The sequence below is a fragment of the Nomascus leucogenys genome, chromosome 3 (assembly GCF_006542625.1).
Source record: "Nomascus leucogenys isolate Asia chromosome 3, Asia_NLE_v1, whole genome shotgun sequence".
Taxonomy (NCBI): domain Eukaryota; kingdom Metazoa; phylum Chordata; class Mammalia; order Primates; family Hylobatidae; genus Nomascus; species Nomascus leucogenys.
Genome location: NC_044383.1, coordinates 52765128 through 52837216, shown reverse-complemented (window position 1 = coordinate 52837216; position 72089 = coordinate 52765128). Strand labels below are relative to the sequence as shown.

Here is a 72089-nt window from a genome sequence, read left to right as displayed (position 1 = left end):
TACCTAATTTAAACATTTCCCTGTATTTGGACATTTAAATTAACATTTTATAATTACAAATAATTTTTAATAAGTAACATTGACACAAGCTATTTTTGTATGGTTGGAAGTGTATCTTCAGAGTTAATTCCCAAAATATAGATTGGTGAGTCAAAGGACAAATACATATGTAGAATTTTAGGCTTTGCCAAATTCCCCCCTGTAGTGGTTGTATTGTTTTAGTCTCACCAATAACGTCTGAGATGGACTGTTTCCCGAGAGTTTCACCAACATAGACCTAGTAAAATATACTGTCAAGCTTTTGAATTTTGTCCAGCATTTCAGTTATCTTATGAGTAAAGCTGAACATCTGTTCATATATTTAAAAATTCAAAAATTCTATGTATGTGTCTACAGATGTATGTAAATCTATTCATGCCATTTGCCTATTTTTCTGTAAGATTTTTTCTTCCTCAAAATTATTAAAATTTCTTTATATATTGGGAATATTAACTTCATATCTGTGTTAGATGTTGAAAATATCTTCTTCCAGTTTGTCATTTGCCTTTTGATTTTGCTTATGATGTTCTTATGATGAAAAGTTTGTATTTTCCAAACAAATTTTAAGTTCAGATTCACCAAAGTTGAAATGAAGGAAACAATGTTAAGGGCAGCCAGAGAGAAAGGTCGGGTTACCCACAAAGGGAAGCCCATCAGACTAACAGCTGATCTCTCGGCAGAAACTCTACCAGCCACAAGAGAGTGGGGGCCGATATTCAACACTCTTAAAGAGAAGAATTTTCAACCCAGAATCTCATATCCAGCCAAACTAAGCTTCATAAGTGAAGGAGAAATAAAATACTTTACAGACAAGCAAATGCTGAGAGATTCTGTCACCACCAGGCCCTCCCTAAAAGAGCTCCTGAAGGAAGCACTAAACATGGAAAGGAACAAGCGGTACCAGCCACTGCAAAAACAAGCCAAATTGTAAAGACCATCGAGGCTAGGAAGAAACTGCATCAAATAAAGAGCAAAATAACCAATTAACATCATAATGACAGGATCAAATTCACACATAACGATATTAACTTTAAATGTAAATAGCTAAATGCTCCAATTAAAAGACACACACTGGCAAATTGGATAAAGAGTCAAGACCCATCAGTGTGCTGTATTCAGGAAACCCATCTCACGTGCAGAGACAAACACAGACTCAAAATAAAAGGGTGGAGGAAGATCTACCAAGCAAATGGAAAACAAAAAAAGGCAGGAGTTGCAATCCTAGTCTCTGATAAAATAGACTTTAAACCAACAAAGACCAAAAGAGACAAAGAAGGCCATTACATAATGGTAAAGGGATCAATTCAACAAGAAGAGCTAACTATCCTAAATATATATGCACCCAACACAGGAGCACCCAGATTCATAAAGCAAGTCATGAGTGACCTACAAAGAGACTTAAACTCCCACACAATAATAATGGGAGATTTTAACACCCCACTGTCAACATTAGACAGATTAATGAGAAAGAAAGTTAACAAGGATATCCAGGAATTGAACTCAGCTCTGCACCAAGCGGACCTAACAGACATCTACAGAACTCTTCACCCCAAATCAACAGAATATACATTTTTTTCAGCACCACACCACACCTATTCCAAAATTGACCACATAGTTGGAAGTAAGGCTCTCCTCAGCAAATGTAAAAGAAGGGAAATTATAACAAACTGTCTCTCAGACCACAGTGCAATCAAACTAGAACTCAGGATTAAGAAACTCACTCAAAACCGCTCAACTACATGGAAACTGAAAAACCTGCTCCTGAATGACTATTGGGTACATAATGAAATGAAGGCAGAAATAAAGATGTTCTTTGAAACCAATGAGAACAAAGACACAACATACCAGAATCTCTGGGACACATTCAAAGCAGTGTGTAGAGGGAAATTTATAGCACTAAATGCCCACAAGAGAAAGCAGGAAAGATCCAAAATTGACACCCTAACATCACAATTAAAAGAACTAGAAAAGCAAGAGCAAACACATTCAAAAGCTAGCAGAAGGCTAGAAATAACTAAAATCGGAGCAGAACTGAAGGAAATAGAGACGCAAAAAACCCTTCAAAAAACTAATGAATCCAGGAGCTGGTTTTCTGAAAAGATCAACAAAATTGACAGATCACTAGCAAGACTAATGAAGAAAAGAGAGAAGAATCAAATAGATGCAATAAAAAATGATAACGGCAATATCACTACCGATCCCAGAGAAATACAATCCACCATCAGAGAATACTACAAACACCTCTACGCAAATAAACTAGAAAATCTAGAAGAAATGGATAAATTCCTCGACAAATACACCCTCCCAAGACTAAACCAGAAGAAGTTGAATCTCTGAATAGACCAATAACAGGCTCTGAAACTGTGGCAATAATCAATAGCTTACCAACCAAAAAGAGTCCAGGACCTGATGGATTCACAGCTGAATTCTACCAGAGGTACAAGGAGGAACTGGTACCATTCCTTCTGAAACTATTCCAATCGATAGAAAAAGAGGGAATCCTCCCTAACACATTTTATGAGGCCAGACTCATCCTGATACCAAAGCCCGGCAGAGACACAACCAAAAAAGAGAATTTCAGACCAATATCCTTGATGAACATTGATGCAAAAATCCTCAATAAAATACTGGCAAACCGAATCCAGCAGCACATCAAAAAGCTTATCCACCATGATCAAGTGGGCTTCATCCCTGGGATGCAAGGCTGGTTCAACATAGGCAAATCAATAAATGTAATCCAGCATATAAACAGAACCAAAGACAAAAACCACATGATTATCTCAATAGATGCAGAAAAGGCCTTTGACAAAAATTCAACAACGCTTCATGCTAAAAACTCTCAATAAATTAGGTATTGATGGGATGTGTCTCAAAATCATAAGAGCTATCTATGACAAACCCACAGCCAATATCATACTGAATGGGCAAAAACTGGAAGCATTCCCTTTGAAAACTGGCAGAAGACAGGGATGCCCTCTCTCACCACTCCTATTCAGCATAGTGCTGAAAGTGCTGGCCAGGGCAATCAGGCAGGAGAAGGAAATAAAGGGTATTCAATTAGGAAAAGAGGAAGTCAAATTGTCCCTGTTTGCAGATGATATGATTGTATATCTAGAAAAGCCCATCGTCTCAGCCCAAAATCTCCTTAAGCTGATAAGCAACTTCAGCAAAGTCTCAGGATACAAAATCAATGTACGAAAATCACAAGCATTCTTGTACACCAATCAGAGACAAACAGCCAAATCATGAGTGAACTCCCATTCACAATTGCTTCAAAGAGAATAAAATACCTAGGAATCCAATTTACAAGGGATATGAAGGACCTCTTCAAGGAGAACTACAAACCACTGCTCAATGAAATAAAAGAGGATACAAACAAATGGAAGAACATTCCATGCTCATGGGTTGGAAGAATCAATATCGTGAAAATGGCCATACTGCCCAAGGTAATTTATAGATTCAATGCCATCCCCATCAAGCTACCAATGACTTTCTTCACAGAATTGGAAAAAACTACTTTAAAGTTCATATGGAATCAAAAAAGAGCCCACATCGCCAAGTCAATCTTAAGCCAAAAGAACAAAGCTGGAGGCATCACGCTACCTGACTTCAAACTATACTACAAGGCTACAGTAACCAAAACAGCATGGTACTGGTACCACAACAGAGACATAGATCAATGGATCAGAACAGAGCCCTCAGAAATAATGCCGCATTGCTACAACTATCTGATCTTTGACAAACCTGACAAAAACAAGAAATGGAAAAACGATTCCCTATTTAATAAATGGTGCTGGGAAAACTGGCTAGCCATATGTAGAAAGCTGAAACTGGATCCCTTCCTTACACCTTAAACAAAAATTAATTCAAGATGGATTAAAGACTTACATGTTAGACCTAAAACCAAAAAAACCCTAGAAGAAAACCTAGGCAATACCATTCAGGACATAGGCATGGGCAAGGACTTCATGTCTAAAACACCAAAAGCAATGGCAACAAAAGCCAAAATTGACAAATGGGATCAAATTAAACTAAGGAGCTTCTGCATAGCAAAAGAAACTACCATCAGAGTGAACAGGCAATCTACAGAATGGGAGAAAATTTTTGCAACCTACTCATCTGAGAAAGGGCTAATATCCAGAATCTACAATGAACTCAAACAAATTTACAAGAAAAAAACAAACAACCCCATCAAAAAGTGGGCGAAGGACATGAACAGACTTTACTCAAAAGAAGACATTTATGCAGCCAAAAAACACATGAAAAAATGCTCTTCATCACTGGCCATCAGAGAAATGCAAATCAAAACCACAGTGAGATACCATCTCACACCAGTTAGAATGGCCATCATTAAAAAAACGGGAAACAACAGGTGCTGGAGAGGATGTGGAGAAATAGGAACACTTTTACACTGTTGGTGGGACTGTAAACTAGTTCAACCATTGTGGAAGTCAGTGTGGCGATTCCTCAGGGATCTCGAACTAGAAATACCATTTGACCCAGCCATCCCATTACTGGGTATATACCCAAAGGACTATAAATCATGCCGCTATAAAGACACATGCACGCGTATGTTTATTGTGGCACTATTCACAATAGCAGACTTGGAACCAACCCAAATTTCCAACAATGATAGACTGGATTAAGAAAGTGTGGCACCTATACACCATGGAATACTATGCAGCCATAAAAAATGATGAGTTCATGTCCTTTGTAGGGACATGGATGAAACTGGAAACCATCATTCTCAGTAAACTATCGCAAGGACAAAAAACCAAACACCGCATGTTCTCACTCATAGGTGGGAATTGAACAATGAGAACACATGGCCACATGAAGGGGAACATCACACTCCGGGTACTGTTGTGGGGTGGGGGGATGGGGGAGGGACAGCATTAGGAGATACACCTAATGCTAAATGAGGAGTTAATGGGTGCAGCACACCAATATGGCACATGGATACATATGTAACAAACCTGCACATTGTGCACATGTACCCTAAAACTTAAAGTATAATAATAATCATAATAAAAAAGAAACAAGAATGATATAAAATACTCACTATACATGTATTAGATCACAAACAAAATCTCATGAATTTTCTCGAAAAAATCACTATCATAGAGTCCATGTTCACTGCCTGCAATTCAGTGTGATTAGAATTCAAAACAAAATGTTTGCTAAAATGTAACATTCAAAAGCTAAAAAGTTAACTTTAAATAATTCATAAGCTAAAGTGGAAATCAGAAAGACATTACAAAATATTTAAGCTTGAAATAAACCAAAAGTACAATAAAATGCTTGAGTATTACAAAATTAAGAACAATATTTGAATGTTAAAAGGCTTTTGAAGAACAAAATTTTCAATTCTAGTGATTATACATAAAATCAGCAATAAAATAAACCCATATAATCACAATAAGGATATAATTATAAAGAAGAGTAGTGATTGAAATATAAAAATATATTTTAAAAATAAATAATGTTAATTAAAAAACGAGATGGAGAAACCTGTAACTGCAAAAACTCCTGGCAAATATGATTAAGTAGAGTCAATCTATCTGGCTTCATAGAACCTACATTGTAAGGGAAGTAAAATAAAATATCTAGTAAGTAAGCCCTTGGTTTAACTGTTCTTGGTATTCAAACCACAGCCTTTGCCCTTGGCAGGGCACGGGGTGAGACAAAAGAGCAAGTTCATTGCCTCTGTTTCTAACCAATTTTGTGTAAAGTTCACTGGACATTATTTTACAAGTGACTGTATTGATAGATGCTTGCTTTTTAAATTCTTTCAACAGGTATTTCAGAAGGCAGTCTAACTAAGTGGAGATATAAACTCCCTGTTTCATACTCCATTTGGTTTCCAACACCTGCTCTCAGAAAAGAAGCTGATATTAACCATAGTGTTAAAAAATTTTATTCTACTCAAGGAGAGCTCATGCAAAATTTGACTTCTATCTATGGCATGAAAGTTTCAGATATAGTGAGGTTCAAGATAAGGTGGGGAGGTGTGCCTCACTCAAGGGAAATTATAATATACATGCAGACACTGGTTTATCTGGGCTAAGCCCAGAGTCACTGCCTCCTTCCCTAAAATGTGTCTCCAGGCACTTGCCACAAACTCAAGGACGATGGCCTTAAAGCTGGCGTGGTCTATCTCATCAATTAAGAGTTGAATTGGTATTTGGCCTTCCTGAAGTCTATTAGGAAATTCTCTTAGAACACTCTTACACAAAGTCATTTTTGTTCTAGTTATCATCAGTTTTTGTTTCCGTTAACATCTTAGGAAGACCTTATGCTCATAACATTCCAGGAAATATTTTATGCCTCCCAGCAAAGATTTGTTCTTTTATGGTTATTGAAGGACCTCTTAGGAAAGAAAGTAAAGTAGATGACTAAGTGCAAAACATTCATTAAAGTGTTCTTCAAACACGTTTTGTATGAAAAAATGATTTGGCTACAGAGAATGATTGGTATGTCAAGAATTTCATTTCAGGCAACAATTTTGTTATTAGAACAAGCTTCAGTTGTCTACACGTTGGTTTTGTTTAGAAGATGTAATGCAAGATAAATAGAAAAGAGAACTTCGAATGCTGTTATCTGCCATGCAGGTCTTCCTTTGTAAGTACAGATAACAACAGTGCTAATATTTTTTTTCATTTCCTTGGGCACTAAATCTCCTTCTCACTGCACAAGATGCCCTTTACACCGTAGCCACTGCTCTAGCAGCTCCAGAGACCTGAACAAATAATCAAGCCATTTGTCTCTTGGGAGGAGAAAATATACTCATCTTTAAACTCAGTTTCTTGCATGTCTTGCAAGGAACGACTGAAGTCTAAAATGTTTCTTATAGTCCAGGATGCCTCAAGAATGAAAGTCATTTAAAATAGAGGCATTTTATCCTGCAGCCAATTCTCTAGATAGGTGATTGCTTAAGAAACAATAGAAGGGGGAATGTTGGGAGTAGCTAAGTTCACATGTGTGCAGCAATACACTGCTGTCCCTAGGTGAAGACCCAGAGCTGGATTTCATGTGATGCTCCTGCAGCCCCACAAGATAAATGTAACTTCTGCATGCAGATTACAGTTTTACAGGCATGTATATGTATTCTATCAACAAGTCTGGAATTTTCACAAGTGAAGCATTTCTTGTTCTCCTTATGTAATTGCCAAGCATCATTTAAAAATATATCCCAGCATTTGAAATACAGAATTTCCATGACAGAAGAGACAGGTCATCATGGTTAAATGATATGATAAAAAGTGTCCCAAAAGTGAGAAAACCTGAATGTTAATTATAACTTTCTTAGGGTCTCCCAACTACAAAGAAGAGATAGCATCTGCCCACCATGGGTGTTATAAAAATATAAGGAGTGGGTATAGGAAAGGGCACTTTGAAAAACATGGACTGTTATAAAAGCAGTGACACCCAAACTTCGGTGTGCATCAAGATTTGTTAAAACATAGATTTCTGGGTTCTAGTCCCAGGATTTCTGACTCAGTGGGTGTGGGTTAGGGCTGAAAATGCGCATTTCTAAACTACCAGGTGATGCAGATGTTGCAGGTCTGGGTAGCACACTTTGAAAATAACTGATGTAAATCAATTGCTTTCAAGCTACATTCCACAAAGCCTGAGAACCCTAGGGGGTATCTAGAGGGTCTGACATAAGGGTCAGCCAAGAAATGTTTCAATGGGCAAGGCTGGAGTCTCCTGGTTCAGCGTTTCACTCTCAGCCTGGACCCCCACGAATCTCTGCTTCAAACACAGTAGCTAGTCATGCTTTTTTTTTTTTTTTAATCTTTGCCATTATTGGGGTTATAGGTAATATTCTATTTAAAAGAAGTGTTAAAATAATGGATTTGAAAAAAGTTTATCAAAGTGATAACACCATGAACTGTACATCTTTTATATCTTATCAAAATTATAATGGTGTTTATAAATTATCTGAGTAATTTGATCAAATAGAATACCTGAATTAAATATTATGACCTCAAAATCTGAAAGTTTTGATTTTGCCTCATTTATCTTTCTTTCCCTAAGTATTTAGGACATTCTAAATTGTTTTAAGTAGGGATGTTGAAGCACTTCTGCAGAAATGGCTATTTCCATATTTGGGGCAAGAAATGTACAAGACAAGCCTGGGAAATCTTAGTTTACCAGGAAGAAAAGTTTTCAAATGACTAGTCAGAGTCATGACATGCAACCTAGGAACCAACATGAAGGGCCTGCTACTAGTAATGTTGGACCAATTTTATCATTAAAATAATATTGATTGCAATTGATTAAAATAAATCATATATAAAATTACTGTATTGTTCATTATTTTTTAAAAGTCCCTATTGGCCAGCATTGCTGACTACTAGTGCACCAATTCATTAACATTAACATTGAAAAGTAAAGGAAAATGTTCAAGCATTTATTCTATAATTACTAAATGGCTTGATTTTCAGAATAACCAATAGTAAGTGAGGAAAAATTGTTCTTTACAGAAAAGGTTCAGCTTAAAAAATGCAAGAAGCACGACAGAATTAGAAAATCACCCAAAGTAAGCTAATGGCCCTAAGAAACAATTATTAAATGGATTCCAAAGGCATTAAGTGAAATGTTAATGAGAAACTTTGTGGTATAAATTAGGTTAACCCCACCTGTACCCACTGATCAACTTCAGCATTCACTAAAAACACAAGAACATGACATTGTTTTTCAAGATACCCTTCACGAGGAAGTTGAAAGCATCCATCCATATGGGAAGTATTCTTGCCAAATAAAGTGTCTGAATCTAATCACTCCTCCACATCTAACTACGAGTTCACGGAGAATAGAAGAAAAATTAATTACATCAAAGGAAATGCTCATCCAAATGTGGAAACTGAAGCATTCCATTGAATAAGAGAACTGGTTTCTCCAACAGAGCAATGGCATCAAAAGTACGGTGTGGGCTGCACTGTTGGAGTTGAAACAGAGAAACAAATCACAACGATGAGAACTTAATTTGATTCTAATTTGACAGATAATTATCTATAATCATATGTTTGTGGAAAATTGGAAATATTTTAATATAGACAAGATGTTGGGTATTAGTAATGGAATATTATTAACATATGTGATGATGGCATAGGAATTATATATACTCTTAGAAACTATTAAGGGCCCCAAAGAGCGAAGTTTTTAAATTTTTTTAATTGACAGATGAAATTGTATGCCTTTATTGTGTCCAACAGGATGTTTTGAAGTATATGTACATTATGGAATAGTTAATTCTAGGTAATTAGCAAATGTATTCCCTCACATAGGTATTACTTTTATAGGGAGAAAACTTATATTCATTCTCTTTGCATTTTTTAAGAATAAAATATATCATCATTAACTATAATCACCATGTTTTCATAATAGAGCTCCTGGCTTTATTTCTACTGTTTTACTGTAATTATCCATCTTACGACCAACTTCTCTCCATCCTCTCCTTCCTGCTAACCACCCCAGCCTCTGGTAAATTCCATTCTATTTTTCTACTTCTATGAGATTAACTTTTTAAGACTCTGCGTATGAGTGAGATCATGTGGTATTTGTCTTTCTGTGCCTGGCTTATTTCACTTAATGTAATACCCTCCAGATTCTTCCATATTGTTGTAAATGACTGGACTTTATTCTTTTTTATGGCTGAATAGCATTCCATTCTGTACACATACCACATTTTCTTTACTCATCTGTTGATGGATATTTAGCTTGACTCCCTATCTTAGCCATGGAGAATAGTGCTGCAATAAACTGAAAGTGCATGTATCTCTTTGACAACTGATTTTATTTCCTTTGAATAATACCCAGTAGTGAGATTGTTGGGTCATATGGAAGTTCTATTTTTAATTTTTTGAGGAACCTCCATATAGTTTTCCATAATGACATAATAGTAATTTCTGTACTAATTTACATTTCCACCCACAGTGTGTAAAGGGTCCCTTTTTATCCACATCCTTGCCAATACTTGCTATCTTCTGTCTTTCCGCTAACAGCCACTCTAACCGGGGTGAGGTGATGTCTCATTATGGTTTTGATTGGCATTTTCTGGATGATTAGTGATGCTGAACATCTCTTCATATGCCTGTGGGCTATTTGTATCTTCTTCGGAGAAATGTCAAAGAGCTTTTTTATAACATATATCTATCAACATTCACTATATTAGAATTCATATAGACATTTAAACATATTTACTTATAAATTGTTTTTAAAATAACACGCTGGACTCAATGGCTCGTAACTGTAATCCTAGCATATTGGGAGGCTGAGGCAAGAGCATTGCTTGAGACCAGAACTTTGAAACCAACCTGGAAAACACAGCAAAACCAAGTCTCTACAAAAATTTAAAAATTAGCCAGGTGTTGTGGCAATGGACTCTGTAGTCCTAGCTGCTCAGGAGGCTGAGCCAAGAGTATTGCTTGAGCCCAGGTGTTCAAGGCTGCAGTGAGCTATGATAGTGTCACTGTACTCCAGCATAGGTGTCAGAGTGAGACCCTTTCTCAAAAATAATAATAGTGCTAATAATAATAAAGACATTATATGTTAATACAAATAACATAGATTTTGTTCTAAAAAACTATTTTCTATAAAATTGTTCAGGAGAGTAACATTGTTTTATTAATGCATTTGAAAATTTCTTTCATTTTTTCTTAAGAGAAGAAAGTTAGATTCTTATTATCTGCTTCTTTATCCAATGTATTGCAATATCTTGTTTTGGTTGAAATATATGAAGAAAACGCAGCCTTACAAAAACAACTACTTAGAAAAGGAAGGAGTATTTAATAACCTTTTCAAATAACTTTGAATATTCTTCTTTGATGTGACACCAAGATTTTATAAGTATTATTCCTTAAATATTAGTTGCAGTATAGAATCTGAATCTATATGATTATTTTTTATACTCCCTTACATATTTTATTATAATAAAATCCATTGGTTCATCTTGCATTATAATTTTATTTTAAATTTTTTAATTATTACAGGTATATAGTAGGTGTATATACTTATAGATGAACTATTTTGAAATAGGCATACAAATCATAATAATCACATAAGGGTAAATGGGTATCTATCACCTCAAGCATTTATAATTTCTTTGTGTAATTAACATTCCAATTATACTCTTTAGTTACCAGCTTATAATTTAAATGGTTATATTTTCCATGTATGATTTTATAAAGTCAGACATTGGCCATTTGAGAAATGTTGGTTCACCAAATTATATGGTTTGTCTAAATGTTGGCATGTTTCATCATATAATTTCAAAATATCACATTTTAAATATTACAACGTATATTAGAAAAGTCTTTACATACTGGAAAGCGATGAAGCTCATGATGGTTGATAAAAATTTTGCAAAATTCAAATTTTTGCTTGAAAATTTAAATTTTATAATTGGCAATAAATATTGTCTGTTTTTTCTTGACCTGATGAGCTCTTTTGTTTGTTTCCAAGAAAATTTTGCCTATTATCCAAATGTTTCAAAGCACGTTTGTCTGTCCATCATTCTTTCAAGTAAAGGTAATGTCCAATTTTTTATAAAGTTGCTAATTTCAGCTCACAGATCAAAAAATTATACAAACGCTTCTTTTTTTTCTGAAACAACCATTCCGTTTTGCCAACTGACAGAAGGGCTCTATTCAAATCGCCTCTTTTGCCACACAAAATATTAAAGAATAGTGTATATAAAGTCAGAGATTTACTACCATTAATGTATTATGGCTCCACTATGAGTATTTTTAAGTGAAACTATTTTTATATTTTTAAAAATATTTAACTATGAGTGGATGACAGTAAAGAAAACAATGATTACAGGAACAGTTTAGTACTAGTGGTTTCATTCTAGGCCAAGACATTCTCAGTTTTATTTACCATTGCTTCTGCACCATCAGTGAAAATGTCAACACAGTGAAAAAGGCAAATTTAACCTAGTATTATTATCAAAGCAATGTTTGACCTCATTGTCGGCATGGGAAGCACTAGTCTTGTTTAAACTTTTCTTGATTATCTGGCAAATATGTGAATAAATGTCATCAGTGGAAAATGCTATTGCAATCAAAAGTTTTTTTTTTCTAAACAACCCTTCCCTACACTCAATAGTTTTCATAAAAAGTAGTTAGGTTTATACAGAAATTGTTAAAACAGAACTTTGATCTAGAATTTTAAGCTTGAAAAGAGCTTCTTAGAAGTTTTATTTATTAATATGCAAAATTAATTATTATGAGGCTTCTTTGACAAAAATAATAAAAAGCTGTGAGCATAACGGGTTTTTCTTTGTATAAGATTTGCTAGGTGGGAAACATGCTATGAAGGTATAAGTTGCTTCAAAGTATCAGTTGCATGTTTCCCACCTAGCAAATCTTATACAGAGAAAAGCTCTGATGTGCTCACAACTTGCGAATCAATGAATTCAGTATTATCTGAGATACATACGAAGCCAGAACAAAAATGGCAACATGTAGAGAAAGTGAGAGTTTGTAGATACGGAAGCATTTTTCTTCTTCCTTTGAGTTTATTTTCCTCTTTATAGAGAACATCACTGAGCATTACTGAAACTACTGATTGTTTTTAATTTTCTTCTCTTTATCAACTTCTTACCAGCTCTGCAGAGCCAAATCTAAAATACTAATTTTATATCATTATTTCCTCTATTTTTTCAAATACGGATTTTCATTCACCTACTCCTTCAGAAATTGACAGGTTAAGAAAAATAATTGAAGAAACATGTTAAATGAAATTTAATATAGAAAAGTAGCAATGGAGAGATTTCATCTATTTTATGAATTTCTAGGAATTAGAGACAGGAGGTTTCTGATAACCCAGGTCCTTTATTTACCTCTAAAAGTTTCACAATAGATCCTGGGCACAGTGGCTCCTGCCTGTAATCCCAGCACTTTGGGAGGCCCAGGCGGGTTGATCATGAGGTCAGGAGATCCAGACCATCCTGGCAAACACAGTGAAACCCCATCTCTACTAAAAATACAAAAAATTAGCCGAGTGTGGTGGCGGGCGCCTGTGGTCCCAGCTACTCCAGAGGCTGAGGCAGGAGAATGGTGTGAACCCCAGAGGTGGAGCTTGCAGTGAGCCGAGATTGCATCACTGCACTCCAGCCTGGGCCACAGACCCAGACTCTGTCTTAAAAAAAAAAAAAAAAAAGTTTCACAATATAAATAGTGGTAAAGAACTGATACAAGATAGACAGATGTGCCAGATATAAAATAAATACCCTACGTCAAGTGTTTACAAGCATTTATAAAATTTATACTTATATAATTAAATAAAATAACTTATTTTTTAGAAGTATGTGTATTGAACCCAAACACCTGTCTAATTCCAAATCCTCTTTTCTCTACTTTGTTTCACTCACTCATTCACTTTGAAGAATTTCTACCCAAAGCTTTATGGTTTCCTTGGTAATATAATTAACATAGTAAACATCATGCATTTGTATTATGGAATGAAACATATTTCCTTGCATACTAATTAAGGATTCATTTATTATTTCTAGTCACAACAGAATGAAAAAAGATTTGGGCTCTCAGACCCCACACCATCTGCATTCCTAATGACAACAGAAATCATGTTGGCACACTCAGAAGGACAAATCCTTTTAGAAATATGTTTTATTTTTGCAGGCAGCAACGTGATTAAATAAAACATCTAAAAGTATATGTGCCCTCGCAGAAACACTTTTTCTAACACTATTTATAAAGGCATAAATAACTGGATAGTAAATACAAGTGCATTGTATAGTCAATGTGTTCTGTTTCTTTATGTTAAACGAATTAAGCATAAACTCCAAGAAGTTTTTCAGTTGGATAGAATAATTTGATAAGAGGCTATACTTCTCTTAGATATATACTTAATAAAACTTACTGGGGGATAATTTTTTCTAGCATTTTCTACATCGTCACTGATCTTTAGTGGCCACTCCGTTTTTTTTCTTTTCTTTTCTCGAGTTATTGGGAAACAAAAGGAAACAATTCAAATACACCAGGTACTATCACCTACTACCTTTCCCTTGACCCTTTGGAATTCACGCCTGTAATCCCAGCTACTCGGGATATATTACTATGTCGAGAACTGAACTCCTTTAGTCCTTTGCTCAAGTATTTAAATCCATAGAATAAGTGAGAGAAATTTTCTCTTGATTCTACTGCTCCATTTACCTCAGTCATTAACCACTTCAGAAGTTGCACACTAAGGATCACTAACAGTTAAAAAGTATCCTTCACTTGAGGCACTAAATATTGCTTAGGCTCTTATTGATTAATGTATGTAACCACTACCTGTCTATCTTTCTTTCGCTTTTTAAAATATTATTACAATTGGTGAGGCATGTAGGCTACCTGCCTGTCTAATAAGGATTTCCAACATCATAACAGTTCTTAGATATGAGATAAGATCACTTGAGAAATATTTAAAACAGAAATACATCCTAAAGAGGAACCTCTAGAAATGAGATTTGGCATAGGTATTTTTACAATTTCCCCATATAATCCTGATGCATATCTCTAATTAAGAAACAGTATGTTCATTCTTCAGTAAAACATTCAAGTTCTTTATTGTGTCTTATATTTCAATTAACAATTGTTTGTGAATATTGCCAGAAGAATCTAGAATTATTAATTTGAATAATGCACTTAGCTCTTTAAGCAGATGTTCTATCCCATGTTTTCTAGACTGTATTTCAACATTTACTTTGGATACCTTTTATCGTCAATGGTTACTACACATGAGTCAACATAATGTATAAGAGCAGGAAATAAGTTTGGTTTTGTTTGTTTTTAAATTTTAACTTTTGTGGTTACATAGTAAGTATATATATTTATGAAGCACATGGGATATTTTGATACAGGCATACAATAAGTAATAATCACATCAAGGTAAATCAGGTATTCATCACCTCAAGCATTTATCCTTTATATTAAATTCAATTATACTCTTTCAGTTACATTTTAAGTGGACAACAAGCTATAATTGACTATAATCACTCTATCGTGCTATCAAATACTAGGTCTTACTCATCCTTTCTATTTTTTGTACCCATTAAACACCCACACTCAACTCTCCCGTGATCCTTCCCAGTCTCTGGTAACCATCCTTCGACTCTCTATCTCCATGAGTTTAATTGTTTTGATTTTAGGTCCCACAAGTAAGTGAGAACAACATGTGAAGTTTGTCTTTCTGTCCCTGGCTTATTTCACTTAAATTAATGACCTTCTGTTCCATCCATGATGTTACAAATGATAGGATCTCATTCTTTGTTACAACCGAACAGTGCTCCGTTGCGTATTAGTACCACATTTGCTTTATTCATTCATCTGTTGGTGGACACTTAGGTTGCTTCCAAATCCTGGCTATTGTAAATAGTGCTGCAACAAACGTAAGAGTGCAGATATGTCTTGGATATACTCATTTCCTTTCTTTTGGGTATATAGCAGCAGAATTGCTGAATCATATAGTACCTATTATTTAGGGTTTTTTTGTTTGTTTGTTTGTTTCTTTGTTTGTTTTGGAGACGGAGTCTCGTTCTGTCACCCAGGCTGGAATGCAGTGGCACAATCTCAGCTCACTGCAACCTCTGTCTCCTGGGTTCAAGCAATTCTCCCACTACAGCCTCCCGAGTAGCTGAGATTACAGGCGTGTTCCACCGTGCCTGGATAATTTGTTACTTTTAGTAGAGGCAGGGTTTCGCAATGTTGGCCAGACTAATCTTGAACTCCTGACCTCAGGTGATCCACCCACCTTGGCCTTCCAAAGTGCTGGGATTACAGGCGTGAGCCACCATGCCTGGCCTCTTTTTTAGTTTTTTTAGGAGCTTCCAAACTGTTCTCCATACTGGTTGTCCTGATTTACACTCTCACCAACAGTATACAGGGTTCCCTTTTCTTCACGTCCTCCCCAGCTGCTGCTACTGCCTGACTTTTGGTTAAAAGCCATTTTTACTCAGATGAGATGATATTTCCTTGTAGTTTTGATTTGCCTTTTTCTGATGATCAGTGATGTTGAAGACCTTTTCATATGCCTATTTGCCATTTGTATGTCTTCTTTTGAGAAATATCTATTCAGAGCTTTTGCCCATTTTAAAATCTGATTATTATTTTTCCTATCGTTTGTGCTCCTTATATAGGCTGATTATTAATCTCTTGTCAGATGGATAGTTTGCCAATATTTTCTCCCATTTTGTTGGTTGTTTCTTCATGTTGTTTTTTCATGTTGTTGATGTTTTTTCTTTGCTGTGCAGAAGCTTTTTAACCTGATGTGATCCCATTTTTCCATTTTTGCTTTGATTGCCTGTGCTTATGGTGTATTACTCAAGAAATCTTTGCCCATTTAACTGACCTGGAGAGTTTCTCCAACATTTTCTTGTGGTAGTTTCACATTTTCAGCTCTTAGGTCTTTAATCTACTATGATTTGATTTTTGTATATGGTGAGAGATAGGTGTCTAGTTTCATTCTTCTGCCTATGGACACCCAGTTTTCCCAGCACCATATATTGAAGAGACTGTCCTTTCCCCAATGTATGTTTTTGGCACCTCTGTCAAAAATTCATTGACTGTAGATGTATAGATTTGTTTCTGGGTTCTCGATTCTGTTTTGTTGGTCTATGTGTGTATGCCAGTACCACGCTATTTTGCTTACTGTAGCTCTGTGGTATAATTTGAAGTAAGGTAATGTGATTCCTCCAGTTCTGTTTTTTTTGCTCAGGATAGCTTTGGCTATTCTGGGTCTTTTGTGGTTCCACATAAATTTTAGAATTGTTGTTTCTATTTCTTTAAAAAAATTCACTGGTATTTTGTCAGGCACTGCACTGAATCTGTAGATCGCTTTGGGTACTGTGGACATTTTAACAATATTGATTCTTCTAATCTATGAACATGAAATATCTTTTCTTTTTTTCTATCCTCTTTAATTTCTTTCACCAGTGTTTTATAGTTTTCATTTTAGAGATCTTTCACTTCTTTGGCTAAGTTAATTCTAGGTACTTAATTTTAATTGTGGCTATTGTAAATGGAAATACTTTCTTGATTTCTCTTCAGATTGTTCACTGGTGGCAGTGAATGGCAGAAATGCTATCGATTTTTGTATGTTGATTTTGTATCCTGCACCTTTATTGAATTTGTTTATCAGTTGTAATAATTTTTCAGTGGAGTCTTTAGGTTTTTTCAAATATAAGATTATATCATCAGCAAGGATAATTTGACTTCTACCTTTCCAATACGGATGCCCTTTATTTCCTTCTCTTGTCTGATACCTCTAGTTAGGACTTCCAGTACTGTGTTACATAACAGTAGTGACAGTGGGCATCCTCATCATGTGCCAGATCTTAGAGAAAAGGCTTTCATTTTTTCCCCATTCAGTAAGATACTAGTTGTGGGTCTGTTATATATGGCTGTGTTATAACGTGGTGTGTTCCTTCTGCATCCAGCCTTTTTTTAGTTTTTATCATGACAGAATGCTGAATTTTGTCAATTTTTTTCATGAACCATTAAAATGATCATATGGTTTTTGTCCTTCATTCTCTTGATGTGACTATATTGAACCATCCTTGTATCTCTGGGATAAATCACTCTTGGTCATGATGAATGAAATTTTTAATGCGTTCTTGAATTAGATTTTCCAGTATTTTGTTAAGGATTTTTGCATCAATGTTCATCAGATACATTGGCCTGTAGTGTTTTTTTTTTTTTTTTTTTTTTTTGATGAGTGTTTACTTGGTTTTGATATCATGGAAAGACTGGCCTCATAGTATTAGTTTGGATGTTATTCTCTTTACCTCTGTCTTAAAGAATAATTTGAACAGGTTTGGTATTTGTTCTTCTTTAAATGTTTGATAAAATTCAGCAGGGAAGCCATTGGCTCTCAATATTTTATTTGCTGAGAGACTTTATTATGGCTTTGATCTCATTACTTGTTATTTGTTTGTTCAGATTTTAAATTTCTTCATGGTTCAATCTTGGTAGGTTGCATGTGTCTAGGAGTTTATCCATTTCTTCCAGGTTTTCCCATTTATTGACATACAGTTGCACTACTAACCTCTAATGATCCTTTGAATTTCTGCTGTATTGGTGTCTTCTTTTTCATCTCTGATCTTGTTTGTGTGGGTCTTCTCTGTAGTTTTCTTAGTTAATCTGCCTACTGGTTTGTCAATTTTATCTTTTTTCTTTTATTAAAAAAATTATTTCATTGATCTTTTGTATTGTTTTTTCATTTCAATTTCATTTATTTCTGCTCTGGTCTTTATTATTTCTTTTATTCTACTCACTTTATTATTTATTTTCTTCTGATCTTCCTTTTCTACTTCTTTAACACGTCAATAGGTTACTAATTCACAGTTTTTCTTCTTTTTTGAAGTAGGCACTTACAGCTATAAACTTTGCTCTTAGTATTCCTTTGTTGTATCCCATAGGTTTTGGTATGTTGTGTTTCTATTATAACTTGTTTCAAAAAATTTTTCAGTTTTCTTCTTTGTCTTTCCATTGACCCATTGGTCATTCAGGAGCATATTGTTTAATTTTCATGTGTTTGTCTAGTTTCCAAAATGTCTCTTCTTATTGATTTCTAGTTTTATTCCATTGTGGTCAGAAAAGATACTTGATATTATTTCAATTATTTTGAACGTTTTAGGACTTGCTTTGTGTCCTAGCCTATGGTCTGTCCTTGAGAATAATCCATGTGCTGAGAAGAATGTTTATTCAGCAGCCATTGGATGAAATGTTCTTTAAATATCTATTAGGTCCATTGGGTCTATACGGTAGACTAGATTTCATGTTTCTTTGTTGATTTACTGTTTAGATAATCTGTCTAATGCTGAAAGTGGAGTATTGAAGTGTTCAGATATTACTGTATATAGTTCTGTCTCTCTGTTTAGCTCTAATATTGCTTGATATATCTGGGTGCTCCAGTGTTGGGTGTACATAGATTTATAATCATTATATCCTCTTGCTGAATTGAACCCTGAATCATGACATAGTGTTCTTCTTTTCTTCTTTTTCTTGCCCTATATATAATTTTTGTCTTGAAATCTGTTGTGTTTGCTATAAGCATAGCTACTCCTGCTCCTTTTTTTTTTTTTTTTTTGGTTTCCATTGGCATGGAACATCTTTTTCCATATCTAATTTTCAGTCTATGTGTATCTTTATAGGGGAAGTGTGTTTCTTGTAGGCAACAGATGACTGGGCCTTGCTTTTTATCCATTCAGCCACTTTCTCTTTTGATGAGACAGTTTAGTCCATTTACATTCAATATTATTATTGATAAGTAAGAACATACTGCTGTCATTTTGTTATTTATTTTCTGGTTGCTTTGTGGTCTTCTCTTCCCTCTTTTCTTCCTTCCTCTCTTTCTTTTAGTGAAGGGAATTTTTCACCAGTGATATGATTCAATTTCTTACTTTTTATTTTGTGTGTATCTATTGTATGTTTTTACATTTGAGATTACTATGAGGCTTGCAAATACCATATTATAAGCCATTATTTTATACTGATGACAGAATAACACTCATTGCATAAACAAACAAGCAAAAAGAAAATTAAAAAAATTCCAAATATCCTATTGTACTCCCCACTTCTCTCCTCAAGCCAAAGGAAGGTGTCTCTTGTGGAGCTGTGAGCTGTGCTGCCTGGGTTTGGGGAAGGGGTAATATCAGCACTCCATTAACTGCCCCACTGGTGTCTCACTAAGTCTTGTGTACCCCAATTTCACTGGCTCCCAGCCCAGCACAGCACTAGGACTTGTCCATGAGTTGCAGACTTTGTGGTCTAGATAACCTTTCGTTTATTTAGAACCCCAAAGCACTGTAGCCTACAGGTTGAGTCTTGCTAAAACTAAAGTTCCAACTGCTGGGATGGGTGATTCCCATGTAGTTGGGGCTGGCCTAAATGCTCTCTCTGTGGGCAATGGCTGATTTCTGCCCAATGTTAGCAGCACTGTGTTCCAATGCAAAGTCCCACCATTGCTGCACTCTCGTGCCCAAGTGCGCAGATGATTTATCAATGCTATGCAACTGCTACTGGGGATGTTGGAGGAGAGGTAACATTGGTGATTCAAGACTGTCTTTTCTACTCTCTCCAGTGCCTCTTTCAGAGACATAAACTGAAAACCAGGTACTGTGATCACTCGCCTGAATTGGTTCTTGGCTTTCTGTATGTGGATAGTTGTTACATTTGGTGTTACTGTGGGATGAGTAGAGGCTTCCATTCAGCCATCTTGCTTTACCTCCTCAGAAATGAGTTTGTCTTGCTAATTACTGGATCCACGTTTCTTAGCCCAGTGTAAACTTACAAAAGAAGCTCAATAAATGCCGATAAATGAATCATAAACTTTCGTATAACAGGCCATCCACCTTTTGGTAAGGGTAAGCCTCAATTCAACAAGAAAATGTACTATTTCTAAAACATATTCTGTGTGTTACGATTTGCACAATGGCTTGTGACTTGCATAAATGACATCCTTTGTAACTATTCAAATCATCATTGAAATATAGGTTATCAGACTTGCCCTACTTGTGTAGCAAATCCATAGTTTATGTAAATTATAGCAAAGGCAAGATTCAGTCACTCATTAAGTCTTTCAATTTAAATCCCCCCTCATGTTTGTGAAGTTTAAACCAACCCATTGCTGTAATTATGGATGCTCTCTTGAAGCAATAGTATGAAGGTTTTGCAAATGGCCTTAGGAGCCTCCAAGGAAACTGCTTGGAATTTTTGTTGTCTTGTTTTGTTTTGTTAGAGACACAGTGACTTACTCCGTCACCCAGGCTGAGTGCAATGGCATGACTACGGCTCACTGCAACCTCAAAATCTTGGGCCAAAGTGATCCTCCCACTTCAGCCTCCTGAGTGGCTGGGACTACAGGTGCACATCACAATGCTGGCTAAGCCTTGGAATTTTCATCTTCCAACATCATCCACGAGAGAGTATTAAAATGACCAATATGTTTTCTCATCTGTATGGGCATGTGGTTTTATTTAAATATATTCTTATGGATTCTGAGAATCAAATCAACCATTTATGTTTATAATGTCATTACTTGTAAAATCAGTAAGTAATATTCATTTTGCAGGTTAACAAGGACAGTCCCTTTGCTTTTACAGTATACATTAAGTATGTATTTCCATCTTAATAATAAAGATTTTCTTGCATGTTGGAAAGTCATAGATTTGTTTTTTGTTTTTCTTTAATGTAATGAGATTCCTTAGTTACTTAGAAACTTTTTCATATCTACATCATGATAAAATAGTGTACAAGCTGGAAGATATATTTATAATAAGTATAGATATTACTCTTAAAACATATAGCTGGGCATGATGGCTCACATCTGTACTCCTAGCACTTTGGAGGCCAACGCAGGTGGATCACTTGAAGCCAGGAGTTCAAGACCAGCCTAGACAACATGGTGAGACCCTGTCTCTACTAAAAAGACAAAAAAAAATTTGGCTGGACATGGTAGTGCATGCTTGTAATCCCAACTACTTGAAAGGCTGAGGCACAAGAATCACTTGAACCTGGGAGGCAGATGTTGCAGTGAGCCAAGATCATGCCACTGCACTTCAACCTGGATGAAAGAGCGAGACTCTGTCTCAAACAACAACAACAACAAAAACAGACCAAGGCAATATGATGTGTGAGAGCCATCAATTTAGCCAATTAAACAGAATGAGTTGTTGGTGGTTCAGATGTTATAACATGTCTAACACATAATATTCCTTGATTAAGATATGAGACATCAACAAATAATATTCTATTGGGATTTCTAGGAAGAACATCTGTAAAGTTAGTAGAGGACATGCTTATAGCATGAGGAAATGTTAAGCAGTCATGAAATTCACCTTTAACAAAAGAGTGATGTAAAATAGTTTAATTCAGACTGGATTAGCATTTGGAGGTTTTATGGAAAGCAGACTATAAAAGAATTTTGGAGAGTGTAACTCAGCGGGCCAAAAGTTGTTGAGCTTTTTGTTACTTTGTTTTGTTTTGTTTTTCATTCCCCCCAAGATTGTAAGGCTCCTATAGCATACGGATCTTATATACTAAAAGGCCAAGCTTGAAAAATGCTGGTAAGAATGAAATTAATTAGGCTGACACCATTACAGGTTATAAACAAGATGAAGATGCTTAAATGAGATTAAAACAATTTGTAAGATATGTAATGAGTTTATGACGATTTTCCAGTTTCTGGGTAAACTTGTTTTTTTTTTTTTTTTTTTTGAGATGGAGTCTCGCTGTGTCTCCCAGGCTGGAGTGCTGGAGTGCAGTGGTGTGATCTCGGCTCACTGCAAGCTCCACCTCCCGGGTTCACACCATCTCCTGCCTCAGCCTCCCGAGTAGCTGGGACTACAGAGGCGCCCGCCACTATGCCCGGCTAATCTTTTGTATTTTTAGCAGAGACGGGGTTTCACCGTGTTAGCCAGGATGGTCTCGATCTCCTGACCTTGTGATCCATCCGCTTCGGCCTTCCAAAATGCTGGGATTACAGGTTTTGTGCACAAAAGTGAGTACAGCTTAACATAGCTAGGCTATCCCAAATTTAGAGGATTTCTCTTATGTTTGATTAATGAAGAAGAAGGCAACTTCCACTTCCAGCCATGACAGAGTAACAGGGACTGAATGTATTGTCCAACTCTAAAATAACCAGTAAACTGGTAAAATATGTGAGATAATCTTCAGACATTGGACTACCGTCAACATAGAGTTGTGATACTTAGAGGATTTTGGATTCATGATCCTTCATTTAAGGAGTTAGGAAAGAGTAACAATAGTTACAAGAAAGATGAAATAACTATTAAAGTATGTTTCCCTAAAATTTTCTGTTACTATGTTGGATGTAATGTTAGTGTTTGATGTTTGTGCTATATGTTCCCTATTAATTAAAAACCAATGAAAACTTATGGTAAATGTATTAACTCTAAAACTTCAGATGTTCTTAGGATAGTGGGAAAGATGGTGTGTATTGTAAGAAAATATGTTGACGAACTGATGAACTTTCCTCAGGAGATTCACATTTTAATAATGAAAACTAGTCATAAGCATCTAAATACTTTTAGTGTAATAAGCACTATAAAAAACAATGTACAAAGTTTTATGAAAGCCAAGAATAGGTAGAAAAAAAGCTATGTCTGACCTGTGACCTTACAGATTTTGATGTTTTAGATGGAGACTGAAATATAAGTGGGAAATTCCTAACAAATTTGTGTTTATTTGGTATGCTTCTATTAAACAAATGTCTAGCAAATGAGTATTATTTGTTGAATAAATAAATAGATGTTGTGGAATGAAAATAGGTAAAATAACATGGAAAGAAACAGGTACTATTTCACTAATAATACCTAAGGGCAGATTATGTCTGAAGGGCAGGCTAATCAAGTTGATTAAGTAATATTAATAATTAAGTAATAATCTTTTAAAGTAATTCACTGACTACCAGAAGAGTGTCTTTTAGGGCAGCCAACATAGTTCACATGTAGGAAAATAATAGTCCACAAATAAAATTTTCACACTCTCTGCTAAAATTAGGCCATAGCAGAAAAATCTCACACTCTTTTATTTGAAAAATTATTTCAGAAGCAATGTTTCCCTAAGCTAAATCTTTCGTTAGTATCCATGACAACCTTATTTTCATCCAAATAAAAATGGAACCATCACCTTAAGAAAAGTCATATGATATTCATTATCATCATGGAAAATGGGTATAATAGCAACAATGCTAGGATAGAAATTGGGATAACTGGGATTTAGTTTAACCTATACATTAATAATTAACATAGCTTTGAACAAACCCAGGTCTCATCTTTTCATCTATAACATGAGAAGGACTACACAGTCTGTATGGCCTCTCTCCAAATCAAAAATGCTGTGACCTTGGTAAACATAGAATAGATCATTTTTTCTTGATGTTTCAGATGTGCATTTTCAAGTTTTTTACGTTGTGTGCACTTGCATGCCTGTAAATGTGTGTTTGTATGTGCATAGTATACCATACTTCTTGTCTCAGAAACAAGAATACAACCAGTTTAGGCAGGAATTTCTTTGACAGGCATGTATTTTCGTTTAATAAATAAACCACACTTCAGGGTATTAAACTAACTCCCAGGTTTTGTGTACCTAGGCCAATAAATATGTCAGCTCTATCTTGCTGTTGATGTCAGTTATACTTTTATTTTCTAGTTCTTTCTAGTTAATAGACTAGTAAGTCAGTGAAAGGTTAAATAAAACCAAGACCAATCACCTGAAAGAAGAATAGTTTTCAGAATTTTGTCTGTGTGAGTCTTAAATTTACAATTGCACTTTTTTTTCTGCTAAGACCTATTAGAAGTTCAAAAATATATGATGAATAGGTAGGTATTTCAATGAAAATATGTTAAGTTTGATGTTGATAGAAAGAAGCAGTCTGAGTATCAAAATGCAATTGCTTTGACCAAAGGCAGATGAAATTTTCTTAGTACATAACTTTCTCTTGTTTTAAAAAATTTTTAATCACATTAAAACATTCTCTTTAGAAAAGGTTAAATGGTATAGAAATAGACAAAGCAAAATAAGAGCCTCTCCATTACCAACTATTGCTACCACTTCCTTTACACAGGTAAGCCACTGCCAGAGATCCTCTCTAGGTGTACAGATTTATTTTTATACATAGATTTCACATGTAAATTAAAATCATTGTATGATGCTATGCCTCCTATGTAATTATCATAACTTACATGTCTTTCTGTGTTGGTACATTTAGGTTCCTCTCATTGTCTCTAACAGATACAAGAGTGTGACTATGCCCATATTTCTGTGTTCTCAACAAAACATGACATTTTCAAACTTAAAATATGTATTAATGTTATAGATGAAAACAATCTCACTTTTTCAAATTCTCAAATACAACTGTGATTCAGCACTTTTTATATGTTTATTAGACAGTCGCATTCTCTTTGTGAATGACTGATGAAAGCCTTTCCACATTTTTTAATTGAGCTGCTTGTCCTTTTAGTGTTTCTATATTCTGCATAGAAATCCTTTTCAGTTAAATGTGTTGCACAGATTTTCTTCTAGTTTGCTAATTGTCTTTTAACTTTGTATGTAAAATCCTTATTGATCTACTGTGAACTTGTATGTCATCTGATCTACCATTCTTTCCTGTGGCTGCTAGGTTATGTCTTACCCAGGAAAGTGTTTCTCATTTTAAGATTATTTTTCAGATTAATGTTTTCTTTAATTTTGTTTTAGTTTGTTTTTGTGTGTTTTACACTTGGTCTTAATTCACCTGGAGTTATGTTTTGTCAGAGAATGAGGTAGTAGTGTGTCTAACCTGTTTTTTCCTCCAGATGAATAACCCATTTTTCTAATTTAAAATAATATATTTTCTCTGACCCACCTGGCAAGCCTAGTTTAAAATTCTATATATAACATGAACCAAATTCTTATGTAAAAATATCTCTTTATGAATGCTATTTAAAGCTAATGTTTTTCTACTTGTCTTTTAATACCTCAATATAATTTTTAAAATTACTATAGCTTTTAGGTATAATTAAGTATATGGTAACGTAGGTCACAGCACACTGGGATTTTTTCAAAATATTAGCATTATTTTGCAATTTTTCCTTATAGAGTGATTTTAAATTTTGACAAATTTTATAAATTATCCTCCTTGCATCCAGTAGAAATGACATTGAATCCACAGAATTTACATTAATAGTAAGGCTCTTATTTGATTGATTTGCATACATCCCTTGGAAAAGTTTTTTTAATAAAGGAACAATTCTTGGACTCATTCCTATGTGTTTTATTTTCTTGCAATAGTAAAACAGATTGATTTCTTCTGTTCCTGAATAAATTCTGATGTATTTTTAAGCAGAAAAAGTTCTATTTATTTTGGATGTTGATCTTTTTTTAGCTACCTTAATAGACTATCTTATGAGTTATAATTTTTTAATTGATTTACTTAGATTTTATAAATAAACAGTAATAGTTCCTTCAAATAGTTACAAGTGTTTTTCTTTTTTTTTCTCTTGTTAATCTCCAGTGAAATACTGAATAGTAGCAGTGACGATGGGCAATCTTGTCTTACTGTACAGTCTTTGTTGAGAATATAATTAATTTTTTACTATCACATATGTTCCTTAGTGTAGTGTTGTTTTGTTTTTACCTTTATACTGAACTAGAGACTGTGCTTGTGCCCCCTGCTTATTGAAGTTTAAATTTGTTTAATTATAACTAGGCGTGAATGTTATCTAAAGCTCTTTATATTGAACCTTTTTGCAATCCTGGACCAAACTCTACTGTGTCATAATGTTATCCCTCAATTTCTCTTTGCAAACACACTAGTTTGCACTATCCTTGGAATAAACTAGTCTTGAAGTGGGACGGTACTGCAAGGACCTAGGACATCAATCTAATCTGTTTGAAGGGCCAAAAAAAATTGTATTCATGTCTCTCAGTCTCTAAACTTCAACTCTATTAAAAGATGTTTGTGGTGGAAAGTCATCATTTTGCTGTTGAAATACAAAAACAAGTGTAACCAGACAGTTATCTAAAACAATCAGATGCTTTTGTCTTATATGTCAAATAAGACAAAAGTTTTGGGAATCTAAAAAGCACTAGTTTTGGGAATCTAATTTTCAACTAACTCAAATATCAGGGAGGCTTTTGCTAAAAGATTTTTACTTTTTCATAAGGGGCAAATAAAACAATATAATACTTTTTTCCTCTTATGTTTCTTTAAGATTTATTTAACCCTTACCTATAGGTTCAGACCTTTACACACCATTAGTGTGTGAGTAATAGTCCTAAGAGGACGAATAAAAGAAATTCTACACTAGCAGCTCATCATCATTATTTTGCCTCATTGCAAGTTGCAAGTCCCTTATCCTCAATTACACCTCTCTCCTTTCAGTAGATGAAGGGCTGCCCTAAAATAAAGACCCTCTAGTTTGGTCCCCAGTGCTTTTATTCCCTCATTGTAATTTATCCATTTTGTCACTGAGTACATATTTATTGAGCAACTATTAGTTATCCAGTACTGTCCTCAGTGCTGGGGACAGAGCAGGGACTAAGGCAAGGTTCTCATCCTTAGGACATTTGCATTATAGTGGGAGGAATGAGTGGGGGTGAATTGACAATAAGAAAATATATAAATGATAAAGATTGAAACATGCTTAAAGAAAATAAAAAGAAATGATTTGAAAGACGGAGGAAGGCCCATTTGAAGAGGTAAAATTTGAAATGAGACCTGAATGGTATGAAGGAGCTGTCCATAGTAAAATTCTTATGAAAGATGATTACTAGTAGAGGTGAAAGTATCAGCTATAGACCCAGGGAAGGAATGAGGTTGATAGATTCAAGGAATAGAAATAAGGCAAAGCCTCATGAACCATATTTACTTCATATTGAGCTCTGCCTATTCCCTTCCAATAGACACTTTGGAAATCATAACTTATTACAAGGCCAGACTACCCACTGGGAAGTGGCATGGAACACTAATCGTAATTAAATGCAGCCTTCTTTCTGTTTTGTCATATTTTCATCATTATCTTAGCATATTCCTCATGATGCTAATTAGGGTCTGTTTTTTAGATCTTTGTCTCCAGCACTGCACTGTGAAATCCTTAATCCTTAACTGAAGAGTCTGTCTTATTCAGTTGTGCCTTAGGCTCCTACTGGCTAACAAAGTATTTTTAACAAAATATTAGATACTAAAGAAACTCTTACATTATCCATTATTTCCTAATATATTCATATGAATAATGGTATAAAAATGTTGTGGAGGAAAATTAGGTAGTGTCAGAAAATATAAATGAGCCAAATGCAAAGATTATAGGATAAATACAATTTCTCTAAAAATTTATATATTACAAAATATCCATCCTTTAGTTAAATATATCTAGATTTCAGTAACTATGATGGGTGATCAAGAATAATAAAAAATACCACATTTGGGAAAGTATTTGCTCATTTGAGTGCAGTAAACATTTTGTAAGGCATTGCTAAATTTATAAGGTACATTTTGGTACAGAACATATTTTTGAGACTCACTGCAGAAAAATTCTTAGAATGGCAAGGGAAAATTCTAAAGGCAAACAAAATGTTTGAAAATATGTTCGAAAAAGAAATGTGGTTTAGGAAAAAAAATTAAATAATTATCTGGAAAAGAGACAGCAATCCCTCCCTTTTAACAAGAAAGAAGTAGTGGAATTTTGCCCCTTTTGAGTTTTGTTGACTAGGTTTTATTGATTGACTTCAGGTAACATGTCTCAGATTGTAACTGATTTTGTTTATGTATATGCAGGGCAAATTGTAGTACTATTTGAATAAATAACATGGATTTGTTTTAACCAAAAATTACTCATTAAAGTTATATCTCTCCAAGTGATTCTCAAAATTGCCATGACCCTTTCCTCTACCTTTCATATTTTTCTATATATTGCTACTTGTGGACAGTATGCTGAAACTATGCTTATTTTGAAATCAAATAGCAATAGATGTCTGCATAGTATTCCATGGTGTATATGTGCCACATTTTCTTAATTCAGTCTATCATTGTTGGACATTTGGCTTGGTTCCAAGTATATGCTATTGTGAATAGTGCCGCAATAAATATACGTGTGCACGTGTCTTTATAGCAGCATGATTTATAATCCTTTGGGTATACACCCAGTAATGGGATGGCTGGGTCAAATGGTATTTCTAGTTCGAGATCCCTGAGGAATCGCCACACTGACTTCCACAATGGTTGAACTAGTTTACAGTCCCACCAACAGTGTAAAAGTGTTCCTATTTCTCCACATCCTCTCCAGCACCTGTTGTTTCCTGACTTTTTAGTGATCACCATTCTAACTGGTGTGAGATGGTATCTCACTGTGGTTTTGATTTGCATTTCTCTGATGGCCAGTGATGATGAGCATTTTTTCATGTGTCTTTTGACTGCATAAATGTCTTCTTTTGAGAAGTGTCTGTTCATATCCCTTGCCCACTTTTTTATGGGGTTGTTTGTTTTTTTCTTGTAAATTTGTTTGACATGGATGAAGCTGGAAACCATCATTCTCAGCAAACTATCGCAAGGACAAAAAACCAAACACCACATGTTCTCACTCATAGGTGGGAATTGAACAATGAGAACACATGGACACAGGAAGGGGAACATCACACACCGGGGCCCGTTGTGGGGTGGGGAGATGGGGGAGGGATAGCATTAGGAGATGTACCTAATGTAAATGACGAGTTAATGGGTGCGGCACACCAACATGGCACATGTATACATATGTACCTAACCTGCACGTTGTGCACATGTACCCTAAAACTTAAAGTATAATAAAAAAATAAAATAAAACAAATAAAAATAAATAAATAAAATAAAATAAAAATAAAAAATAAAATAGATGTCTTACTTCAACTAAACCATGTAAAACCCAGTAAATACTTTGTGTAAATTGACATGTCTTTAAAAAGAAAGTTTGTTTAAGTATGCCAGGCTGGTGGAAAGAACTTTGATTTCTATCAGAACTAGATTTTACTTCCAAATGAGTTAAGAATAACATTATATGATCTTACAAATATTCTGTCAGTTATCTTTAATCCACAGTCAAGTAAAATACACTTTATGTTTCCCTTTTATTTTATAATATAAATAATATCATTAACAACCGACTAACATTGCTATTTGCACTAAGTTAAGCGCATCATAATGGCAACTAATGAAGATTGAATGCTTACAGTAAGTAAGGTACGGTGATAACAGTTTCACCGTATTACATAAAAATACATAATACATAGTTCCTTTTTTATCGTTAAGATTTACAACTGAGGATACTATGGCTTAAAGTATGTTATTAATTTGCCCAAGGTCATGGAGCTCGTAAATAGCTGAGCCAAAATTTCAGTTTCGAGTGTTCGATTAAAGAATATGCCCTTAAATGCTAAAATATGATTATCTTCACTTTACGCTTTTATCTAATCTCCCACGTAACACATTGCACATATTTGCAGGAGAGTTTATATGATTTGAGAGTATAATAAGTGGCCACAAAACAGAATGCTTCTCTGTGTGTGGCTAACTGATCTATTCAGAAATAAAAAATGTAACATCCTCTACTCACCTGAGTTTACTGGTCTTGACTGCAGGAACAGATGGCATGCCGGGGACTGTGCAACAGCACATAAACATTCTGGAATGGAGTAAATGAGAACATATGACTAAAAGCAACATTGCCAAAGCTTTAGAACTAACTCTACGTTTTTCCTTCTCTTTCAGCAATTTATCTGCTAAATGATTATATTATGCATGATATTTATGGACACATTTGGCATACTTTGACCATAATCATCATCATGAAAGAATGCATGTTTAGATCAACTGAATTATTAATATATCAAACTATTACTAATATTACCATTACAAATAAAATTACATTAAGAATTTCACAAGCATGGCAAATGTATTTCAACAATATTACTGTGTTTGGTACTTAAAAAGATCTGAAAGAGCTCTTGTAATTATGACCAAGTCAATTACCCCCCAATTATTTGATAAATTTAATGTTATTACAATCAAGTTCTCAGGGCATTCTTTTTCTTGTAACAATTTGGTATATCAATATTGAGGTTCATCTAAAGAATAAAGAAGTAGGGGATTTCCCTACTACATATAAAATATATTAAAACTATAGTAATAAAATGTATGGTACTAGTATTTGAATAGATATATATGAAAGAGAATAGAAAATCTAGAAATAGACACTTAGATATATGGAAAATTCATTATTATGATGGCTAAACTTGATTTCAGTGAGAATAGAATAAATTATTCACTGAAATATGCTGGGACAAATTGGGACAAATTGTTACAATAGACGAGTCAATACTAAATGAGAGTTTCTTTTGTCCCACAATCTTGTCAGCATTTGATGTTATCAGTGTTTGGGATTTTAGCCATCCCAATAGGTGTGCAGCAGTATTTTTTTTTTTTTTTTTTTTTTGAGACAGAGTCTTGCTCTGTCGCCCAGGCTGGAGTGCAGTGGCACGATCTCTGCTCACTGCAAGTTCCGCCTCCCGGGTTCATGCCATTCTCCTGCCTCAGCCTCCCGAGTAGCTGAGACTACAGGCGCCCACCACCACGCCCGGCTAATTTTTTGTATTTTTAGTACAGACAGGGTTTCACCATGTTATCCAGGAATGATGATTTTATTATGCCTGTATTAGCCACCTGGCACAGCACATACTAAAGCATATTTTATTCTTAAAAGGATAAAATCTCACAGTACAGTTTTCTTCTTCCAAGAAGGGACTCCAACCAGATCTTCCTGCTTTCAGTCACTCTCCAGTGCTCTCAGATAGTTATTTTATTTTAATTTCATGTCTACAGTTTATGATTGTTATTTGTTCCAATAGGAGCTATTCTACCATTGCAAAAACTGAAAATTTTGAAGCCACATTTTTGGTAGGAAAAAATTGCATATAACCCAGTGTCCACCGGCAGTGGTACGGTTACATAAATAGTGTCATAATCACAAAACAGAGTGTTAAGCAGCCATAAAAATGAATGAGTTATAGCTATATCCCACAGCATAAATGAATGTTATATAATATTTGGTGTTAGACATATTATGCCACTTCAGAAACAATATATGATAATCTTTATGACTAAAGAGAACACCGGCTTAATACTACACATTCTAACAATGCCATCAGTCCAAAGCAGGGATCAGCAAACTTTTTTGTAAGGAGCTAGATGACAAATATTTTAGACTTTGCAGGCTACAGGGTCTTTGTTGCAACTACTTACCTTCATCAAAATATGAAATCAACCATAGACAATACACCAATAAATGATTGTATTGGGCATGGCTGTGTTCCAATAAATTTTTATCTCCAAAAACAGGCAGGGGGTTGGATTTAGTCCATGATCATAGTTGCCAATCCTTGTTCTGGATGATTTCCAAAAGCACCTCTGAGTTACTACAGAAAAGCTTTCTGTAGCTTTTAGATATATTTTAGAAATATACTAAAATATACTACAGAAAAGCTTTCTGTAGCTTTTAGATATATTTTAGAAATATACTAAAATATACTACAGAAAAGCTTTCTGTAGTAGCTCAGAGACTCAGGCTGCTTTGACCCTTTGGCACCTCAGAATCAGGGTTTCTCCAAGATCACAATATCATTTAAAAAAGAGCACTGGAGGGAATTTTATACCAACAATTAATTGCTGCAGTCCAGAATTTATACACACTACTTCTGCTCAGGGTCTGTTTCTCAAAATTGACCCTGTGTTCCAAACCAAGTATGACAAAGCTGAGAAAGAGAGGAGAACACTTGTGAACATTAGAATTGTCTGACTTAATGCTGAGGGGAAAAGAAGTCCCACATGATTATACACAGCATAAGCAGTATATTATAGTGTAAAATCCAGGAAAAGAAATCAATAACATTGGTAGGTATTTAAAGATATGTAATGATAACAAAAGGTCAAAAACGCAAATAAGTGATCAACTCAAAATTAAGCATGCTAATTTGCTATAGACAGCAGTAATAGACTAATATATGGAAGAGCACATAGGTACAATTAAACTTGTGGTGTTAATTCTTAGACTAAGCAACGTGTTTAAGAATGTTTATTAGAAAAGAAAATATTTCCGTTATGAGAATTATACAGTCAGAGATTATATATTACTTCTCCCACAAAATAAAACTTTAGGACAAGTTATATCTTTATATTACATGCTTACATTGCACATTACCTGTCCTCACTGTAATTTTAGAAATTTTTATATATTTGTTGAATAATCATTGCTTCCATTACATGGAAAGCTCTATGAGAAAATGGCTATGTCTGTCTTTTTCTTCTTATCTTTCCAATGCCCATGATGATTTCTGCATCATTATAGGTATTTTTAAAATATTTGAATAAGGGAACTTGAAAGCACAGAAAATAAAATGAAAAAAATTGCTTAAATATTTCATACTTACAACAACTCAATATAAAATATAGGTTACTTAATTTTAGATTTTTTGCTGTTATTTTTTCTTCATTTGTATCACAGTTATGATCACACATTTATTTTCATTTTGCTTTTTTTACTTAACATGACAACGTAAGTCATTTCCATATTAATATAATCACTAATATAATAATTTTATAGGGCTTTATTTCTGAATGTTCCATTCAGAAATGTTTCTACAGTCAGCTTACCGATTTCTCTAGTGAATAGTGAAGATTTAGTTTTGTCACTGTTGGGATTACCATGATTAAAAAATATGAGAATAAACATCTTTGAGAGTTTTATGACTGGTTTTTTATCTTAGGTGATATATTCATAATACAAATTCTGCTGAAATTTTATGATAATTTTACAGGTTTTTAATGATTATTGAAAAGTCAACATTTACCTTTGACTTTATTTAATAAAAATTCAACTGTGATCTGATAACTAGATTAATGGCCTGCTAAATTAACGGATTTAAGTATTTGTTATCGTTATTAAGTATTGGATGATATATTTTTTCCAGTAGTGGACACTGTAAATGCTATAGAAAAATAAATTGTTAGAAGTTAAGTATCTTTAGACAGAAAGCATGCCAGAGAAGAAAGAATCTTGATTCTTCTGGAGGGCAGTTTCGAAAAGCACAGCAGAGTTTCAGCTAGCCAAGCAATTCCCTTGAGGACAAATGTAGAGTACAACGGCAAGAAAAAGTTGGTTCCAAGAATGCTTAAGGAAGATGAAATTATAAAGATAACCGCAAGCTATATGAATTGCATTTACCATTCTCCTAATTGAGAAGGGGCACTCAAAATCCAGGTATTAAGGACTCAGTAGTATGTAATATGTGCATCCAGGAGTATCTCCATGAACTCCAAACCTCTTACTTTAGCCTAGTCCTGCTTATTTCCAGAAAAGATAACCAAATCAATTTTATTTAAATGCTAAATGAATGAAAAAAAAACTTAGTGTGTAAGAGTAGCCATAAAATGCTGTAAAATGCTTGACAAAGTGGGTTGCTTTCTTTTTAAAGATGCAAGAATGATGACACAGATTTTGAATGTTGGATAATCATTAGCCATCATTTTTGGAACTGACAAAGGAAGAATGGAGAAACAACTTTGCATACTTTTTCTGAGGCATATATGACCATATTGTACTTAAGTGACCAAATATCTTTTGTCCAACAGACTCATAATTTTCACCTTCCTATGACATGGATATAAATTTAGAAAAAAAAATTAGAATTTTTTTTTCACCTGAAACTAATTTTTAGATTTTTCAGAGGCCTCTGAAAAAAAATACTGTTTTACCTTATGAAAAATGAATGTAAGAAATAATTAGTTATTTGGTAACTCCATATTTATTAATTAGCTCAGCACAATTAGAAGAGCTTTTTGGGAACAGTGGTCAAACCAAAAGAGAAACTTTGTCCTTTCTATGTTAATTTTGCACATTTAAAATAGTACTAATAAAAATATTTTAGAGACAGTAATGTACATAAAGGCCCTAGAGACTTGTCAATGTGCTTACTTTCCATAATATGTTCTTACCCTCAGAGAAAATGCTGACTAATTTCTTATGAAATGGTGAGATATTGTACCTCGGTAGAGAATTTGACTTTCCTCCAGTCTGATATTGTTGGTTAGTGTAATAAATTAATCACAACCATTTAGTCTTAAAAAGAGAAAATTACATTAAAATTTTTGAAATAATATTTATGTTTTTAATTATGAGAGTTAGAATATTTCACTTCACTATAAAGGGACACACTAGAACAAAAACTAAATTTCCTTTTATAGGGACATAAAAACACAAGACACATTTACTGTGGCTTTGTGCTTGTCTATCATTATGGAAAGATAAAGTATGTGTTTAATGAAGAAACAGAAGATAACATTCATCTGCCACTTGTTTGTGGATTTTACTGTCTATTATTCTCAAAGGCCATGAAGATATGGTCTAGGCTAGTTTTCAAAAAATAGGCAGCATATAATCAATTCTTCAGATTAAATCTTACTTCCAAGGTCAACATTTAAAATGGTTACCAATATTGTCCCTCTGGTTAAAGCTATTGTGTGACTCCTTGGCCTTGTCCTCCTGGACTTATGTACCTCAATATTCCACAATTGCTAAGAATCAAACCCCGCAAGCCTAGCATGAATTAGGCCCCAGTATGCACAGTCATTAGTAAGGACTGACTGAAATGGAAGTAGAATGTGAAAGAAGAGATCTTGCTGTCACACACCTCTGTAAAGATCCATATGAATGTCACCCATATGAATGACACCCTTCTCTCTCTTTTTAAGAGTGTTTATTCAGAATACTTTTTCATGAAATAATAATCTCATAATTTGTATCTTTTACATCCTATACTCAATGGCTACTATTTAATTGTCATGCACCAAACTCTGGCTACGTGCTTTTTAAACATTATTGCTGAATAAGAAAGGTAGGTAGTTCTATTTCCAATAGAAGATTCATAAGGTAGTGCTTAGAAAAGTTAAATTCCTTGTATAAATTAAATATATATATATTATAATTATCATATATATATATATATATACACATATTCAGTAGCATATCCACTATGCAAACTTAGGATCTTAGATATGTTTTAAAAATGTTATTTTCTTTATGACATTTTGCCTTCTAGTAAAATTTTAAGTGTAGAAATGTTATTTTCTTTATGATATTTTGCCTTCTAGTAAAATTTTAAGTGTAGAAAAATTTTGGAAACATGTCTTGTCACCTTTAATCTTGAACAAACTGCCTTATCTAGTGCAAATATATTTAAAGGCAGCTTTTTCTTCATTTAAGCATTTGATCAATCTGATAAACATGTTTACAGTGTCTAAATGCTAAAGTGTAAGATAAACTTAATTTACGTCTTTATGAAAAGTGATATTTCTTTTTTCAATTCAGAATCACTAATGAAAGTCCCATTCAGTAGTTAATCATGGTCAAACAGCAAGTTCTAGAGGCCAGGAATGGAACCTGTTAGAGATAATTGGTAAATCAACAGTAACAACTGATTGCTTTCCTGTTTGTCAACCTTGTCAAAACACTGAATAGATTTTTTTTAATGTTTTCTGTGTATTATGACCATTTAAAAGAAAGTTTGTATTTTCTTACAACCACATGAAGGAAAGTTTAAATTTTCTTAATCCCATTTGAAATCACTTTTAATAAATTATGTGATACCAGTAGTTCAACATAAATATCTCATTGCAGTGTATTCTAGCTAACTCTTTGGAATTCAAACAAGTTTTTTGTAGTAGATGAAAAATAATATTGGTATGAGGCATGTTTATTAAAACTTTGCTGATCTTGCAATAAATTTTGTCTCGCGTAGGATGTTTTCTTAGTGAAGCATAGAGAAGAGGACAACAGACATAATACATTGAACACACTTGAAAAGGACCTTGCGATATCAGAAGCACGTGCTATAAATTTGTTCTGTCTTTCCCCAAAGGGATTTGCGGCCATTTACAAGAGCACGAACACATGAGGAAATGGAAAAATCCTGATATTTCTTGGACTATTTGGGTTCTACTGCTTTTATCCTAATACTCACACTTGGGAATCCAGAACACTTTAGTCCACAGGTCTAAGTGGTAGTTTACTGAAATTGGTAATAAGTGGCTAATTAACTAACTCTTTTCATGTGGCCCAGTGAATCTTTGAATCAAACAAGTTGTTGTCACCTCGATTCCCAAATTAAGACAAGCATAAATATAATTGGAACCTGAGACAGTATCCATAATAACTCTCTGTTCTCTGGTCTAAAAGATAATATGGATGGAAGAGCCAATGGGAAGATTCTGATCATCATTCTTCCTCTCAAAAAAGTAAAACATTTGTAAAATCTCACGGTTGAGTGAAATTAGTGCCACTGATAAAAGCAAGAGATATAGCGGTGTTAGTTGCAATCATATCATGATTTCACATGTCTATTGTTCCATGCAGAAGGTTGGTGGATCTTGGAGAATGAGTAAATTACCATAAATTCAATAAGTTAGTGATTCAAGTTGCTGATGTTATTTCACATTTTATTTATTATCACATTATATTCATGTGGTGTCTTCCTGGGCGTATCAACATAACTCCCAGCAAGTTATATGCAAGTATTAACCTTGAATATGTTTTCTTCCTCTATCCCAAAAGTTATCAAAATAATCAGGATTCATTTATTCAGTAAGGGTGACACTGTATCTTTATTAACTTGCTTGCGTGGTTCTGTGTCACTCAAGACATTTTAATCTTCAATCTTCTCACCAAGGCTGTACACTACTCTGCTACCTTGATAATATCAGGTTCCTGAGATCTGATGAACAGAAAACAACAGTTCTGCCAGGTGGCTGGGAAAACACTATTTCTAGAGGATAGGAAATAAATAAATAAATATTATGAAAACACAGGAGCAGGATTCCTGAGTGAAACTCTGGAGAATTTAGAAGTCTAGAAATATTGGGATATTCCTTTCAAAATGAAAGATAGTTTGCTTCACCTTGCACTCTGTAGCACAAAGAATGAAAAATAACACATAGTACATTCTTTTGGATTTTTCAGGGAAATATATAATTTATTTGTGTGTGTTGCTCTGATTCATTTACAGAGTACCCCAAAATGATACCAGTATTGAGAGAAAAATAAAAAAAGAAAAGATAGCCTAACTGATTTGGGCTATATGCCAGTAGCCTCTCACTGAAACCTTATGACCTAAGGAATCCAATATTGTTCAAAGTGTCTGTGGCTTACCTGGATAATATACGGCATTTGTGGTGAGCCCACACTCAGAGAATCATAGCAAAGTTTCTACGTTTTTAAAGTAAAGTCAGACCTTCACTGACAAGTAATTATTCTCCTTTAGAGAAATAATTACTGGCCTACTCCTGAGTCCTGGTAGAGACTGAATGCCTAATTATAAAACTTGGTAGGCAGGTAACATGAGCTGCCTATCATGTCTGGATGTTATCAGATTGTATGAGCCAGAGAAATCAAGCACGTTCTTCAGCCCTAAATCATGAAGCAAAAATGAGAACAGAATCTGAAAGCACATGTATGTTACTTTAATAAATAACTAATGCCTCCACTGAATTTACACCTGACATAATTCTACCCCTCCCTCAACACCTAACTGCAGATGGAGGAGCATGCCGTAAACGAGAGCCAAAAGATTTCCTGAAGACCTTTCATAGTACGCTGGAAATAGGAAAAGAAGAGTTGTAGCATTTCAGTCCCACTCACAAGTTGAATTATGTAGCATCTAATTCTTCTGGCAAAAGTTAAAACGGCTGGATAAAACAAAGATAAAAATCTACGTAAGTAGGGGGCGGACAATTGTTTGGACAGAGAAGAACCTGGAAAAAAACTGCTATGTTGGGATTGGTTACTAGGATGTTTTAGAAAGAAGTATATAGATGGAACTTTTGAAATGGATTCAGAGTGTGAGGATATTATGCAACATGTAAAATGTGAATGTTCACTAAAACTAGTTGGGACTCTCGATTCTCTAGTGGTTCTCAGTTGGCCTCTCTTCCAAGCTTCCTTACTGCTTGGCCAATAAACTCCACAATCTTGCTGGCAGAGTCAGATGCTATGTGGCAACAAATACTTCCCTACTCCACAGCTTACTGGCTTTCGCCTCTGCTGAATATTTAAATTGCCAGAACCAGTGAAAGAGACCAAACCTAAATGTGTTAATCTCTGATGATCCAGCCAACCACAGATTTTGGATTAAAATATTGGGCCTCTTCCATCATGAAGGGGATAAAAGTTTTTTCAAACTAGACTAGGCATTTACTCTGGATTAGGATTTTTCTTCCATTCCTGCCAGCAACTCCATCTCTGGGCTTACATAACACTTTATTTACAACGTTGCTTCTGACCAAATTACTAATTTTATGTGGACACAACTGAGATAATGGCCTAAAAATCATAGAATTTACTGTCTTACCGTGTACCTTATCCCACAGAACCACGTGGCCTTACAGAGAGTTGAAACTGTCTGAAAACTGAATGGAAGTAAGACCACAGGTAACATCTAATAAATTAGACTGCTATCCAATGTGAAGTGTGTATATTCTCTGAATCAGGCCAGAGTGTGTGTTACAACTTTTGCTCTCACAGCTAATGAAACCTTCACAGGGTGTTTCCATTCTTCCATTTCTGTGTCCTGCTAGCCTGTCTCAGTGCCTTGACAAGAAGTTTTAGAACACAAGGATAAGTTACTCCATCAGAAGACCCTACAATGGTCTCACTGAATTGGAGTCTCAAATTGCCATTTGTCCATTTCAAGCTCTTCATGCTGCAGGTCAAAGATGCAAAATAGAAGGTATCGATCTTGATTATCAAGGAGAAACAGGTTTGCTGGGAGTGGGGTTGTAGTATATTTAGACCCCAAGGTCTTATCTTGGGTGCCTCCTAGTCTGCCACATATAGGAGTTAAATTTATTGGAAGACTCCGGAAACCAGGTAGGACCACCAATAAATTCTATTCTTCAGAAATCATAGTTGGATTTACCTCATCATGGAAAAAGCCTCAACTGCCTGCAGTGTTGGCTGATGAAGGAAAATAAAATATTAAATGATTAATGGAGAATGAAAGCATAAATATCAGAAGTAGCCTTCTGACAGCAGCAGAAAAATAATGTCTTAATTCGGGTTCTCTAGAAAGTACAGCATAAGGCACAGTTTATATAGTAATGTTTTAGGGATGAGTGTTCAATTCCAGGAAAGCAATAGTGAAAGGAAAAAAAGAGAAATGAGTCAGAAAGAAGAAGCAAAGAAAGAGTAGTGCATTTTATAACTTTCCAAGTTTCTTAAAAGAACCCAGCGATTTCTAGGTCAAGGGAGTTTTTAGAGAAACCATATAAAACCATTACCTCTAGGAATGGTCCGTTATAGGCAGGAAGGGGATGCAATGAACCTACTGGATACTTCACACTCTCCTTTCTTTCACTGGTCAAAGTTCAACCAACGGGTAGATAACAGCCCCTCTCTTCCAGCTTGTGTTAATCAGCGCCTCTTACTAACTTCGGAAAAGTCAGAGATTTAGTAGTTTTATTTGTAATGAACCTGGGCACTGGGGCCGATAGACTATGTGGGGCCTGGCAAAAGCCCGGACCTTGAACTGAAGGAGGCTGACATTATCTGTAATGTTAGGAGGTGAAGTGAAGTCCATAATAGACAGGGCTTAGCGACTGTTCGGAGCCATTCTATCCTAATGTAAGGTAAGTCCTTGTATTAAATGGTTCTCACGCTGCTGATAAAGACATAACCAAGACTGGGAACTTTACAAAGAAAAAGAGGTTTAATGGCCTCACAGTTCCACGTGGTGAAGAGCCCTCACAATCATGGAGGGAGGTGAAAGGCACATCTTACGTGGCAATAGGCAAGATAGAATGAGATCCGATTGGACGGGGTTTCCCTTATAAAACCATCAAATCTCATGAGACTTATTTACTACCACAAGAACAGAATGGGGGAAACTGCCCCCATGATTCAATTATCTCCCACTGCTCTCTCCCACAACCTGTGGGAATTATGGGAGCTACAATCCAAGATGAGATTTGGGTGGGGACACAGCCAAACTGTATCAGTCCTGAAGGCCTAGAGTACGGAGGGGTCCTCAGAATGTACTAGCACATAGACTTGATTGTGTACTCATGAGCTGTGGTGTCTACTCATATCTGTACCCTTTCAGTGTCACGATCTGATTTAAGTGATTTTAACTTGTTTATATTTGTTCCCTTTCTCTGTTCCTTTCTTCTTAGATGCAGGGTATGTAGGTAGTGGCTAGTTTTAACAGTTTTTAGTTCATAGTTTAGAGAATATCCAAAAGCAATAACTAGAGGAGGAATAAAAACACTGTGAGAATTTGAACTTGAAGAAGATGGCATTAACTGTTGAAATTTTTGTTAACAACACATGGAGACAAAGAAAAGCAAAATTATACTTGTATAAGTGATATTTGCATTGTTTTAGCTACATGCATATTGTTGTAATTGTTATTGTTTGGAAGTTTGAGGTTGGAAGAAGGAGTCTTTTGAATTGGAACAGATGAAGCATTGACTCATATTTCCCAATATCTTGTGAGCTTTACATATATTAATTTTAAGGATGACATGGTATTTGCATTTATTTTATAAATAGATATAACAACTTCAGACATTTCAAATTAATTTTTCACTTTGTCAAAACTACAAACACACACATGCATGCACACACACACATATATACATATAGTTAACAAAACACTCACTCAAGAATGTCATAAAGTATAGCAAAACTAAGATATGCTGAACAATACAATCAGCTAAACCTTTGTTTACATTGGAATTTAAATTGCATATTTTGGAGTATACACAAACTTGAAAACAGAGAAAATTATAAATTATGCCAAAATAACCACATTTAAAGAAATTTTGGAATTTTTAATAAATGAATCTCACTAAAAGAGAAATACAGTTAATTAGAATTTTATGTAAAGACAGCCTAGTTTGTATTCTCTCCAACTTCCTTGATAGAAATCTTGAACTTTATTTTTGCTTAAATAAAATATTAATTCATAGTATTTTCAACTTTTAGAAAGATTGGAGGTGGCAAACTTTTAATATGTTAAAAGAGGAAAACTGGTTATTTAAATATGATTGTTATCTACCAGAAATTTATATTTTTTTCTATCCACAGCCAAATGTCATTTCAAAATCCTTTCAATTTCTTGTCAGAAAGCCACTGGACCAACTAGAGCACTTTAGCCAAGTGGTAGAAAAATATTGCTCATAACAGGTGCACTGTATTCTCTAACCATCCTGTGATAGGCCAAATCATTTTCTGCAAAGTTAATGCCATATTGGAAAGAGAATAATAGCCACAAGCATAAAAACAAGCAATATCATATAACATTTTCTGATTATAAAAGTAATATATTAATGTAGAAAATTCCCAAAGTTGAGATAATTTTAACAAGAAAATAATATACTTTATTATATTATTCAGTTAATTTATGATACTCTAATAAGGTAGACTTCTGGTTACATGCAAATATAAATATGTATGTACACATTTTTGAGATGATATATATAATTTTGAGGATTATATTTGATGTGTATAAATGTATATAAAATTTTTGCATTATAGTGTTTATCCTTCCTTACTGTTTTAAAGACTATGATCTATAATATGTACCTCACATTTCATGTGGATACACTATAATTTTCTGATTGAACATTTTATTGCTTATCTGTATTATGACAAATAATATAGGATAAAGATCCTGTTATATTATTTTCTTTCTTCTTTTTTCATTTTTAGGATAAGATTCAAATGCTCAGAAAAGGTATGAACAATTTTACATTTTTGATAACTGGATATTGTATTTCTTACCTGAAAGGTTCTAGTAGTTTACATTTCTAAGAGCAGGGTACTATATTTCCAGTTTCAGTGCAACTACACCAAAACTATAATTTTTCTTTTTAATTTAAAAAAATACAAACTATGTTTAATTTATATGTTTGTATAATAGTAATTTTAAAATCAAAGTTTAGCAATTTTTACTTTTCCCTTATGAACTGCCTTTCACAATCTCTATCCGGATTTTCGTAATTTTCTTATTAATGTGTAATAACAGTTCTTTATGTATTAAATATACTAACTATATATAACACACAATTTTTTCTGGATTTTTAGTTTCTTCAAATAATTTGTATTACATCTTAAAGAGAACATTTCAAAGTTTGAACTAGATTTACCTATCAATTTTTATTTATTTATTTTCTTACCCATTAAGCTGAGAAATTTAGATAAAAAATTAATCATACTTATCTCTACTTTCTTATGGTTTTACCTTCTGCTCTTAAGTATTTTATCCATCTGGACTATATTTTTGTGCTCAGATAATTTTTTAAAAAATAAATAATTACTCCAGCTCCATGTATTGATGAATCCTTCTTTATAAATATTAGTTTTATATATAAATAAAGAATATTTTAAGGCTTTCTGGCCTATTCCAATACTTTGTCTATTTGTTCAGAAACATCGCATCATTTTAGTTATTTTTTCCTCTATAAAAATATGTAACTGTCTAAAACATAAATCTCCTTTTCAGTTTTTCAGAATTGTCTTATCCCCTCTATCCATGTATTTTCTCAGATAATTTGTAAAAGTCCCTTGTCCAAGTTCATTTTTTTACTGAATGGTCCATTCTATTGAATTCTATTGAAATCCCATTGAAATGTTTCTGCAAATAGTCAAGCTCACTTTGATGAGTTTATAATATTTTGTAACTTTTTCGTCATTCACCTTTCAAATTTAGCACATACTATGTAGATATAAGGTATTATATGTATATAGCTTTACATTGTGTATATGTGTATATATATGTGTGTATATATTTTTGGATTACATATAAGAATATGTGTGTGTATGTGTGCATAAAAGAAATATATGTAAAAGAATATATATGTATGTATGTGTGTAACTATCAATCTATCTTCTTCCCATTCTTGCATTAAAATATTTTTAGCATCTATGGATGTAAAATTTTTAACTATCCATTTTGTGGACAGTAATGAAGTTTTTCTCTAATAAAATACTGAGATTTTGCATTATAACTCATTCTAAAGTATGCAGTTGGATTTAATTTTATTTGCATATTTTTCTTTAATTTTTATAAAAGATTATCTCTAGTTTTGTTTTTGTTTCAAGCTCTCAAATCTACTTTATAATGGTGAAAATATTTTCTACATCTTTCTATCATTTTATACTCTAGATGAATTTACATATTATAAGAAGTATCTTTCACATCAATTTTTGTTTGTTTGTTTGTTTTTAACTCACTGAAAAAATCTGGTTCCTGCATTATTTCTGGTAGTAATTTTGTTATAGCTTTTTTTTCTCTATCTCTGTTTTCTAGGCTTATTGGTAAACTCATCTTTTGGGTAATTTTTTAAAATTTTACTTAATAGGAAATCTTTCTTTTGACCTTGTATAAATATTTTGAAACATATTTTGTTGTGTCTGCATGTTTTAAATTTATTCTATTTTGTAGTATTCTCTGATACATTTAACTTCACTTGTTTCTCAATGATTTAATGATTCAAATACAAAATATAAAACAAAACAACAGTCCACTAATTTACTAAGAGTGTCCCTCAAAAGCGTATTTCTACAAAACCTCATCACAGTATTTCAGATTAGACTCCATAGAATATTTGGATTACATCTTGCTACGGCTGCTTTTGATTTCTTAAACACACGCTTTTGCTTTTCTTTCAGACCATTTATTTTGAAAAGACAACTTTGCTTCTTATGTACCTTTCATAACTTGCTATTGTCTTTTTAAAAATTGTCTTAAATCACTCACAAAGGAAATTTCACTCTTTGGAATGACATTATTTCACTTTTAAAGTAATAGCGGCATATAGATTTTCATTTGGAAGTTTTTGGTATTTACGAAGAAATAGATTAGGAGAACAATAACAACTACAAAATCTTTGTTAACTGCCATCTAAATAAGAAGGAAGGCAAGGACAAAACGCAATTGACCCATTCGTGATTAAAGCAAAAATGTGAGCACAAAAAACCTATTTTAAGGCAACCAAAGAATATGGAAAGTGGCTTCTATGATTCACTTGTCAAAGGTGAATACCCTTGTTTCTGAAGACAAGCCAGCTGAGAGATTATAATTGCTTTGTAGTTTCTTTCTACAAGTATTGGAACAGAAAAATCTAATTGTTAACAAAAAGCACACTGAGATTTTACACTTGAGTCAGCTTTTGCCGATTTCTGCTGTTGCATATTTTCTTACTAATAAAATAGTACCATTGTTGCATAAATTGCTTATTCTGCTTATCATGGAAATTTTCTATTAATCTGTAAACATGATAAAACTATATTATAAAATAGTTTTTAGGGGTTTATTTTTCAAAAGGTTTCCCCAAGTTTTATATGATGAACTCTTGCAACCCTATCCTACAGTTTTACAAAGAAATTTTTTTATTCATATACAATCCTCATATTCTACTGTTTGGGTAAGAACTTGTTTCACATGCATTCTTGAGTGAAATCTATTTCAAGAAAGGTCAATGTTGGATGGCTTTTTAGATGTTTAAATAATAACCCAACGTGAATAACAGTCTATATTCTACTGCATGGCCTTTTTGTTTATTCTAGATTTTAGATTAAGATTATTGTGTGGATTATATCAAACTAGAAAAAAAGAAGACAGGACCGGGTAAGTCACTGAATATTTCTGTTCTACTTAAGAGGGCTTTTAATTAATCATAGAAACTTACTGAAAATCTTCCATTGTTTTCCAATATTTTGAGTACCAAAGAAACTGACGTCTTGACATTTGTGAGTTTAAAAGAAAATATCAAAGAAAACTTTATTTGGTTGTTTTCCTGCATTTAATCAATAAAAGAAACTGGGAAAGCGAAAAAAATGAAAGTAAACTAAATATTCCATTTATTCGGATTTCTTCATTGCTTAATCTTGGTAGGTTGTATGTTTCCATGAATTTAACTATTTCTTCTAGGCTTTTCAATTTATTGGTATATAGTTACTCACAGTAGCCAATAATGATCCTTTGAATTTCTCAGAATCAGTTGTTATGTCTGATTTTTAGTATCTGATTTTATTTACTTGAGTCTTTTCACTTTTTATTAGTCTAGATAAAAATTTGTCAGTTTTGATTATTTTTTCAGAAAATAACTTTTTGTTTTGTTGATCTTGTATAGTGTTTTCTTCACTTCATTTCCATGTATTTCTGCTCTGGTTTTTATTATCTCTTTCCTGTTACTAATTTTGGGTTTCGATTGCTCTTGCATTTTTAGTTTCTTAAGATGCATCATTAATTTATTGGAAGTTTTTATTCTTTTTTTATTTATATTATAATATTTATATTATTTATTTATAACTAATAGTTATAAATTTGCCTTTTAGGACTTTTCCCTTGTATCTCATAGGTTTTGAAATGATATGTTTGCATTATAATTTGTTTCAACAAATTTTTAAATTTTCTTCTTAATTTTTTTTATTGACCCACTTGTCATTCACAAACATATTGTTTAATTTTCATGTTTGTATAGTTTCCCAAATTCCTTTCGTTGTTGATTTCTAGTTTTATTCCATTGTGGTCAAAGAAGATGCTTGATATTATTTCAATTTTTTGAAAGTTTTAAGATTTGTTTTTTGACTGAACATATGGTCAATCCTTGAGAGTGATTATGTGCCGATGAAAAGAACCTGTAAGTCTGTATATAGCCATAAAGTCCATTTCTTTTATAGTGAAGATTAAGTCTGATGTTTCTTTGTTGATTTTCTGTCTGGAAAATCTGTCCAATTCTGAAAGCGGGGTGTTGAAGGCTCCAACTATTATTGTACTGATGTTGTGAAAGGAAAATATCTTGGGGCCCCAAAATCACTAAGCTAAAGGGAAAAGTCAAGCTGGGAACTGCTTAGGGCAGAGCTGCCTCCCATTCTACTCAACGTCTCCCCTTTGCTCACTGAGATACATGCATATCTGGCTGCCTTTGGAGAGGCTAATCAGAAACTCAAAAGAATGCAACCATTTGTCTCTGTTCTACCTACAACCTGTAAGCGCCCCCCTGCTTCTAGTTGTCCTGCCTTTCCAGACTGAACCAATGATCATCTTACATGTTTATTGATGTCTCATGTCTTCCTAAAATGTATAAAACTAAGTTCTGTTCTGAACATGTTGGGTACATGTCATCAGGACCTCCTGAGGCTGTGTCATGGGCATGTGTGCCCTCAACCTTGGAAAAATAAATTTTCTAAATTATTTGAGACCTGTCTCAAATTCTTGGGGCTCATAAGATTTATCTCTCTTTAACTCTAATAATATTATATTTATCTGACTGCTCCAGTGTTGGGTGCATATATATTAATAATTTTTGTATCCTCTTGCTCAATTGACCCCTTTATCACTATATGGTGAATTTCTTTGTCTCTTCTTACAAATTTGTCTTGAAATTTATTTTGTCTGATATTAATATAGCTACTCTTGCTTTTTTTTGTTTCCATTGACATGAACTATCTTTTTTTTTTTTTTTTTTGAGATGGAGTTTCGCTCTGTCACCCAGGCTGGAGTGCAGTGGCGTGACCTCGGCTCACTGCAAGCTCTGCCTCCCGGAGCATGAGCTATCTTTTTACATCCCTTTAATTTTATTCTATGTGTATCTTTTTAGGTGCAATGTGTTTTTGTAGGCAACAAATCATTGGGTCTTGTTTTTTTATCCACTCTATGTCTTTTGATTGGAGAGTTCAGTCCAATTAAACTCAGTGTTATTACTGATAAGTAAGGACTTACTCCTGCCATTCTGTTACTTGTTTTCTGGTTGTTTTGTGGCCTTTTTTTCTTTCCTTCCTCCAAGTCTTCCTTTAAGAAAAGGTAATTTTTCTCTCATGGTATGATTTAATTTCTTCCTTTCTATTTTTTTATATCCATGGTATGATTTTTTGATTTGTGGCTATCATTAGGCTTGCAAATAATACCTTATGATCCATTATTTTAAACTGATAATTTAACACTGATTGCATAAACAAATACAGGAAAATAATACTAATAAGAACTCCACACTTTGTCCCCCCTTTTTAATTTTTATTGTTTTTCTTTAGCCCTATTGTACCGTCTAAAAAAGTTGTTGTAGTTATTATTTTTTATGGGTTTATCATTTAGTCTTTCTGCTTAAGAGTAGTTTATATATAACAATTACAATGTTATAATATTCTACAGTTTTCTGTGTGCTTACTACTACCAGTGAGTTTTGTAGCTTCTGATGATTTCTTCTTACCCATTAGCAGCCTTTTCTTTCATACTGAAGAACTCCCATTAGCATTTCTTTTAGTACAGGTCTCGTGTTAATGAAAGCCCTTGACTTTTGTTTTCTGGGACAGTCTTTATTTCTCCTTTATGCTTGAAGGCTATTTTCATCAGATATGCTATTCTAGGGTAAACATTGTTTTCTTTCAGCACTTTATATCATGCCACTCTCTTCTGGTCTGTAAGGGTGCTGCTTAAAAGTCTGCTGCCAGACATATTGAAGCTCCATTGCAGGTTGTTTCTTTTTTCTTGCTATTTTTAGGATCCTTTCTTTATCCTTGATCTTCAGGAGTTTTATTATTAAACACCATCAGATAGCCTTCTTTTGGTTAAATCTGCTTGATGTTCTATAACCTTCTTGTACTTGGATATTGATATCTTTGTCTAGGTTTGGGAGGTTCTTTATTATTATCCCTTTAAATAAACTTTCCACACCAATCTCTTTCTCTACCTCCTCTTAAAGGCCAGTAACTCTTAGATTTGCCTTTTTGAGGCTATTTTCTAGATCTCAGAGGTGTATTTTATCATTTTTTTCTTTTATCTCCTTTATCTGCGTATTTTCAGATGCCCCATCTTCAAGCTCACTAACTCTTTCTTCTGCTTGATTAATTCTGCTATTAAAGAACTATCACGCATTCTTCAGTATGCCAATTGCATTTTAAATGTCAGAATTTCTGCTTGATTTTGTAAAATTATTCCAATCTCTTTGTTAAATGTATCTGATAAAATCCTGAATTTCTTATCTGTGTTATCTTTAATTTCTTCGAGTTTCCTCAAGACATCTATTTTTATTTCTCTGTCTGAAAGGTCACATATCTCTGTTTCCTTGACATTGGTCCCTTGTGCCTTATTTAGTTCATCTGGTGAGGTTATGTTTTCCTGGATGATCTTGATGCTTGTGGATGCTCATATGTCCAGGCATTAAACAGTCTGGTATTTATTGTAGTCTTCACAGTCTGAGCTGTTTTGTGTCTTTTCTTCTTGAGAAGGCTTCCCAGGCATTCAAAGGGACTTGGGCCCCAAGCTCAATAACAGTGTGGCTTTTGCAGACTCATGGAGGCACAGCCTTCTTGGTGTTGGATAAGACCCAGAAGAATTCTCTTGATTATTAGGAAGAAATTATTTTTCTTTTCCATTACTTTCTCCCAAACAGTCTCTCTTTCTGTGCTGAGCTGCCTGCAACTGGTGGTGTCACAATGCAAACACCCCTGTGGCCACCACCAATGAGATTAAGCTGATTCAGAACTGAAGCCAGCACAGCACTAGGTGTCACACAAGCCTTGCTGTAACCACTACCTAACTACTACTTATGTTGACTCAAGGCCCTAGGGCTCTGTGATTAGCAGGTAATGAAGCCAGCTATGTTTGTGTTCTTCCCTTCAGGGCAGCAAGCTTCCTCTGGCCTCAGGCAAGTCCAGAGATGATGCCTGGCAGCCGAGGATTAGAATCTTAAACCTTAGAAATTTACCTGATATTCTACGTTACTGTGGCTAAACTGGCATTCAAACCACAATACAAGGTGCTTCTTGCCCTTCCCTTCCCTTTCCACAGGCAGAGGAACCTCTCCCTGTGGCCACCACCACCAGCAGCCCATGGCAGCATCTGCCATGACACTGCCGAGGTTCTTCAGTCAGCTTGTGGTGAATGCCACCAGGCCTGTGATTCACCCTTCAGGGCAGTGAAATCCCCTCTGGCCCAAGGCAGGTCCAGAAATACTCTCCAAGAGCCTATGCCTGGACTCAGGGACACCAAGAGCCTACCGGTTGCTCTACCCCACTGTGGCTTAGCTAGTACCTAAGGTTCAAGACAAAGTCCCCTTTACCTCTGCTTTTCTCAAACAGGAGTCTTTCACAACCACCACAGCTGGGAATGTGATGGGTCATACCTGAAACAAGCATGTCTCAGAGTCCAAGGTCCATGGTGTACTATCTGGGTATTGCTGCTGGTTATTCAGAGCCCAAGGGCTCTTTAGTCAGCGGATGATGAATCCTGCCAGAACTATTCAAAGTTCCTGTCCTTCAAGGTAGCAGATTCCCTTTTGGCTTTTGGCCCAGGGTATATCCAGAAATGTTGTCCATGAGCTAGACCCTGGAATGGGGGCCTCACGACCCTGCCCAGTGCCCTTATCCTACTGTGTCTGAGCTAGTATCAAAGATACATACAAAGTCCTCTTTACTGTTCACTCTCCTCTCCTTAAACAGAAGGAGAAGTCACTTTCTTTGCTGTTAGCTGCAATGCATGCAGTAGGGGGTGAAATGGCACAAGCACTTCCTTAACCATGTCAGCTCATTATCTCCCTAGGTCACATGCCAGCCTAGTTCGCTGGCTCTGAGCCCAGCCCAGTACTAAAAGTTGCATAGGAATTACAGTCCTAGTGTTCTATACTGCCTTTCAAGTTTACACAGGACCCAAGAGCACTTTGGCGTGCAGTGGCAAGGCTTGCTGAGAAACTCAAGTTTTGACCACTGGGATGGGCACTTCCCCTCTGGCTAGGTCTGGTCCTAATGCTCCCTCCCTGTGTGGGCACTGGCTGAGCCCAGAGCAGCTTTCCTCTCTGCTATGACAAGGAAGCACTAAGTCCAATGTAAAGTCTCCCTGTGGCTATGCTTTCCCTCTCCCAAGTGCACAAACTCTCCATGCCACATGGTGCTGTCAGGAGATGGGGAAGCAGTGGCAATTTAAAACTGTCTACCCTGTCCTAAATACCACTTTTAGAGATTTTCAGTTAAAACTAGATACTGTGATTTTTTTTTTACCTGATTTTTGGTTACTGCAATGGTGCTTTTCTATGTGCAGATAGGTGTTAAAATCTGGTGTTCCTGCAGGGTGATAAAATGATGTAGGCTTCCATTCCACCATCCTGCTGCACCCTCCCAGCTTTATTCTTTTTGCTTAGGATCGTTTTGGCTACTCTGGGTCTTTTTTTCTGGTTTCATGTAAATTTTAAGATTATTATTTTCTATTTCTGTGAAGAATGTAATTGGTATTTTGATAGGCATTGCATTGAATATGTAGATTGCTTTAGGAAATATAAACATTTTAACAATATTCATTCTTCCAATCCATGATCATGGGATGTCTTTCCAATTTTGTGTCCTTTTCAATTTCTTTCATCAATATTTTATTGTTTTCATTGTAGAGATTTTGTTTTACTTTTTTGGTTCAGTTTATTCTTTGGTATTTTATTTTATTTGTAACTATTGTAAATGGGATTGCTTTCTTGATTTCTTTTTCAGATTGTTCACTGTTGGCATATAGAAATATTACTAATTTTGTATTTTTTTATTCTGCAACTTTACTGAACTTGTTTATCACTTCTAACTTTTTTTTGCAGATTCTTTAGGTTTTTCTAAATATAAGATTATGTCATGGAAAGACAAGAATAATTTGACTTGTTCCTTTCCAGTTTGAATGTATTTTGTTTATTTATTTTGTCTAATTGTTCTAGCTAGGATTTCCAATACTATGTTGAACAAAAGTAGTAAAAGTGAGTGTCTGTCTTAGAGGAAAGGCTGTCTGACCATTTTACCCAATTAAGTATGATACTAGCTGTGGGTTTGTTGTGTATGGATTTTATCGTGTTGGGGTATGTTCCTTTTCTACTCTGTTTTTTGAGAGTTTTTATCACAAAGTGATGTTGAATTTTATCAAAATAGATTTTCCAACATCTATTAAAATGATCACCTGGATTTTGTCCTTTAATCTCTTGATGAAACTACTAAATGAAAACATTAGAGAAGCACTCTGGAAAAACGGTCTAGGCAACAATTTCTTGAATAAGACTTCAAAAGCACAGGCAAGTTAGAATGGCCATCATTAAAAAGTCAGGAAACAACAGGTGCTGGAGAGGATGTGGAGAAATAGGAACACTTTTACACTGTTGGTGGGACTGTAAACTAGTTCAACCATTGTGGAAGTCTGTGTGGCGATTCCTCAGGGATCTAGAACTAGAAATACCACTTGACCCAGCCATCCCATTAGTCCCAAAGGACTATAAATCATGCTGCTATAAAGACACATGCACACGTATGTTTATTGCGGCACTATTCACAATAGCAAAGACTTGGAACCAACCCAAATGTCCAACAACAATAGACTGGATTAAGAAAATGTGGCACATATACACCATGGAATACTATGCAGCCATAAAAAATGATGAGTTCATGTCCTTTGTAGGGACATGGATGAAACTGGAAACCATCATTCTTAGTAAACTATCGCGAGGACAAAAAACCAAACACTGCATGTTCTCACTCATAGGTGGGAATTGAACAATGAGAACTCATGGACACAGGAAGGGGAACATCACACTCCGGGGACTGTTGTGGGGTGGGGGGAGGGGGAAGGGACAGCATTAGGAGATATACCTAATGCTAAATGACGAGTTAATGGGTGCAGCACACCAACATGGCACATGGATACATATGTAACAAACCTGCACATTGTGCACATTACCCTAAAACCTAAAGTATAATAATAAAAAAAATAAAAAATAAAAAAAAAGAAGTATGGGATCACATCAACTTAAAAAACTTCTGTAAGCAAAGAGAACAATCAGCAAAGTGAAGAGACAACCCATGGAATGAGATAAAATATTTACCAACTACCCAATTGACAATGGATTAAAAGTCAAAATATATACAGAAGTCAAACAACCCAATAGGGAAAAACAAATAATCTGATTTTTAAAATGGGCAAAAGATATGAATAGACATTTCTCAAAAGAAGACATACAAATGACAAACAGGCATATGAGAAGATGCTCAATCAACATCACTGGTCATCGGAGAAATGCAAATCAAAACTACAAATGAGACATCATCCCATCCTAGTTATAATGGCTTCTATCAAAAAGACAGTCAAGGGGCCAGGGAAGATGTTGTATCTTGTGTTATGTGGCTATGCCTTGACCTATGCAGCCTCTTGGAGCAGGCAGAGGCCCTGAGCCCTGTGGGTCCTCCAGAACAGAGCTGGCCATATGAAGTGCTGTGCAAGCAGAACCTGGTGTTGACAGGAAGCAATTTTAGCATCCTCCTTGTAACAGCCATCCTTATGGCATTTTGGGTCTATAAGCCCATTTAGCATCAGTAACAGCCAAGTAAAGAAGTTCATCCATAAGGATTTGGGAATAGGTTATGTTGCACAAGTGCCAGTGGAGAAGTTGGATAAAGAGCTTTCCTACTTGGAAATTACTTTTGGTCTGAACAGTTGGTAAATGCTAAACCCTAAATTATTTAGAAAAAAAATCCACTAGCAATTATTTTTTCGTAACACTGTAATGCGAATGTTAGGTTGGTGCAAAAGTAATTGCAATTTTTGCCATTAAAAACAATGACAGAAACACAATTACTTTTGCACCACCTTAATAATTTACCACTGAGTCTGCTTCTTGGTGTTTCTTTTCCAACTGTACTTGTTAAAAGTAAGACCTGAAGTTTCCAAAGTTCATTGTTAAAGATGGAGTGCTTACAAGAAAGAAAACATGGTTAGCTTGTGAGTATCTATAAGAATCAGACTGGAAAGAACTAGTTATTAATGCTTGAAAATACTAATAAAAGGGAGACTTACAATGTACACATTCTGTATTTAAGAGTTATTTGGTCATAGTGGGCTAAGAATCACAAATGTGTGTGTGTGTGTGTGTGTGTGTGTGTGTGTGTGTGTGTGTGTGTTCCATCTGGGTTGGCCTAGAATGCTGTGGTTGAAAAGTGGTGTCAGCTATGGTGAGCTTGGGCCATCAATCAATTCTCATCCGTATCTGGTCCTGCACTCAGGTCTCTCCCTGAAGTCAGGATCACATCAGGTAGACGACCTGTTACTATGTGCACCTTTGGCTTGGAAGACCCTAGGTATGCATTGAAAATGTTACTAGTCGGCCCATCACAAAAAGGGCTCCAACCTGCTCAGACACATTAATCTCCTTGTGCTGCACTTGTGTTTCCAGCCAGTGGTCTGCAACCTGAGGCAGATTTTCTCATATTTGGAATCTAAGAGAGGGCCAGCAGGATCTCCTTTCAGCCCTACGTCGGGAGGGCCCAAGGAACAGAAGTACATGTTCACTGTATGGGCCAACGTGTGTTTACACAAATTTCATCTCAGCTTTGAAAATGCTGCTATTAGTTTGTACCCTTGGTAATCTGGATTTTCCCCCCTATTGAAATGATATTTTCATACTTAAAGTGGTTATTGATATTTACCTTAACATGCTAGATTCAATTTTATTTGTTATTAAATTGACGTGTTTATCTTGTGCTTCATTCAAGCACTGATTTTTTTTTATCAGGTATTTAATGTGAAATAATTGACGTAGGATACTGTAGCTGTTTAAGAATTTTGTAATCTTGTAACATTAAACCATTGAAATATTTACTGTTCTGTGCTTTTGTGCAAAATGTCAATTAAAACTAAAGTAAAATCCTAAAGAAAAAAAAAAGGCAATAATGGATGCTGGTGAAGATGTGGAAAAAAAGGAACCTTCATGCACTGTTGGTGGGAATGTAAATTAATAAAGCCACTATGGAGAACAGCATGTAGTTTTCTCAAAAAAAAAAAACTAAAAATAGTAGTACCATGGATGAACCACTGGGTATGTATCCAAAAGAAAGAAAATCAGTATTATCAAAGAGATGTCTGCACTCTCAAATATATTGCAGCACTATTAACAGTAGCCAAGATAATGGAATCAACATAAGTGTCCATCATTAGATGAATGGATAAAGAAAATGTAGTACATATACACAATGGAATATTATCCAACCATAAAATAGAATGAAATCCTGTCATTCATGGCAACATGAATGAACCTGGAGGACATTATGTTAAGTGAAATAAACCATGCACAGATAGACAAATATCACACATTCTCACTCCCATGTGGGAGCTAAAATATAATTTAATTCACAGAAATATAAAGTAGAATGATGGTTACCAGAGGCTGGGAGGAGTAGTGGGGAGGGGAGGAAAGGGGGATGATTAGTGGGTACAAAAATACAGTTAGAAGGAAGGAATAAGATCTAGTGTTTAGTAGCACATGAGGTGATGACAGCTAACAATAACTTACTGTATATTTTGAAATAACTAAGAGTGGAATTAGAATGTTGCTAATAAAAAAATGACAAATAATTAAGGTGATGATATTCCAATTATGCTGATTTTTATCATTACATATTATATACTTGGGTCAAAATATTACATGTGCCCTATAAATATGTCTAAGTATTATGTATTCGCAGTAATTGAAAGTTTTAAAAAGAGTTTTGAGTTATGCTCTAATTTATGCAAAATATCTGGTCTTGTGAAAATGGAATGTAATTTTGCAATTAGTTAGATGTAGAAATACCATAAATTTATGTTTTATTTTTGTTGATACATAATAATTGTATATATTTATGGGATACATGTGATGTTTTGATATATGCATACAATGTGTAATGACCAAATCAGCATAATTGAGACACCCATCAACTCAAACATTTGTCATTTAATTCTGCTGAAAATATCATCTTCAATTGGTAGAAACGTTAAATACATTAGTTTGAAGTTTTAATAAACATTCCCTTATTTAATGAGATTTAAATAAGAAATTATACAAAAAGGACACATTTTGAAAACTTTTCAGAATATGCTTTTGTAATCAGGCCTGAAGTACCTATTACAAACACTGTAATTTTTAATGTTGAATTTTCATAAAGTTGTGCACATCTACAGTGCATTTTTTAAACAGACTTTTAAAATTGATTATGTATAAATGTTTTATCATGCAGTCACTGTCAAGTAAAATGTATCTATAAGTGTAAAACACCAAATATTGTTTTGAGTGTTTTTGCTTTTATTGATGAATTTTAACTTCTATTGGTAAATGCAAGATCCATGAGTAGTTTGTTAATCTTAACTTTTCTTAACTAATCTTACTTATAGAATGTATTATGTAAATCACGGTATGTAACTAACGTATTTGTGTTCTATTTCTAATAAAAATATAAACATTTTTGAAGTAAAAATAGCAGTATGTTCATAAAAAATAAAAATAAAATGAAATGGTCCTTGAAAAATATCTTTTATTCTTCCTTTTTCTTACTTTTTTCATTTTTCATGAGTTTGTAACAAGAGTTCTTCATCTTTTGTTATGACCACAGCATATATATACACCATATATATGACATATGTACAGAGTTCTTTCTATATATTACATATAATTTAATTAATATATTGTATATTATAATATATAATATACATTATTACATATTATATATAGTACAATAGATATATATTATATATAAACTACATATAATATAATATATATTATATATAGCTCTCTCTCTCTCTCTCTCTCTCTCTCTATATATATATATATATATATATATATATATATACACTTTTTTTTTTTTTTTTTTGAGATGGATTCTCAACTCTTGCCCAGGCTGGAGTACAGTAATGTGATAATGTGATCTCGGCTTACTGCAGCCTGGACCTCCATGGGCTCAGTTGATTCTCCCGCCTAAGCCTCCCAAGTAGCTGAGACTACAGATGTACACTACCACATGTGGCTAATTTTTTTATTTTTGTAGACATGAGGATTCACTATGTTGCCCATGCTGGTCTCAAACTTGTGGGCTCAAGCCATCTGCCCACCTTTGCCTCCCAAAGTGCTAGGATTACAGATGTGTGCCACTGTGCCGGACCATAATGTTTTTAAATGCATAAAATAACATATAAATTATATAAATTATAAATACAGGCCGGACGTAGTGCCTCACTCCTGTAATCCCAGCACTTTGGGAGGCTGAGGCAGGCGGATCACTTGAGGCCAGGAGTTTGAGACCAGCCTGGCCAACAGGGTGAAACCCCATTTCTACTAAAAATAATACAAAATTAGCCAGGCATAGTGGTGGGCACCTGTAATCCCAGCTACTGGGGAGGCTGAGGCAGGAGACTCGCTTGAACCTGGGAGACGGAGGTTGCAGTGAGCCAAGATCGCACCATTGCATGCCAGCCTGGGTGACAGAGCAAGATTCCATTTCAAAAAAATATATGTGTAAATACAAACAGTAATTTTGAAGTGCAGGTATCAAAACTTTCAAAATGTATTTGCATTTGCGGTATGGTAATATATATGCTTCTTTATTAAAGGACAAAAGTGCAAGACGTTGGAGATGGTCTAGTAACTACTATAACTTTGAAGTGACTATAAATGTAAATAGTACTTTCTGTTCTATGTTATGGAGAAATATAATTTCTATTGATGACAAATTACAGACTCTGATAATATTACTATGATTATTATTTTATAATTTCAACGTTATTTTAGATACAGAACATACATATGCAGGTTTGTTCCATAGGTATATTGCATGATGCTGAGGTTTAGGGTATAAATCCTGTCATCCAGGTCATGAGCATAGTACCCAAGGGGCAATTTTTCAACTCTCCTTTCCTCCCTTTCCTGCTAGTAGTCCACTGGGTCTATTGATTTCATCCTTGCATCCATGAATACTCAATGTTTAGCTCCCACTTATAAGTGAGAATATGCGATATTTGGTTTTCTGTTCTGGCATATATTCAGTTAAGATAATGGCCGCCAGCTGTATCCATGTTACTGCAAAGGGCATGATTGTATTGTTTTTTATGGCTGCATAGAGTTCCATGGTGTATAGGTACCACATTTTCTTTATCCATTCATCCAGTGATGAACACTCAGGTTCATTCCACGTCTTTGCTATTGTACTATTAGTAATATTACTTAAATATTTTACCTAAATTGTTTAAAAAACCTAAGTTTCAATTAGAAATTAGTGAAAATAAAGATGCATTTTTTCCTTTCCAAATTCAAGGATTTTCTAAATGACTGAATCCAATTTAAGGACACCTGGCTTAACATAATTATGAGAAAGCCAAAATAGTAAAAGCTCAACTAGGTTCTAAAAATTATAGTTGTCTTATAAATCGACCTTTCTATAATTTGTGTCTTTGCTTTTCAGAATCACAGAAAAATTAACTATATATATATAAATTTTCTGTAATACTTCACTAAGATATTGGACTCACAGCTGTGGAAAAACTATGTAATTCTGGAAATTAATTATCAAAGCTGCCCAAATTACTCAATTACGACCTGCTTAGAGATAAAAATCCTCATTTACTATGCCACAGTAAAGTGGATACTGCTTTCTTTATTCTTTTTTCTTTTCTTAATGAGCTGCAGTTATTAGACAAGCAGTAAGTAATAGCATTCAGATCTAGGCCAATCAGCATTTAAGTCTTGAAAATATGGCACATTTTTCTGAATTAAAATGAAACAAGTTAAACTTTTCACTAATTAGTGAAACTGCATCATTTATGTAAAATGGTGATGAACTACAATGGATCAACTTTAGAAAAGGTCATATTTCAAATAAAAGTACTCTGCCACTTTTTTTTTTTTTTTTGAGACGGAGTCTCGCTCTGTCCCCCAGGCTGGAGTGCAGTGGCGCGATCTCGACTCACTGCAACCTCCGCCTCCCGGGTTCACGCCATTCTCCTGCCTCAGCCTCTCCGAGTAGCTGGGACTACAGGCACCCGCCACCACGCCCGGCCAATTCTTCGCATTTTTAGTAGAGACGGGGTTTCACCGTGGTCTCGATCTCCTGACCTCGTGATCCGCCCGCCTCGGCCTCCCAATCTGCCACTTTTAGTAAGATTCCATTAAGATCAGAAGTGGTGTTACTTATTTTCAGAAATGTTTTCAGAATTATTAAGGGATGAACAAATTTTTGTTCACCTAATAAAGTTCCTTAGTATAGGTTCAAATCAATCCAAATTAAACTTCTTCAACCCATCAGCTTTTTATTTTTTTTAATCATTCAGAGGAAGAATTATCTGAATGATTTTTTACACAATGCACTGAATGGAGGAACAATTAAACTGTCTACCCTGTGCATATATACATACATATATATGTGTGTGTGTGTATATACATATATATGTGTGTGTATATGTGTATATATATACACGTATATAAAATGAGAGGAAGTGTGAGCTAACACAAATTTATGAACAAACAAACAAAATGTATCCATAATAAAAAAATGCATATGATAGTATCTCATTGTAAATGTCTTATCTTACATTACCTTTAATATATGCTAAGGATTTGGCCAAAGTGCTCTAAAGATGCTAGAAACAAAAGTGTGCTTGTTTAACAGAAAGTATGTGTGTGTATGTGTATGTTTATATATGTTATATATACATGTTATATGTATCATATATGTGTGTATATATAGAGATAATACAAACACACACATATATGTATGTATATGTGTAAAGGCATATATATACCTTTTTTCCTGAATTTGCCTGTGTTTGCTAGTGGGTTTAGTTATATAAGGTTTTAATCAAGAGGTTATCCTTAAGGCTTTTGAATTATTTAGAGAGCTATTCAGACTCCACTGGCCTGGATCAGAAGCCATTGGCCCCATCAGAAGCCATCTTTTCATGTTAAGTCTGGGGAACTGACTGGATGGTTAACACAACAACAGGAAAGACAAACAACTGGAGCTCAAGAATGTTAGAAGTTTGGGGTTCAAACAACAACAAGACCACATCTCTATCTCTATCTCTGTTTCTCTTTGATCATTATTCCATTTCTTCTCTTAGACTGGCATCTTCCCAAAGGTCTAGAATCAGAATCATAAGCCCTTGCACTTCCCATACTTCATAATTCACATTTTTGCTCCATAATATATTTTATATATTACATGTTAAACATAGTTTAACATGATCTTTTGACACACTTCCAAAATTTGTGAAGAAGAATTCAGGTTAGCCTGTCTTTACTTAGGGACCAGGCACAGTGCAAATTAACCATGGCCACCTAGACAATAAACTACAAACAACATTCCTGTTGGAAACATATATCTGCAGGGTAGAAAGGAGTAATTGGCCAAGATAAGAGACTACTTTTTAATAAGGAAGCAGTGCTTAAAAGATAAAACAATATATGTCCACTGCAAGATATGCCATGTAAAAATAAAAATAATAATTTGAGTGGTAATATGAGATTTTAAGTATACAGACTATATTATAAATTTTTTATATTTTCTTTGGCATAGTGAAATAAATAAAAAATAATGTAATTACTGGAAAAGCATAGAGAAGACTTTTAAGTAAGAGAAAAAACTTTAAAGGTAAGAAAAAGTTTTGGCCAGGCATAGTGGTTCACGCCTGTAATCCCAGCACTTTGGGAGGCCAAGGCGGGCGAATTACCCGAGGTCAGGAGCTCAAGACCAGCCTAGCCAACATGGAGAAACCCCGTCTCTACTAAAAATACAAAAATTAACCAGGCGTGGTGGCACATACCTGTAATCCCAGCTACTCCGGAGGCTGAGGCAGGAGAATTGCTTGAGCCTGGGAGACGGAGGTTGCAGTGAGCCGAGATCATGCCACTGCACCCTAGCCTGGCTGACACAGTGAGACTCTGTCTCAAAAAAAAAAAAAAAAAAAGTTTTAATAAACAACATTTTTTTTCTAATCTTTCTTGCTGATAAAAAACATAACTACAATAAAATGACAATTGTTAAAGTAAAATCATAGAGCATTCTCAAATGCATACCAATGTAAAGAAAATTATATTGGTATGTAATTACCAATTCAAATTCAAGGGAAAATATAATCAATGATTCAATGCATTTTTAAGGACAACTGTATACAACAAAAGGGTGGGATTCTTCATATAATATTTAAGAAATTTCATACAAAGATACTAATGCATCAAATTATGCACAGTAAAAACTCAGTAAACACATAAGCTATTAATGGAAACACAGTTTTGTGATGAATTTAACTATACTCAAAAAACTTTGACATAATACACACACAATAAGTAAAGATATAAAGAATGAAGATAATATGTTAAACTTGAAAATTTGTATCTTACAAAACTAAACTTTTCAAGTATCCTCATTGTGAAATGAATGGATGCTATACTAGGCCACAGGGTCAGTATCAGTAACTTCTTTTTTTTTTTTTTTTTTTTTTTTTTGAGACGGAGTCTCGGTCACTTGCCCAGGCTGGAGTGCAGTGGCACGATCTGATCTCGGCTCGCTGCAAGCTCCACCTCCCAGGTTCACGACCATTCTCCTACCTCAGCCTCCCGAGTAGCTGGGACTACATGCACCCACCACCATGCCAGGGTAATTTTTTTTTTTTTGCATTTTCTTAAAATATTATGTGAACTATAATAGTTGCCCACAATGCAATAAACCAGAAACCAATCATAGAAGGATAAAACAATGAGTGATTAAAACTTAGAAATACTGCTGGGCACAGTGCCTCACGCCTGTAATCCCGGCACTTTGGGAGGCCGAGGCGGGCCAATCACGAGGTCACAAGTTTGAGACCAGCCTGACCAACATGGTGAAACCCCATCTCTATTTAAAGTACAAAAAAAAAAAAATTAGCCGGGCATGGTGGTGCGCGTTTGTAATCCCAGCTACTCAGGAGGCTGAGGCAGAAGAACCGCTTGAACCCAGGAGGTGGCGGTTGCATGCAGTGAGCCGAGATCACACCATTGCACTCCAGCCTGGGCAACACAGTGAGACTCTGTCTAAAAAAAAAACAAAACTAAAAAAAGCTTAGAAATACAATATCTGAAATTCTACTGTATTAAAGAAAACCGTATTATGTTTACTGTATTAAGACCACATTAATGGAATATTCATAAAATAACATGGGCCTTGATAGTGAAATGTGATGATCATATAAGAGAAGAAAATATATTATTTTTATTTATTGCATCAATGTATTGATCAATAATATTCATAAATTGGTAACAATGACAATACATGTCAAAAGCCAATAAAATCAGAATTGATTCTTAATCTTAAAAGGAATCTGATAAAACTGGAACTAAACTATTATTTAAATTTAGTAAACGTTATCTCTTTTTAAAAATTGTCTACAGTTTATTTTTTAATTTTTAAAATTTTAATTTTTGTGGAAACACAGTAGGTGTACATATTTATGGAGTACAAGAGATGTTTTGACACAGGGATGCAATGTGAAATAAACATATCATGAAAAATAGAGTATCCATCCCCTCCAGCATTTATCCATTGAGTTGCAAACAATCTAATTACACTATTATTTTAAAATGTACAGTTACTATTGACCATAGTCAACTGGCTGTGATATCAAATAGCAGGTCTTATTAATTCTTTCGATATTTTGTATCCATAACCATCCCCAACTACCCTAAAAACCCCCACTACCCTTCACATTCTCTGGTAACCATTCTTCTATTCTTTATCTTCATGAGTTCAATTGTTTTGTTTTTTAGATCACACAAGTAAGTGAGAGCATGAGATGTTTGTCTTTCTGTGTCTGGCTTATTTCACTTAACGTAATGATCTCCAGTTCCATCTATGTTGTTGCCAGTGGCTGGATCTCATTCTTTTATATGGCTGAATAATACACATTGTGTTTATGTACCACAGTTTCTTTATCCATTCATCTGTTGATGAACACTCAGGTTGCTTCCAGTTGATAGCTATTGACTGTAGACATCTCTTGGATATACTGAATTTCTTTCTTTTGGGCATATACCCAGCAGTGGGATTGCCGGATCATATGTTTGCAATGTTTAGTTTCCTGAGTAATTTCCAAACTGTTCTCCGTAGTGGTTGTACTAATTTACATTCCCACCAACAGTTCCCTTTTGTCCACATACTTTCCCGCATTTGTTATTGCCTGTCTTTTGGATACAAACCGTTTGTTTTAAGAAGGCTTTTTAGATACTTGAAATGACTAGGGTGTTGCAATCTAAGCTGTTTCTGCTTTAGGGAACACCCCAAACTCAGTAACACTGTTGCCCTTGCAGACTTGTACAGGTACTTCTTTCATGATCTTGTACGAGATAGAGAAGTCGTCTCTGGATTACCAGGCAGAGCCACTTGTTCTCTTCCCTTACTTTTCCCAAAATATACAGTCTCTCTCTCTGTTCTGAGCCACCTAAAGCTGGGGTTGGAGTGACACAAGCACCCTTGTGGCCATCACCACTATGACTGAGCTGGGTCAGACCTGAAGCTAGCACAGTCCTAGGTCTTGCCCAGGGCCTGCTGTGGGTGAGCATCAGCGGAGTTTAGTCTGGGTCTTCTTTCTGCTCTAACAGAACAGCTCTCGATTCAATGCCTCTGCACCAAGCTGCTGTTGTTGGGGATGAAGGAGGGATGGCATCAGCAATTTTGGTGGAGTTTTCTATTCTGCCATCTTGCTCTGCCTCCAGTATTACCTTTTTTTTTTTTTTTTTTTTTTGAGATGGAGTCTCCCTCTGTCGCCCAGGCTGGAGTGCCATGGCGCGATCTCGGCTCACTGCAAGCTCTGCCTCCCGGGTTCACGCCATTCTCCTGCCTCAGCCTCTCCGAGTAGCTGGGACTACAGGCGCCCGCCACCACGCCTGGCTAATTTTTTGTATTTTTTTAGCAGAGACGGGGTTTCACCGTGGTCTCGATCTCCTGACCTTGTGATCCGCCCGCCTCGGCCTCCCAAAGTGCTGGGATTACAAGGGTGAGCCACTGCGCCCGACCCAGTACTACCTTTTTTTAAATAATAGATAAATAATAAAACACTAAATAAATTCCAGTTAATATCAACATTCACATAAAAATTCTTCATGATTATTATTTGATGACATTTTTCTGAAAGATCTAGATAAAACCAAACATAAACATGGAGAGTAGCCATTGGAGAAAAGGTGAGGAAATTAATGTAAAATACGGGTATATTGAAAACACCCCCAAAAACCTGATAAAGTCCTAGAATTAACAAGTGATTTGAGCAGAAAGTCTTGAATGCGTCATAAATATTGAAAACCCAGTCACTTTTCTATTCCAGTCATAATCAATTCTGTTTTTATGGAACACAGAATCCACTTACAGTAAAAAAAAAAAAAAAAAAAAAAAAAAAAACTTTAAAAGATGCTAAAATAGGTAGAAAGAAATTTAACAAAATATTTGTGGCCGACTTGTAGTTTTGAAATTTTTTTTTTTTTTTTTTTTTTTTTTTTTTTTTTTTTTTTTTTTTTTTTTTTTTTTTTTTTTTTTTTTTTTTTTTTTTTTTTTTTTTTTTTTTTTTTTTTTTTTGTTTTTGAAAATTTTCTTAATTACTAAAAGCAGTGATTTACATAAGTAGACATTTCTTATTTCTCAGTATTAAAATTACTGCAATTCCAATTAGTTTATAGACTCAATCCTCAGATAATTAAAATTTCAATCTAATTATAGGGAAGTGTAATATAGCAAATTAAGTATATAGTATTCCAAGAAAAATTAAGAGATGAAATAATTGTAAAAGTTTTGAAAAAATAAATATCTTGACAGAGAATTACTTTATCAACACTTGAAATACAATAAAATTGTAATATATAAAATAGTATCAGTACAAAATTGAATATGCATAACAGAAAAATGACACTCTTGTAATTATCATTCCATTTTTACTTATTTGTACTTTCCATAAATCTGATAATCGATGTTGAGCACTTTTTCACATGCCTGTTTCCCGTTTATATGTCTTCTTTTGAGGAATGTCTATCCAAATTGTCTGCCTATTTTTTTGTTTAGATTATTAGGTCTTTTCCTATAAGTTGTTTGAGCTACTTCTATATTCTGGTTATTAATCCCTTGTCAGATGGGTAGTTTGCAAATATTTTCTCCCATTCTGTGGACTGTCTCTTCACTTTGTTGATAGTTTTCTTTGCCGTGTAGAAGCTTTTTAACTTGAAATGATTACATGTGATCATCAAGGAAGTGCAAATAAAAACTACCATGACATGTTATCTCACCCTAGTTAAAATGGCTTTTATCCAAAAGACAGGCAATAACAAATGCTGGTGAGCATGTGGGCAAAAGGGAACTCTGGTACACTGTTAGTGGCAATGCAGATTGGTACAACTATTGACAACCATTTGGAAGTTCCTCAAAAATCAAAACTAGAGTTACCACATGATCCAGTAATTCCACTGCTGGGTATATACCTAAAATAAAGGAAATTAGTATATCAAAGAGAGACCTGCACTCTCATATTTGTTTCAGCACTGCTCACAATAAATAAGATTTGGAAGCAACCCAAGTGTCCATCAACAGAGGAATGGATAAAGAAAATGCAGTACATATACACAATGTAGCATTTTTCAGCCTTAAAAACAAATGAGATCCTTTCATTTGCAACAACATGGAAGGAATTGGAAATCATTATGTTAAGTGAAATAAGCCAGGCACAGAAAGACAAGCATCACATGTTCTCATTAATTTGTGGAATCTAAAAATCAAAACAATTTAAACTCATGGACATACTGAGTAGGGCTGGGAAGGGTATTGAGGGGTTGGTGGGGAGGTAGGGATGCTTAACAGGTTAAAAAAAAAATAGAAACAATGACTAAGATCTACTATTTGATAGTACAAATAGGGTGACTACAGTAAATAATAACTTAATTGTACATTTTTTAAATAACTAAAAGAACGTAATTGGATTGTTTGTAACACAAAGAACAAATGATTGAGGGGATGCATATCCCATTCTCCATGATGTAATACTTATACACTGTATGCCTGTATCAAAACACCTCAAGTACCCCATAAATATATATACCTGCTATGTACCCACTAAAAGTTAAAATTAAAAAATAAACAAATATAAATTTTAAAATAAATAAATAATTAAAAAACAGGCATACAATAAAATATTTATCATTGGTTATTGGAAAATTGGGAAATTTGGGGCAAAGTACATAGCTATAACTGCAATTTGTACCATGTACTCTAATAATAAATCCACCTTGACTAAATTGCTAACTGAAACAAGTCAAAACTATTTTAAACAAAATGAACAAAAATTTAATTAGTTTGGAATTAGGAAAGATTTGCTCAGAATAAAATCAATGGAAGATATTATAAAGTAAATGAAGGATGGATTTAACTATATTTAATCAAAAATACATAATCCCAAAGAACTGGGGGAATATAAATTTATTGCAAATATGACAAGAAAAGTCTGTATTCTTAATAAGTAAACAAATATTTTATGAATAAAGAATGCAGGCAACACTACAACTGAAAATTTAGTGGGATAAAAAAGCATAAATATTCCTACAGAAAAATTTAAATGAGAGATTGATATACAATAATTTCTCAATATTCACAGTAATCAAAATAGTGGATTTTTTTTAAAGATACCATATGTCAACAAAGCTGCTAAAACATGAAAACTAGTAAACACTATTACTATCTAGCTGATGGAGATTATAATGATTATGAAGTGGTAATAATCTGTGATGGTAAACGGGCTTCCATGACCACCCCAAATACCACAAACTTGAAACAAGTCTATCAACCTTATGAAACAGCATTTGGTCATAGTGTCAATATTTTATCAGACAAACTCATGTAAGACCTCAGCTAAGAAGCAGTCACCTGAAAATGGTTACACTGTGGAATTCATCATCAAGAACTATGATGGTGGAACTTTGGCATCCTGTCCCTATACTCACTGGGGCCTGCTAATGTACCTGTACTGTGCTCAGCCACAGCTGTGGAGGTTTCTTTGCTGCAGCAACCCCTATGGTGTAACTGGGGGATTGATCCTCTCCTCATGTTCTCTGAGATTAATCTTGGTTATTACTTTTTATTTGAAATGACCTTGAGAGAATTCTGTTTGTTATAACTAAGTATACTGATTATTTCAGAAGTTGGTGCTAGTTTAGTTGCACACAACTGATTCTTAAATAAATAAATCTAAATCTGGGATTATTTTCCTTGCTTCATTGGATCTGAGGTAGTAAGATTATAACTTCTACTACAAATTGAGACTCCACGCTATAACATGCTCTGGCTAGATAGATTTCTCATTTATTATCACCTGTGGTCACTTGGCACTAAGTGACATTCATGGCAAGAGTTTGAAAGACTCAATGTGTAATTATATAAAACCATATAATGAGCATGAGGACTATGAAATGGATTAATGGCTTCCTAACAGCACTGGAGAAGCACAGAAAAAGGATGGCAAACTCAGATTTTTTTTATTCAAAGCAGAGTCATAAAATCAGGGATTTTCGGTGACTGTGCTAAATGAATTTTTTATCACTTGCAGCCATAGGAATAAGAATGCAAAAAATAAAAGTTGGCATACAACTCTATGGTTGTCAATTTATAACATCAGTTGAATTACAACTTTGCCAAATCTCTTATGTAAATGTTAAAAATGACATATTGGGAATGATACATTTTCCAAGAAATGAAATCAGAATTTGTGGAAAGATACACATAGTTTAAAGGAATGGTTTACAACTGCAGGTACTGCCAGACCCAGAGGGCTCCTATAGTATGTAGAGATTCTTCTACTTAGGCATGCTACTGGCCTTTAGCACTTGCGTACTAGGGTTTTTTTGTTTTTGTTTTTTTGAGACGGAGTCTCGCTCTGTCGCCCAGGCTGGAGTGCAGTGGTGCATCTCGGCTCACTGCAAGCTCTGCCTCCAGGTTCATGCCATTCTCCTGCCTCAGCCTCCCCAGTAGCTGGGACTACAGGCTCCTGCCACCATGCCCGGCTAATTTTTTTCTATTTTTAGTAGATACGAGGTTTCACCGTGTTAGCCAGGATGGTCTCGATCTCCTGACCTCGTGATCCGCCCTCCTCGGCCTCCCAAAGTGCTGGGATTACAGGCATGAGCCACTGCGCCCGGCTGGTACTAGGGATTTTAAATGCCCTAAAATATGGGGGCGGGGAATCTTGCCCAAAAAAGAATTGCTCCATCTAAAATGCCTGTAGCGCTCCTATTGAAATCACTAGCTTTGAGTAATAACTCTCCAGTTTGACTGAGCTTCCCTTTACTGCAGAACCATCCTCTGGACTCCTGGTAGATGTGGCTGTTTCAGTCTTGCTTGAAGACACTTTGATAACCTTATCCAAACAGTTAGCTTGAAATGTGAAACCATTAGAATTAAGTCTAGCTTCATTATCAGAAAATATCTTAAATTACTTAATCAAATTAGAATTGTTTTTCCCCTTACCTAAAAGTAGTCTAAAAACAGATAGTCAAGAACTTGGAATGGATTTTTCATGGTCACTAGCATCCCAGGATCCAATTATCTTTCTATTTCTCATCTTTAGTGTACTGTCACATTGTCCAAGATGACACTTTAAGCTCCAGTCCTAGTTCTAATAAAAGACTGCATGACAGGAAGAGGGATAAAGAAGGATGAACTCCCCCACCTTTGAGGAAGTTTCTCAGAAAGACCATGTAACGTCTATATTGCTCTCATAGACAAGACTTGGTCATACAGAAAGTCTAGGTGCAAAGGTTGGTGAAATGAAATATTTGCCTTAGGACATATGGTTGTCCATCTAACAAGTGGGGTCTGAGATCAATGTGGAAAAGTATAAATGTTGTGATATACAATTAATAGCTTCTGCCACACAAAATCAATCCAATTTCTCCTTGCCCTCTCATAAGCCATCCTTGCTTCTAGACTCTGGGATGAAAAGATTTATGCACTAAGATTCAATGTTACTGAAATGGTTTGGCCGTGTTTCCACCCAAAATCTCATCTTGAATTGTAATCTCCATAATCTCCATAATCCGCATGTTTCAAGGGTGGGACCAGGTGGAGGAAATTGGGTCATGGGGGCAGTTTCCCTCATGCTGTTCTCATGGTAGTAACTGAGTTCTCACAAGATCTGCTGGTTTTATAAGTGTCTGTAATTTCCCCTGCTTGTACTCACTCCATTCCTCCACACTGTGAAGAAGGCACCTGCTTCCCCTTTGCCTTCCACCATGATTGTAAGTTTCCTGAGCCCTCTTCAACAATTCAGAACTGTGAGTCAATTAAACTTCTTTCCTTTATAAGTTAACCAGTCTCTAGTATTTCTTCATAGCAGTGTGAGAACTCACTAATACAATTGCTAATTGATATCATTTAATATTTGGAAACTATGTGGTGGGAATGGATTTTAAGAGTCACCACTCTTAAATAAAGAAAACTAAAGAAGGAAAAACACTGTTATATCTGATTGAATTTACTGATAGAGACATTTATAAGAAATTTCAGATTCAGTGTATTAGCTGAGGTAGGTGAAAGTAGCTTTACTTTTCTCCATTGTTTTACTGAAAAATATACTTCCTAGTAGTTCACTTCCTAGTGAACTAAAGTTTGAGATGATAGAAATTTAAAGAGTTAAAGTAATCCAATGGTATATGGAGAAATAAAGGTTCTGTAAATTTATTATGTAAAACTTACTATGATTTCACAACTAAGAATATTGATTCTTACTGAAATTGGTCCCAGTAGTAAGACAGAAGGTGATCTTTCCACCATAATACTGAGAAATACACTGGAGATGGAAGGGCTTAAATCTTTGAAAAATGTTATAGTGGATAATTTTTGTAAGATAAGTATACCGGTAGAAGATCTGATATTAATGGGCTTCTTAATTTTTTTTTTCTTGAAATGGAGTTTCACTCTTGTTGCCCAGGCTGGAGTGCAGTGGTGCGATCTCAGCTCACTGCACCCTCCACCTCCCGGGTTCCGGCAATTCTCCCGCCTCAGCCTCCCAAGTAGCTGGGATTACAGGCGCCCACTACCACACCCGGCTATTTTTTTTTTTTTGTATTTTTAGTAGAGAGGGGGTTTCACCATGTTGGCCAGGCTGGTCTTGAACTCCTAGCCTCAGGTGATCCACCCGCCTCAGCCTCCCAAAGTGCTGGGATTACAGGTGTGATCCACCGTGCCTGGCCAGGATTCTTAATTTTAAAGAATATGAAGGAATTATTGGCTGGCAGAGGCCAAATAGTGCTACTTAATTAGTAGGCAGAAGTAACCATGACTCCTGTAATACTCAGTAGGGGTGGTGTGGCAATCAAAATAATACCACCTGTAGAGATGACTGAAATCATTATTTGCCATGAAGTCGACATGTTCAAATACATGCAAAGCCAATTAAGGTCTATGCATTTCCCATAAGTAAATACATTCTCAGTCTGATGACGGAGATGTAACATTAATACCGTAACAATAGTCACAGCCCCTTGCCTAATCCCAGATTTGAGTCAGTTCAGGACTGAGAGTTCCTTGCATACACGAAGGAAAAGATAAACCTAAAGACCTAAAACCATAAAAACCCTAGAAGAAAACCTAGGTAATACCATTCAGGACATAGGCATGGGCAAGGACTTCATGTCTAAAACACCAAAAGCAATGGCAACAAAAGCCAAAATTGACAAATGGGATCTAATTAAACTAAAGAGCTTCTGCACAGCAAAAGAAACTACCATCAGAGTGAACAGGCAACCTACAGAATGGGAGAAAATTTCTGCAACCTACTCATCTGACAAAGGGCTAATATCCAGAATCTACAATGAACTCGAGCAAATTTACAAGAAAAAAACAACCCCATCAAAAAGTGGGCAAATGACATGAACAGACACTTCTCAAAAGAAGACATTTATGCAGCCAAAAAACACATGAAAAAATGTTCATCATCACTGGCCATCAGAGAAATGCAAATCAAAACCACAATGAGATACCATCTCACACCAGTTAGAATGGCCATCATTAAAAACTCAGGAAACAACAGGTGCTGGAGAGGATGTGGAGAAATAGGAACACTTTTACACTGTTGGTGGGACTGTAAACTAGTTCAACCATTGTGGAAGTCAGTGTGGCGATTCCTCAGGGATCTAGAACTAGAAATACCATTTGACCCAGCCATCCCATTACTGGGTATATACCCAAAGGACTATAAATCATGCTGCTATAAAGACACATGCACACGTATGTTTATTGCGGCACTATTCACAATAGCAAAGTCTTGGAACTAACCCAAATGTCCAACAACGATAGACTGGATTAAGAAAATGTGGCACATATACACCATAGAATACGATGCAGCCATAAAAATGATGAGTTCATGTCCTTTGTAGGGACATGGATGAAACTGGAAACCATCATTCTCAGTAAACTATCGCGAGGACAAAAATCCAAACACCGCATGTTCTCACTCATACGTGGGAATTGAACAATGAGAACTCATGGACACAGGAAGTGGAACATCACACTCCAGGGACTGTTGTGGGGTGGGGGGAGGGGGGAGGGACAGCATTAGGAGATATACCTAATGCTAAATGACGAGTTAATGGGTGCAGCAAACCAACACGGCACATGGATACATATGTAACAAACCTACACATTGTGCATATGTACCCTAAAACCTAAAGTATAATAATAAAATAAAAAAAAGAAAGACTTGCAGTAACAGTCTGTATAGTACATTTTTCTCCTAGCACTTTTCAATATAACTTTTATCTTATAGTGGCATAACTGTAGACTGAGTAAAAGGAAAAAAAAAACACTATTCCAAAATGATTGGGTTGTATGGTCACTGCTCAGAGTAGGGACTGATATAACTTGTGTGGTCTATCTATTCAGTTATGTATGTGAATCATATTATGAGAAAAATCTACCAAACTGGTGAAATGACATGTCAGAGGCTACCCTTTCTCATGTGTTTCATGTAATGAGCAGTTTAGAAGGAGGCTGATCAAGGATTTAGGGAGGAAAAAGAAAGTAAGGCAAAAGACAAAGTCAAATATTTTCTTCACATGACTTTGCCAGCTTTATTCTGGAAGTACAGTCCTCTTCAGGTGCTTCTGAATTCCCCTTAGCCAGAACTGTCACATAATCGTGCTGGAGAAAGGATAGGCATTCAAGTACTGTTTTGGCTCTGGCAGAAAAGAGCAATACTGAAGCAGGAACAAATAATGCTTCAGGTGCAAAATGGAGCTTGAACAAATTTCATCTCATTTGGGGCCCAATGGGATCCCAAGCCCAACTTGTATTAAAATCTTGCTGTTTTCAAGAATGTAGATAAAAAGATAAACTTCTGAACCAGCATTCACTAATGAAGTTAAAAATATTTTGATAAAGCTAAGAAAAGCCTCTTGAGCACCCCGTATCAAAATAGTAAACAAAACTACTATACATCTCTGTGGGAGTCACCACTAAAGACTGGAGAAAACAGGCATGATGATTCCTAACATATCACCATTTAACTTGACTGGCATGTGCAGACAGAGGACTCTTGGAAATTTTATGTAATTAAAATAAACTTAATCAGGTACTGATTCTAATCAAAGCTGCTATTCCAGATGGGGACTATTTCCTAGGAAATCACCACAGTTCTGGATACCTGATACGTATTTATTGA

General features: G+C 34.9%; 1 long non-coding RNA gene across 1 annotated transcript; it reads left to right on the top strand.

The window, feature by feature from the left end:
• The first annotated feature begins 38891 nt into the window (after positions 1-38891).
• On the top strand, positions 38892-54097 carry LOC115832340. Its single transcript, XR_004027791.1, has 4 exons — positions 38892-39052; positions 42332-42356; positions 45191-45251; positions 53806-54097. It is a non-coding gene; the product is annotated as an uncharacterized LOC115832340 (long non-coding RNA).
• Positions 54098-72089: the final 17992 nt, after the last annotated feature.